We start from the raw sequence: 57,496 nt of genomic DNA on the forward strand, positions 1-57,496 counted from the left end.
CCTAAGTGTATGTAAACTTCCGACTTCAACAGTATTCATTCAAGGGTTTCTCTTTATTTTTACTATTTTCTACATTGTAGAATAATAGTGAAGACATCAAAACTATGAAATAACACATATGGAATCATGTAGTAACCAAAAAAGTGTTAAACAAATCAAAATATATTTTAGATTTTAAATTCTTCGTGGTAGCCACCCTTTCTTTGCCTTGATGACAGCTTTGCACACTCTTGGTATTCTCTCAACCAGCTTCACCTGGAATGCTTTTCCTACAGTCTTGAAGGAGTTCTCACATATAATGAGCACTTGTTGGCTGCTTTTCCTTAACTCTGCGGTCCAACTCATCCCAAACCATCTAAATTGGGTTGAGGTTGGGTGATTGTGGCCAGGTCATCTGATGCAGCACTCCATCACTCTCCTCCTTGGTCAAATAGCCCTTACACAGCCTGGAGGTGTGTTGGGTCATTGTCCTGTTGAAAAACAAATGATAGTCCCACTAAGCCCAAACCAGATGGGATGGCGTATCGCTGTAGAATGCTGTGGTAGCCATGCTGGTTAAGTATGCCTTGAATTCTAAATAAATCACTGACAGTGTCACCAGCAAAGCACCCCCACACCATCACACCTTCTCCTCCATGCTTCACGGTGGAAACCACACATGCATAGATAATCCATTCATCTACTCTCACAAAGACACAGCGGTTGGAACCAAAAATCTCAAATTTGGACTCATCAGACCAAAGGACAGATTTCCACCGGTCTAATATCCATTGCTCGTGTTTCTTGGCCCAAGCAAGTCTCTTCTTCTTATTGGTGTCCTTTAGTAGTGGTTTCTTTGCAGAAATTCGACCATGAAGGCCTGATTCACACAGTCTGCTCTGAACAGTTGATGTTGAGATGTGTCTGTTACTTGAACTCTGTGAATCATTTATTTGGGCTGCAATTTCTGATGTTGGTAACTCTAATGAACTTATCCTCTGCAGCAGAGGTAACTCTGGGTCTTCCTTTCCTGTGGCGGTCCTCATGAGAGCCAGTTTCTACATAGCGCTTCATAGTTTTTGCGATTGCACTTGACACTTTCCGGATTGACTGACCTTCATGTCTTAAAGTAATGATGGACTGTAATTTCTCTTTGCTTATTTGAGCTGTTCTTGCCATAATATGGACTTGGTCTTTTACCAAATAGGGCAATCTTCTGTATACCTCCCCTACAATGTCACAACACAACTGATTGGCTCAAACGCATTAAGAAGGAAAGAAATTCCACAAATTAACTTTTAACAAGGCACATCTGTTAATTGAAATGCATTCCAGGTGACTACCTCATGAAGGTGGTTGAGAGAATGCCACGAGTGTACAAAGCTGGTATCAAGGGAAAGGGTGGCTACTTTGAAGAATCTCAAATATAAAATATATTTTGATTTGTTTAACACTTTTTTGGTTACTACATGATTCCATATGTGTTATTCTTGATATCTTCACTATTATTCTACAATGTAGAAAATAGTAAAAATAAAGAAAAACCCTTGAATGAGTAGGTTTATCCAAAATGTTTGACTGGTACTGTAGGTTCATTAAAATTTTATGATTGGTTAATTTGATAAATTAGATAGTAATCAACTCTGTCACAGAGAGGCATGCAGAAGGCGTGGAGAAGCAAACATCTTTGATATGATAAGAGGATCTGACTTCCTCTCGTCACGTTATTATAGTGTCATGATGCTTGACTTCACTCACTCATTCATTCTCTCTGAGAGATGCCCTATCCACAAGACCCACGCACAAGGTAGTATGGACCTTTCTCAGAAATGTTTTCCATTGTGTACTTTCCACATGACGTTAAAATGCATAATTTTGCACATTATACATGACTTCTACATGTTTTCCTGGTTTAGCCCTACAGACTCATGCTAAAATGAAGCTTCTGCTGGCACTTTGTGCCGTTTGGAACATCATCCAACTATCAGAGGGCTGTTCTTCTGGAGGTACAGTACAATAGTCCATTCTACTATCCATTTTGTTCATGTTCAGATTCATGTCCAGGAGTAAAATATCATAACGTAGTGGACATAGGTTGTGATAAAAGGGTGTGTTTCTTTCCAGAAATGACAGACCGACTCACCTGTGTATCTGATTATTGGTTTACAATTACCTGTACTTTGAGCATCACTGACAAGCCTGCAGGTGTCAACTACACCCAATACTGGTTGTATTTCACCTGGTCTGATGAAGATGGGTGAGCCTTCTTGTGTGATGATGATGCATTCTTATGTTATGAATCTCCTGGTTCTGTCAATTACATGGAATGGAGAGACGAAGACGCAACATTAAATAAAAAAATAGATAATGTGCACATGCTGAGGATAAATAATTTCCCATATAATTTGAATCACAAAAATCATATTTTTTCCCCCCACAGGATTACATTCAAATGTCCACTGGTGGAGATGGTGGACAGTTATGGTTGCACATTTGTGGCACATTTTGATAATAATTTAATGTATCACGGCTCTTCATTTAATACCATGGATTGTTTCCATGTACATCTTTGTTATAACATTGACTGCCAAATCAACTATGACAACTTGACAGACTTTGAACCATCAAAAAATAGTAAGTTCCCTGTGAAGATTATGTTGATTTGCAATGCATAGAAAATTGCATGAAATAAATATGATTGTGCAAAATATGTTTTTCTATAGCTGACCAATATGTGCAATGACTAACTCTATGTCATCAGTTCAACCAACAGCTCCAAGTCATCTCGCTGTCCAGTGGACTCCAGAGGGCTACAGATGCACTTGGCAGAGTGGATATGAACACCATACATACATGAAAGATTTCCATTACCAACTCTCCTTCTACAAATACCATGGTGATAAGGGCGAGGTAAAGTGCATTGTAATAAAAGTCATGCTTCAATGTCTTATTAAAGTCAATGGTTGTTTGCTAAATTATTTTCTGGATTTCTTTCTCAGGTTTTTCATGTGTCCACTCGAAACAACTCTCTTTTAATTGATGGATCTGGACTTGAGCCAGATACCACATATGTTCTGAAAGTGAGATCCGATCCAAATTCCTCTGAATATAAAGGACAGTGGAGTCCGTGGAGTGCATTGGTGCAATTGAGGACTGATGCAAAGGAAGGTGAGAGAGATCTGCTTTGGAGACAGACTAGTTAAATCATATACCACTCTTACCTATCTCCTTTTTGTTATTGTTCCGAAATATGCTATAGAGAAAGGACAGGCAGCCCAGTTCTGATATTTTTTCCACTAATTGGTCTGTTGACCAATCACATCAGTTCTTTTCACATCAGATATTTTTCAGAGTTTATCTGATTGGTCAAAGAACAATTAGTGAAAAAAATATCAGAATTGGGCTGCCTGTCTAAACACAGCCATTGATGCATATACTATTTTTCTCCTTCAGCAGAACCAACTATAGTCCTTGTCCTCAGCCAGTTTGTATTTCCAGTTTGTGTGATTGCTGGAGTTCTGTTGTTTGTATTTTACAACCCCACCACAAGGTAACTGGTCTTCTTCAGAAACCCATAAAAATACTTACAAATTGTGTCATGAGAGAGCGAGTCTGATTTGGAAGCCCACAAACACAAATCATTTATAATCATTTGTGCCATAGAATGAAGATAAAAGCTTTCTATGATGTGCCAAGCCCAGCCCCCTTTTTCCAGCCTCTGTACAAAGATTATAATGAAAGTTTCCAGGTAATGTCTACTCATTTATTTATTATTTTCCCAGTGGTCCTCATAACATCTTCAAATGGTCCCTGGGTTACAGTTCATATCTGAATCATTTTTTCTCTATAGGACTGGCTTGCGTCAGAGTGCAATCTGATACAAACCTGCAAGACACAAGAGTTCCTGACCATCGATACTTTAATTATTGAGGCCAAACCTATAACAGAGGACCAGGACTGTTCAACTACAACACCATATCCCCTTGCACAAGGTCAAACTCCCTATGTTGGTCCCTCAGTGATGGACTGGGTCTGCAGTCACAGTCCAAATGGAAATGGTCCAGGGGACATCCCTTACACCCAGCTCCCCTGCTCTAGGGAGCTCCAGTTTGGAGATGTAGTCACCTCTTTCTCTCAGGACCCTTCGGTCACCTGCGAGGGTGACTCTGGATGTGAGGACTTAACACTCAGCCGTGATAGCAGCTTGCCTAATAGTCCTGTATCTAGTGAGCCAGAATGCATCTGTACTGATTACTGTATCCTACACGAAACCTCTAAAGGTTTTATCCCCACCGTTGTGCCCAAAGAGGTCTTTACTCATCCCTTGAAGAGTTATTGCATAGAGGGACCAGGTAAGGAGGAAACCTGTGCCACTGAGTGAAGTTACCAATTGTTACATCATATGCCAATAGGACACAGACTGCCTACCTCTTGGGTTGTGAAAATGTACTGAGCAAGGGGTGTCATAGTCTTTATAATTGACTAAATTACATAAGGTTTGTCTTATGATCATTTGCAGTTTCTAATTAGTAATTTGATGTATAATTGTGTATATAATACTGTAATTAAATGTGTTTTGTCTGTTTGAAATAATGTACATTTTTAAATGACTGTATCAATTGTGTTATAGTTTAAATAGCTATTTTGGACCAGTTCATTTCATAATTGTGGTCCTCTATAGCTCAGCTGGTAGAGCACGGCGCTTGTAACGCCAAGGTAGTGGGTTCGATCCCCGGGACCACCCATACACAAAAATGTATGCACGCATGACTGTAAGTCGCTTTGGATAAAAGCGTCTGCTAAATGGCATATTATTATATAATGCACTGATGGCACCACTAGAGCCATTGATCCTTCAGTATGTGAGTTAAACACCAGAGGATGCTGCGACTCAACACTTGCTACTGTCTAGAAGGGGAAATTGGCGAAGTGCAGTTTCTTGGATGACAATTTGAGCTATATGTAATATTTTTGAAGTATCTCAATAATCCTGTAATTACTATTTGAATTGTATTACATACTTGTTCGCTATTGCAAATAAAATGATACATTGGGTTTATATCTATTGTTTCCTATTTAGCAAAACAGTGGATGAGTAGCTATAGTTATCAGTAGAGGCAATTGCAACAATATCTATTTATAGCCCACCAATGGTCTTCAACTTGCTCAAAACAAACCCGCGTGCTACAAATGAACGAGAGTAAAATGTGCCGTTGTGATATGACGTCACGTTTCGGAAAAACGAACCAAGTACGTAGCTAGCTTGCTTGAGGACTTCCATCCATGGCAGCAAGCAACCACCTGGCCAGATTGTGAGTATCTGCCGGTGTTGCATTACCTGTCAGTTGGTTGTGGGAATGGGGAAAGTCCGGAAATTGTGACCTTATACTACTGACGTTAGCTAGGCAGCTTAGCGTGTGCTGGTAAGATTCATTTTCGGGGTTGGGTCTCACAGCAGCTACTAGTACTACTAGCTAGTTAGATTGCTAGCTACCTTAGCACATCCGTGTGTGCAGTTGTCTTCTCAAATTTGGATTGCAAAGATGTCTAATTTAAATTGATTGACAGACCAACACGTTTCAATGAACAGCCTTTCAGTGTCTGCTACCAATTGATCAGTAAACTGTGGCAGCACTAGCCAAGTAAACTCAACGATGATAGAGTTCAGACGTCGAGTTTTGTTTGTTTTTTACTAGGGATTTCAGCACCCAAAGAATAGCCCGCACTTGGGTGCTGAAATCCGTCGTTTTTGATAAAAAAAACTTTATTTTATGTGACGTCGGAGCTATAGTCTGCCCACACTAGTCGTTGCTCAAATACATCGTAAATCGTTGAGTTTAGTCGGCTATATCTGGCTAGGCCTATGCTTCTGCAGCCATCTCTTTACATTACTTTAACATACACAAATGTGAATCTAGAAGGATGGTTCATTTAACATAGCTATGATGTTGGTTTTGGTTATCTGCTATGGTATTACCACCGACCTGTGCCATAAAGGTCAGACCTCTTGGCAAAGGATGTAGGCCAGGGTTCCCCAACTGGCGGCCAGCTGACCGAATTTGGCCTGCATTTGATTTTATTTGGCCCCCCAAGTTTTCTGAGCAACAAAAAAACGTATTTTTAAAATAACTTTTAAAATGTTTGACCACATAAGACATAAGCAAATCAGCTCCAAGTGATTTTTAATTTTGTTCCAAAGTATTCCCACGCATAATAGCGAGATATACTGTACGTGATCTTATACAAATGTAAGCAAGGTTTGAAATGATTATGTTTTAGTCAAATATATCTGTTTGGGCTTGTTGCTGTACATTTTTAGTCAACAAATTATTTGTAATTATATGTTCCAGCCCCCTGACCATCTGCTCAAGAAAAGAAAACGTCCCACGACTGAATCTAGTTGATGATCCCTGATGTAGGCCAATTACCCACACACATACAGAAGGCTACAGTCCTCCTGAGAGCTGTAATATTATAGGGTCATAGAGTACCACAGTCATAATACCCATAAAACCTAGCGGTCAATTGCTTTTCCAACATCCACCATATTTTCCCATTCACCAAATGTGGCAATCATAAAGAACTACAAATGCCATGATGATATGGACAAGACTGCCGAATCGAAACAAAGGTAAAAATCTCTGGATTAACTATCTAATGTTAGTTAAATGTAGTAATTAATAAATTGGCTACATTTCTTTAAACGGACAATTCTGTGAACTGTCTTGTGCAAGTTTTAAATGGACACAATACCTGTTAGCAAAGGCGTCAGCTAGAGATGCTGTGCAGGAGCTTGCAGGGATTTGTAGTTTTGCATGATGTGTACTTTGCTGCTACTTAGCATTTTTGAATCTGAGAGTAAATAGAGCCGAATATATATTGATAAAAGTCACCTTTTACAGTAAGAGCTGTTCTATTCTAAATTGTACATTTCTATGTGCAAAGGGACATACCCTTCTGGTTTCTGTGGTTTATAGTGTTGTCATGGTGTTGGAGCACTGCCTTCCGTGGCAGGTGTCTGGAGTGGAAAGTACCCTACACCAGGGATCATCAACTAGATTCAGTCGCAGGCTGTTTTTTTCTTTTTTTCTTGAGCGGATGGTCAGGGGGCCGGTACATAATTACAAATAATTTGTGCACTAGATTCTACTCTGCTGAAATAGTATGTGCATTACAGTATTTGCATTCTAAAGGTAAAATTCACAGGTAAGACCAATTTCACAATGTATTATTAAGTTTTACATTAATTTATTTGATATTTTTGTATCTTTGAATAACTTTTAATGGAAGTTTTATAATGTTCCTTGTTTAGAAATTGTGGGCTCTATTTTCGGCTGGCGCTAAGGATGCGCAGTAACTGTCAAACGCACCTTAGTTTGCAAAGTCGTCATGTAAAACTGTTGCACTATTTATTTATCCAGTAAGTCAATAAATAATATAATAACACTCGTAGGAAAGGTTTTCATATTTGGCTCACAATCTGTGGATACTATACGATTAGTAAGGTTCAAAATGTATGTAAAACATCACAGGACAATTGAAAAATATATGGCACATGGAAACCAAACGAGGGTGGTCTATGGTGATAGGTGGGATGGGCTGAGAGTGGCTGAGGCGTGGGATTAAAGAGTTTATGTTCAAAAATATTTACCGCAATAAGCCCTAACATATACAGTGAGGGAAAAAAGTATTTGATCTCCTGCTGATTTTGTAAGTTTGCCCACTGACAAAGAAATTATCAGTCTATAATTTTAATGGTAGGTTTATTTGAACAATGAGAGACAGAATAACAACAAAAAAATCCATGTCAAAAATGTTATAAATTGATTTGCATTTTTTATATTTGACCCCCTCTCAATCAGAAAGATTTCAGGCTCCCAGGTGTCTTTTATACAGGTAACGAGCTGAGATTAGGAGCACACTCTTAAAGGGAGTGCTCCTAATCTCAGCTTGTTACCTGTATAAAAGACACCTATCCACAGAAGCAATCAATCAATCAGATTCCAAACTCTCCACCATGGCCAAGACCAAAGAGCTCTCCAAGGATGTCAGGGACAAGATTGTAGACCTACACAAGGCTGGAATGGGCTACAAGACCATTGCCAAGCAGCTTGGTGAGAAGGTGACAACAGTTGGTACGATTATTCGCAAATGGAAGAAACACAAAATAACTGTCAATCTCGCTTGGCCTGGGGCTCCATGCAAGATCTCACCTCGTGGAGTTGCAATGATCATGAGAACGGTGAGGAATCAGCCCAGAACTACACGGGAGGATCTTGTCAATGATCTCAAGGCAGCTGGGACCATAGTCACCAAGAAAACAATTGGTAACACACTACGCCGTGAAGGACTGAAATCCTGCAGCGCCCGCAAGGTCCCCCTGCTCAAGAAAGCACATATACAAGGCCGTCTGAAGTTTGCCAATGAACATCTGAATGATTCAGAGGAGAACTGGGTGAAAGTGTTGTGGTCAGATGAGACCAAAATCAAGCTCTTTGGCATCAACTCAACTCGCCGTGTTTGGAGGAGGAGGAATGCTGCCTATGACCCCAAGAACACCATCCCCACGTCAAACATGGAGGTGGAAACATTATGCTTTGGGGGTGTTTTTCTGCTAAGGGGACAGGACAACTTCACCACATCAAAGGGATGATGGACGGGGCCATGTACTGTCAACTCTTGGGTGAGAACCTCCTTCCCTCAGCCAGGGCATTGAAAATGGGTCGTGGATGGGTATTCCAGCATGACAATGACCCAAAACACACGGCCAAGTCAACAAAGGAGTGGCTCAAGAAGAAGCACATTAAGGTCCTGGAGTGGCCTAGCCAGTCTCCAGACCTTAATCCCATAGAAAATCTGTGGAGGGAGCTGAAGGTTCGAGTTGCCAAACGTCAGCCTCGAAACCTTAATGACTTGGAGAAGATCTGCAAAGAGGAGTGGAACAAAATCCCTCCTGAGATGTGTGCAAACCTGGTGGCCAACTACAAGAAACGTCTGACCTCTGTGATTGCCAACAAAGGTTTTGCCACCAAGTACTAAGTCATGTATTGCAGAGGGGTCAAATACTTATTTCCCTCATTAAAATGCAAATCAATTTATAACATTTTTGACATGCGTTTTTCTGGATTTTGTTGTTGTTATTCTGTCTCTCACTGTTCAAATAAACCTACCATTAAAATTATAGACTGATCATGTCTTTGTCAGTGGGCAAACGTACAAAATCAGCAGGGGATCAAATACTTATTTCCCTCACTGTATATTTGAATAAAACATAATCATTTCAAACCTTGCTTACATTTTGTATACGATCACAAGTACAGTATCTCTCTATTATGCATGTGAATACTTTGTAACATATTTCCAAAATTAAAGTCACTTGGTGCTGTTGTTATTACACTGTCCAACAATTAAATATATACAGTACCTGTCAAAAGTTTGGACACACCTACTAATTCCAGGGTTTTTCTTAATTTTTTACTATTTTCTACATTGTAGAATAATAGTGAAGACATCAAAACTATGAAATAACACATATGGAATCATGTAGTAACCAAAAAAGTGTTAAACAAATCAAAATATATTTTATATTTTAAATAGCCACCCTTTGCCTTGATGACAGCTTTGCACACTCTTGGCATTCTCTCAACCAGCTTCACCTGGAATGCTTTTCCAACAGTCTTGAAGGAGTTCCAACATATGCTGAGCACTTGTTGGCTTCTTTTCCTTCACTCTGCGGTCCAACTCATCCCAATCCATCTCAGTTGGGTTGAGGCCGGGGGATTGTGGAGGCCAGGTCATCTGATTTAGCACTCCATCACTCTCCTTCTTGGTAAAATATCCCTTACACAGCCTGGAGGTGTGTTGGGTCATTGTCCTGTTGAAAAACAAATGATAGTCACACTAAGCCCAAAGCAGATGGGATGGCGTATCACTGCAGAATGCTGTGGTAGCCATGCTGGTTAAGTGTGCCTTGATTTCTAAATAAATCACAGACAGTGTCACCAGCAAAGCACCATAACACCTCCTCCTCCATGCTTTACGGTGGGAACCACACATGCAGAGATCATTCGATCACCCACACCGCGTCTCACAAAGCCACGGCGGTTGGAACCAATAATCTCCAATTTGGACTCCAGACCAAAGGACAGATTTCCACCGGTCTAATGTCCATTGCTCATGTTTCTTGGCCCAAGCAAGTCTCTTCTTTTTATTGGTGTCCTTTAGTTGTGGTTTCTTTGCAGCAATTTGACCATGAAGGCCTGATTCACACAGTCTCCTCTGAACAGTTGATGTTGAGATGTGTCTGTTACTTGAACTCTGTGAATCATTTATTTAGGCTGCAATTTCTGAGGCTGGTAACTCTAATGAACATCCTCTGCAGCAGAGGTAACTCTGGGTCTTCTATTGCTGTGGCGATCCTCATGAGAGCCAGTTTCATCATAGCGCTTGATGGTTTTTGCGACTGCACTTGAAGAAACTTTAAAAGTTCTTAATGTTCCGTATTGACTGACCTTCATGTCTTAAAGTAATGATGGACTGTTGTTTCTTTTTGCTTATTTGAGCTGTTCTTGCCATAACATGGACTTGGTCTTTTACCAAATAGGGCTATCTTCTCTATATCCCCCCTACCTTGTCACAACACAACTGATTGGCTCAAATGCATTAAGAAGGATGGCATTTCCACAAATTAACTTTTAAAAAGGCACACCTGTTAATTTTAATGCATTCCAGGTGACTATCTCATGAAGCTGGTTGAGAGAATGCCAAGAGTGTGCAAAGCTGTCATCAAGGCAAAGGGTGGCTATTTGAAGAATATCAAATATATTTTGATTTGTTTAACACTTTTTTTGGTTACTACATGATTCCATATGTGTTATTTCATAGTTTTGATGTCTTCACTATTATTCTAAAAATTGTAAAAAAATAAATAAAGAAAAACCCTGGAATGAGTAGGTGTGTCCAAACTTTTGACTGGTAGTTAGTGAATATGTTTTTGGTTTTTTTGCTCAGAGAACTTGGGAGGCCAAATAAAATCAAATGCGGGCCAAATTCGGCCCGTGGGCCACCAGTTGGGGAGCCCTGCCCTACACAAAAAAAACTGCAAGGGCTGGGCGCCATGCTGCTTGTGTTTCTATTGTTTTGATGATTGCTTCTCTCAATGGACTCATTCACCAGTGTCTCTAAACCTTGTGTTTTCTGTTGTAGCCTAAGTCGAGGTCTATCCCTATGCTCTGACAATCACTTAGCCTAATAAAATTAATTAATGAAAGTAACTTGGTACCGTAATTTCATGATTGTCCCAGGACAATATTCTATAAGATAAACAACAGCTATTAAAGACCCTTTCTCTCTTTGAGTCTTACTTGAATAATGAAATGGTAATTATAAGGAATTGGAACAGCATCTGTAGTCATGCATAAAAAATATTTGAAAAGACCCCTCCCTGTGCGGAAGCAGCATGCTAGTTTATCAGCTGTGGTTAACTCGCTGTATGGTGGTTTTCTTGTGTGTGTGTGTGTGCTTGTGTGTGAGAGAGAGAGCGAGAGAGGGGAGGGAAAGTGGGGTATAGCTTAGTATTTTTGTGTTGTGACTGTTGTTTTTCTGTCTCCGTTCTTTCTTTAAGGTATGATGCCATTCCTATTCTGCCCAGCGTCATCCTGTGTTCCTCCCCTCCTCCTATGGTAAGAATCACCTGAACTCCAGTTTGTCCCTCCACCTAAGAATGGAGGGCCCTCAAGCCTCCCCAAAGCCTGGAAAGCAGCCAGAGGACTTCAAATTTGGTCGAATTCTAGGAGAAGGCTCCTATTCAACAGTAAATCCTCATTCGTTTTCTATGGTGTTGTATTTTGTGTGTGGGGATTACAGTTGCAGTCATATTAATTACTTTTTATTTTCTATTGTTGTAATGGGTTGATGGATTGTTAAAAAATATATATTTGCTGATTGCGAACTTGTTTCAGGTTGTGCTGGCAAGAGAACAGGCCACAGGGAAGGAATATGCTAGTAAGACACTACAAATGTTTTCTCTTGTTGCATGATGTTGATGATCCTCAAGTGGCGTTCAAGTGACTGTCCTAGATTCTGCTTATAACTTAAATGCATTTGTCCTAAACAATAATACTATTTGAAGTGAGGAAACTGGAATTTGATTCAGTTATAAATCCTGAGTGAAGTGTATCGATTTGAATTGTGTTTCAGTGAAGATTTTGGAGAAGATGCACATCCGGAAGGAGAACAAGGCACATTGCGTGACGCGAGAGAGGGATATAATGTCAAGCTTAGACCATCCATTTATTGTCAAGCTCTACTTCACATTTCAAGATGTGAAAAGGTTGTGTATCCTTTGAAATAATCAGAACATGGGCTACTTCAAGACTCCTACATAATAATATCTGGTCTCATTTATTTTATGATCTTACTTACAGTACTATTATCCTTAACTGCCTCCTGTTAGATTTTTGCATAAGCTATGCAAGAAATGGGGAATTACTGAAATACATTCGCAAAATAGGCTCATTCGATGAGACGTGCACTAGATTCTACTCTGCTGAAATAGTATGTGCATTACAGTATTTGCATTCTAAAGGCATAATTCACAGGTAAGACCAATTTCACAATGTATTATTAAGTTTGACATGAATTTATTTGATATTTTTATATCTTTGAATAACTTTTAATGGAAGTTTTATAATGTTCCTTGTTTAGAAATTGTAGGCTCTATTTTCAGCTGTGGCTAAGGAAGCGCAAGTGTCAAACGCACGTTAGTTTGCAATTTCATCATGTAAAAACTAGCGCACTGGCATTTTCCAGCCCTAATGCCAGGTTCGGCAATTTACCTGTCTAACATCATCTCGCTTGCGCTGATGAATTATTTTGGAGGTTTTTGCCCCCTGCTTTTTCATTATTCACAATTCACATACTTGCATACCATATAAACATTTTTGAGAATCTGCCTAGCATATAGGCAACAATACAATCAACAGGAACCTAGTATTTTGTATAGACGTGCAAATGTTATGGGTAAAGACACTTTAATTGTAAATATACTGCACATCCTAAAACATACACACATATGCCTACCTGCATACTTCATTTCACTTGTTCAAGTATCCATCTCCAAAGAGTGCCTCTCATCTGGTTGCCAAAGACGCACCCCTACAAAAGTATTTAAATTATTCAGTCCTATAATGCAGTATCAACGGTAGGCCTAAGCTATATTTCGCTTATTGAGAATGTGCCTCACACATACAGTGAGGGAAAAAGGTATTTGATCCCCTGCTGATTTTGTACGTTTGCCCACTGACAAAGACATGATCAGTCTATAATTTTAATGGTAGGTTTATCTGAACAGTGAGAGACAAAATAACAACAAAAAAATCCAGAAAAACGCATGTAAAAATTTTTATAAATTGATTTGCATTTTAATGTGGGAAATAAGTATTTGACCCCCTCTCAATCAGAAAGATTTCTGCTCCCAGGTGTCTTTTATACAGGTAACGAGCTGAGATTAGGAGCACACTCTTAAAGGGAGTGCTCCTAATCTCAGTTTGTTACCTGTATAAAAGACACCTATCCACAGAAGCAATCAATCAATCATATTCCAAACTCTCCACCATGGCCAAGACCAAAGAGCTCTCCAAGGATGTCAGGGACAAGATTGTAGACCTACACAAGGCTGGAATGGGCTACAAGACCATCGCCAAGCAGCTTGGTGAGAAGGTAACAACAGTTGGTGCGATTATTCGCAAATGGAAGAAACACAAAAGAACTGTCAATCTCCCTTGGCCTCCATGCAAGATATCACCTCGTGGAGTTCTAATGATCATGAGAACGGTGAGCAATCAGCCCAGAACTACACGGGAGGATCTTGTCAATGATCTCAAGGCAGCTGGGACCATAGTCACCAAGAAAACAATTGGTAACACACTATGCCGTGAAGGACTGAAATCCTGCAGCGCCCGCAAGGTCCCTCTGCTCAAGAAAGCACATATACAGGCCCTGAAGTTTGCCAATGAACATCTGAATGATTCAGAGGATAACTGGGTCAGATGAGACCAAAATGGAGCTCTTTGGCATCAACTCAACTCGCTGTGTTTGGAGGAGGAGGAATTCTGCCTATGACCCCAAGAACACCATCCCCACCGTCAAACATGGAGGTGGAAACATTATGCTTTGGGGGTGTTTTTCTGCTAAGGGGACAGGACAACTTCACCGCAAAAAAAGGGACGATGGACGGGGCCATGTACCGTGTGAACCTCCGTCCCTCAGCCAGGGCATTGAAAATGGGTCGTGGATGGGTATTCCAGCATGACAATGACCCAAAACACATGGCCAAGGCAACAAAGGAGTGGCTCAAGAAGAAGCACATTAAGGTCCTGGAGTGGCCTAGCCAGTCTCCAGACCTTAATCCCATAGAAAATCTGTGGAGGGAGCTGAAGGTTCGAGTTGCCAAAGGTCAGCCTTGAAACCTTAATGACTTGGAGAAGATCTGCAAAGAGGAGTGGGACAAAATCCCTCCTGAGATGTGTGCAAACCTGGTGGCCAACTACAAGAAACATCTGACCTCTGTGATTGCCAACAAGGGTTTTGCCACCAAGTACTAAGTCATGTTTTGCAGAGGGGTCAAATACTTATATCCCTCATTAAAATCCAAATTAATTCATAACATTTTTTACATGCGTTTTTCTGGATTTTTGTTGTTGTTATTCTGTCTCTCACTGTTCAAATAAACCTACCATTAAAAGTATAGACTGATCATGTCTTTGTCAGTGGGCAAACGTACAAAATCAGCAGGGGATCAAATACTTTTTTCCCTCACTGTACAATACAAATTACAGGAGCCTAGTATTTTTTTATTTAGGCAAAGTTTGACGCATAAAGACATCTAGGCTAGGCTAGGCTAGGCTCATTGAAGCCAATTACAACAATGTTGACTTCCAACACTCCAAACATAGGCTATTGAGCAAACTCGTTACTGTAGCCTATGCTATTTCATCAACTTTAGTATCAATCCAAAATGGACAAGGATGAGAATATACTGTGTCTCCAGCCAAATTGGAAGTGATGACAACGCAAAGACCGTCAATAACCGACAGAACTTGAGACAAACACATGCAGTATTAAGCCATGGAACGCGTTGATTGGCCAGTGAGTGGCCAAGCCCTCGTCACACCTACAACTTGTTCATTCATCAAAACCCAGCCCTTTCGCGCCACCGCCAGCTATTGTAGTCATAATTCCGGCTGTGAAAATGGCAAATATATTTCTGACACACCCCTGAACCTATAGTGCTATCACCAGCGCTTAGATTTACCACTGCATTAGTTTTGAAGGTTTTAAATGGTGTGGCTTTTTCTTTACAGGGACCTCAAACCAGAGAATATTTTACTGAATGAGGCCATGCACATTCAAATAACAGACTTTGGAACTGCAAAACAACTCTCATCAGATAGTACACAAAGTAATGTAACACATATTGCTTTGTCTGTGTAATTTTCCTCCAGTTTGTTGATAGACAGAATACAGTACATTGGTTTGTTTACCCCTTATCGTATTGTGGTTAACTTATCTATCTATACCTCTCTAAAGGCTAACAGAAAAGGGTTTTTGTTATTTATAGGCACATGCACAATGGTCTCTATGTGGACTTCATAGATATGGAAGCAAATTATAGCAAATGGCTGGTTACACAGTACTCAGAATATAATTTTAATAGGTATGAGTCAATTGTGCCATTTTAAGCACAAGTGACTCAAGACATCTTCATATGATTGTTTTGTTTTGCAGACAGAGCGAACTCCTTTGTTGGAACAGCTGAGTATGTTTCACCAGAGCTACTGACTCAGAAATCTGCCTGCAAAAGGTAGTTTGACTTGAATTCATTCAGAACCCTGATTTGAATCCAATATTCAAGTTCTCTGTGTAGTTATCTGTTAGTGTATCACTTCTAGCCTCGCTTGCAATGCTTTATGCAGCTGGGAACAAGACTAGTGTATTTCTGGCCATGTTTACATCATTATGATAAAACCCAACACTGAAAAGTTAACTGAATCTTTCGTGTTTTCTGGTGTGTTTTAGCTCTGACCTTTGGGGATTAGGCTGTATCATCTACCAGTTAGTAGCAGGATTACCTCCATTTAGAGCTGGGTAAGTCACGTATTATACATTATTTTTCTTTTTCTTTTTTAATATTCGGGTAAAGTATTTGAGAAGTGACATCGTCAGGGGCTTTGCAGAAGTGCACTTTGTTATTTGGGAATCGATTGAGTCTATTTGTTATCACAGTCTAAAAACACTGTATGAAATAACAGGAAGTTATGGCTGTGGTGTTTATGACTTGTTTGTGTATTGAGTGCCTGGAGGCAGTCACTCTGTCACATGGCAGCAGCTTCATGGTTCAACTATAAACCAACACATTTACCTCAAAGCCCTTTCAAAGCCAAGTACAGTGACCGTTGTGTATACTGTATGCATCTGCCACTTTCAGGCAATCAAGCCCCACAGAAGACATCAATATGACACAAGCTCTAAAATGTGCCTTGTGCTCTCATATGATCTTCTGTCTGTCCATGTGGTTGATGATGTTATTTGCTCACTTATTTGCTCACCAGGAATGACTACCTGAAATTCCAGAAGATTATTAAACTGGAGTATGAATTTCCTGATAAATTCTTTCCTAAGGCGAAGGATCTAGTGGAACAGCTTCTAGTGAGTCTAATCATATGAATGATTAAAATACATTCTGTTGTTGTTCCTCAGTTACATACTATGACCCAATGAGTGTCATTATTAACTAAGCATTGCTTTATTTTTGTGGCAGTGCTTGGATCCCTCCAACCGATTAGGTTGTGAGGAGATGGGTGGGTACAGCCCTCTCAGAGCCCATTCTTTCTTTGAGGCTGTCACATGGGAGAACCTTCACCTACAGACACCCCCCAAACTCACCCCCTACCTGCCAGCCATGGCTGAGGATGATGAGGACTATTATGGAAACGTAGGTTTTTCCCTCTTGACATATTATGATTAAATCAAGGTTGACACAAATCCTTGTTGACATATTGATTCCCCAATATGTCAAATTAGCGTGTCCTTGTTTTGTAATCTGTACTGAAAACACCCCGATTATGATGTGGTTCCATCCACAGTATGATGACCTCCTCAGCCAGTTCAGCAACATGCAGGTCGTCCAGTCCAGCTCTTTCCAACCACTGTTTGTGGCCAACCCCAGTCCCATCCCCAACTCCAACCCCGCACAAAGGCCCAACAGCAACATCGAGCAGTACATTCATGACCTGGACAACAACTCCTTTGAGCTGGACCTGCAGTTTTCCACTGAGGTGAAGCGGCTACTGCTTGAGAAGCAGACAAGTAGAAACCCCTGGTAGGCCTGCAGCGATGTCCTTGCGAGCAAAACATGTTTTTGTGGACAAAGTGTCAGAAGACTGATTTACTGTCAATATTATCTCACCATAATATTGACACATACTGTAGTTGATCTCATTCTCGTCCATTGGGATTCCTATGTTTACTTACAATATTTACACAATTCTATGTATGATATCTATTAAACATGAAGCACTTTACCTAAAGGCAATACAATGCCAACAATAACATATGATATACTGCGTGACCTGTATCAAGAAAGATTTGGAGAATTTACTTTTTTTCTGTATTAAGGCATCAGTTTGTGGAGAATAATTTGATTCTCAAGATGGGACCAGTGGACAAAAGGAAGGTAAGGATTTATGTAGTCCCACATTACAGTAATGTTCTACTTTTCAGTACGTTTTTCAGTTTGAAGGGGAGGAGTGAATGTCTTGATACTGTACTCTTCCAACAGTAAAGTAACATACTGCCCTCCTCTGGCAGTTGTTTGCAATTGCTGCCCGGAATCAATTTGGGGCATCTTGAACCATACTTACTGACTTTACCTACAGGCAAGGGATTTATTTTTTATGTCTGAGAATCGCTCTCTGCTTTTACAGGGGCTGTTTGCACGTCGGCGCCAGCTATTGTTGACTGAGGGACCACACCTTTACTATGTGGACCCAGTTAACAAGGTTTTGAAAGGAGAGATCCCCTGGTCCCCTGCACTGCGCCCAGAGGCCAAGAACTTCAAGACCTTCTTTGTCCATACAGTAATGAATTAGTCTATTGCAATTAATAGCTCACCCTTAGCTAACGAAACTCACTTTATAAAACAATCAGTAACAGTGACCTATCCTCCTCTTTGCAGCCAAACAGAACATACTATCTGATGGACCCATGCGGGAATGCTGACAAATGGTGCAACACAATTCAAGAAGTGTGGCAAAAGATCTATAACAAGCATTTTAACTCATGCATGTAGGTTGTGTACACTATCTTTTGAAGACTGGTCTTACTCCATAATGTCAGGAGACAGAAAATGTAGGCGTCAATTAATAAATGATGGAAAACACCTAGCTGTAATGTAGCTTACAATTCGGTTTCCCTATTACTACACACATTTCATTTCTTGTAGGGCAGCAGGTTCAGGACATGGACCATTGTAATGCAGAATTTGATACAATCAGCTGGATCAAAAGGCATTCTGGTATAGAAAGGACCTATTATTCAAGGAAGTAGAATGGGTATTGCAACTATTCTAACAAATGATTTCTTAGGCTTGGATGGTCTCATGTCTGACATGGTGGCCTTGGTACTCTTAAGCAATTTGTCTTCTATAGCAGAAAATAAACTTAGGTCAAACCACATGGGCTGGTGCTGCTTTTGAAATAAACAGTTGACATGGATATTGGTAGAACAGTTCATCCAAATTGCAAAGGAGGATGTTGTAGCCTGTTTTTGACTGTTCTCATTTCTGGGAGCAGTTGATTGTAAATGTTAGAAGGATATTTTGTTATGCGAGTCTATTCTACCGACCATTGCTGTGATGTACAAAATGGGATGCAAGTAAAGTGTAAGATGTATATTTTGTATTTGTTTTAGGCTTTTATACTTTGCTGATTTATCCTCATGTTATCCAAACAGTTCAAATATGGTAATCATTTGGATAATGTCCAGGCACCATGTTTACATAATTTAAATTTAAATCTATTGAATGTAAATAGTTGATAACGGTAAATTATGATATTTTGCTACCTTTCATTGTAGTCTATATTTTATTTATGGTGGGTGTTATGTTTTACATAAATATATGTAGGCCTGCCCTATTTTGTTGTGTGCAAGTTTAAAATTGTTAAATGGGAGAATGCAGTATATATAAAGGTGGCTTGGTAATAAAAGCACGTGGGATTTTGGCAAACGTCCTGTGTTTATTTATACTTGGGTGAAGGCTCAGTATGATCATTTTGGGACCAAACCTTCAGCTACAGCAGCTGAAACCTTTTTTGAAGTCATGGAGTCACATCTGCAAAAACGATTCTTATGAGAAGGATGTGGGGGGAGGGGTCGTCACTAGCTTCAGTAGCCACAAAGTTATAAATGGGGAGTGGGTACCAAACTTGGATTACAGTACTTCCTGCCTGTGCCTTGCCAGGCCCAATTCCTGTAACTTTAGCTAGTGAGGGAGCCAGAGGAGACGAGCTGGGATGGCGGAAAAGAGCCCTGACTTCAGCGGCTCAGTTGGCCAGTGTCCCGCCCTGTCTCCAGAAGAGAGAATGCAGTCACCTGGGATCGGAGCATCCAAATGGGTCCGTCTGAATGTCGGTGGGACATACTTTCTCACAACGAGGCAAACGTTGTGCCGAGACGCAAAATCTTTCCTGTACCGTCTGTGCCAGGCCGACCCCGACCTCGACTCTGACAAGGTACGGGTATCAAGCTAGCTAACGTTAGTTACTAGCTAGTTGGCTAATGTTAATAACTAGCTAGCTAACCTTAGTCTGTTTTACACATCATGTGAATGTTCTAATGCGTTACCTAGCTAGCCTATCCAGAACGATTTACTAACTAGTTAGCGTTAAGTTGTTTAGCCAGGAAGCCAAACGGTTAGCTACTACTAGGCTAGCTAGCTCAGCTGGCCAGCAGTGCGTTAACTCCAAAGAAGTTGTCTAGCTAGCTAACGTTTCCGTTAGTTTGTTTTCCTATTTTTTTCTGGTTAACCCTCCTGACCACAGATCTAGCTAACTAACAAATATGAATTTGCACAGTAGCACGTTTTCTACGCGTACTAGTACTAAGATAACATTCGTATATAGTACTAGTATCTGTCAGTTAGCTAACTGGCTGTTAGTTAGCTGGCCAACCACAATAAAAAGTAACGTTAACTGTTACTGTAGTTATCTAACTTGCGAGCTAACAGTTGGGCCGGTGAACGTCAGAATAACGCCTACAAGCAAATGGACCATAAAATACATTGTTGACAAGACCACCAAGCAGTAGATTGTTTTGTTGTTGTAAATAATTGGGCTTATAGTATACAATTGTGCAAATGAGAACCCCCCGAAAAAGGAGCGTTGCCTTTGTAACAGAAAGTATGATAATCAACATGTTGAGAACTTGTTTACCATCCTGATTTTCAACCCTCAAAGGTCACCATGCATCATTTAACAGGAGTTTTGACATTTAAAAGCTGGCAAAAGACCTTACAAGACAAGTTGGCTCAGTCATACAGATGCAGTTGCAATTAGTATTGGGCTCTGAAAGAACCACAGTATCCCAGCAGAATAGTTTCATCCCATAGTTATCTAGGATATTTACGAAACTATGCTGATTAGCATTCCTCATTTGAAGTTGAGGTGAAAGTCTCCAATGTCTGTAATGTTCATGTGCCCAGTGTAATGTGGTAAGGAGATGTATCTGCCCTCTGTATTGATTCTTGCTAATGATGGTGTGTGTGTGAAGGCTGGAGCAAGGCCGCTGTGGTGATTTTTCAGGGATAATGAGACCTGCTAAATGTCAGTTACCCCATGTTGACGCCTCTGGCTGCTCCAAGCTCTGGACACTGAGCTGTTGTATCCATGGATCGGCTATGGGCTTATTATACGATTGCACAGTTCTGTTTCGATGTTTGTCACTGTACAAAAATCGTCAATGGTATCTCACCTGATTTGTTATTGACTGACTGCTTTTTCTCATTGTTATCGACTTCTCTTTCTTCAGGATGAAACAGGTGCCTATTTGATAGACCGAGACCCAACGTACTTTGGTCCAGTGCTCAACTACCTGAGGCATGGGAAACTGGTACTCAATAGAGGCCTTGCAGAGGAAGGTATGATGATAATGTCTAAGGGATATTCTGGGATATGGTAAGACATGTCTGAAGAGTTGTGCCAATGTCATCTTTGTTACTGTTTCTTTAACACTTCACACGCTAACAATCACAATTATTTGTTTTGACTACCATTACATTTAACACCACAGCAGTTCTCATTAGCATATATTTGTTTTCAATGATTGTGGTTTTAATAACAGGTTAAATACATTCTGTTCCCCTCAAGGTGTACTGGAAGAGGCTGAATTCTACAATATCACTTCTTTGATCAAGCTAATTAAAGACAAAATCAGGGAGAGGGACTGCAAAACAGTTCAGGTGTGTGGGCTTGACTAAAATTGCCATCGCTATCTGGGTGATTTCTTTCTTCCCTGAGACTGTCCTGTTGTAATCACTAATACAGAGCTCTGGATATAAGAGGGGGCAGTGGGGTGGCATATCAGGCTCGGGCCTCTAAGGCCCTCTAACTACTGGCGAGAGGCACATCCTTGACAAGCTCCCTCCCAAGGATCACCTCTGTTTACAGGGCCTAATACTGCGATGACTCTGGGCACAAGCTCCGCTTAAGCTACTGGGATGTCCAGGTCTTGTTGATGTATTGCCATTAGTCCAGAGTCGCCTTGCCATGTAGATGAGGTCAGGAATTGGCACATACTGGCTATGCTCTACCCTGGGGGGGATGGATGATTTTTATGTAGCCTATTGAGAGCACTTACTGCTCTGTTGCATTTCCATCTGTGAATTAACATTGTCTCTTTCTCTCTCTCCATAGCTCCCTGTAAAACATGTCTACAGAGTCTTGCAGTGCCAAGAAGAGGAGCTAACACAAATGGTTTCCACCATGTCAGATGGTTGGAAGTTTGAGCAGGTAATTCTCCTGAAAGGAAGACATTGGGGAGTGTTCTTCCTCCTTTCTTTAGAAATGTTCCTTTCGGCTGCGCTTTGACTTGTGTTGGTTGATTTACTGTCCAGGGAGGATGCTGAGTTCACAGTGTATACCATAAATACTAGAATTTTCTTAATTTGTAGGCCATGTGAAAATACAACCTTGCAGCATAATTTGGTTACATGGCTGTTATTGTGGTACTGTATTTATTTTTGTGAAAGTCTGAATTGTCTGACCATGTGCGAAAGGAGGCCTATAATGAGCAATGGCTGTGCCTGGTGCAAATGGACACTTCAAGTCTGGTTTCTTTCAGAGGCCAGGTTGCTAGAGTTAGATTTTGTCTGATGTTTATGGAACAGCAGAGAAAGGGGATGTTTCTGTTCATTCAGGAGGACACCCTGTACTGGGTGCATTTCTGTTACTAGCCCCCTCTCTCTAGACCTTGCAGGGTGTTAGGGTCTTCCCCTCAGAGAGAACTCATGAGTGGGCTCAGGCTCCTACTCACGTTTCTTTTTTTGGGTGCCAGCAAGGTGACAGAATGTTCGGCATTCTGCTTGTGGCAGCTTTGTGAAAATGGGAGCCTACTGTACTGTATAGTGTAGTCTGTTTATTTGAATTAGCTACCACCTTAACGACAGATTTCACCCCCAATCTAATCCAAGGAATACTAAACATTCATGAGCAATGTAACAGCTCAAAGTGCTCAGGTGTCCTAGATAAGTAGTCCGTGTTTGTTACTTTGACATTTTTTTCAATGATCCTTAAATAGAATAGAAAATGTCTACTGTATATGTTAAATTGTTTTGACTGTGCCTGGCAAGCTGTTGGAAAGATTATATTTCCCGTGTGTGTGCTTCCTCTAGTCCCTTAGAAACATTTCCCTTCTCATTGGTTCCCCCTTTTTTTTCTCCCTTAGCTGGTCAGTATTGGCTCCTCATATAACTATGGAAACGAAGACCAGGCAGAGTTCCTGTGTGTTGTCTCTAAGGAGTTACATAACCAGTCATATGGCACAAGCAGTGAACCAAGTGAAAAGGCCAAGGTGAGTATCCCAGCACTGCAACAAAAATGTATTTCATCAACTTCCTGACCATTATTACAACCATGTATTGTGATTTACACCAAGTTTGGTATACATTTTGTCTGTCACATGGCTTTGTCTTACATAAAGGCATGCATTATATTTTTTTACTGGTCATGCATGCTGCATTTCCTGCAGAGGACAAGTACAAGGAGTGTTAGAAACAATTTGCCACTGAAAGTATCTACCTTTGAATGTAAGGGGACATGGGTGAGATTTTGCTTAGACCCCTGCCATTGTGGCCTTAAACCCTTCTCCAAGAGCCCCTTCTCCCCTTGTGCCATATCATCCCTATGAGCCCATTTTCTAGAGAGCATGCCTCGATAATGATTTAAACTACTTTAATATTTAATGACCTCCTGTCACTAGCTTCTGCAGTTCATGGAATTCTTCATAGCCTTAGTCTCCCCGCTTTCCAGTCTCCTGGTTAAATTTTCCATTCCTCCCCCAAAAAACATTTTAGGTGTCTTCCTGCCTGTTAAACGCTGACAAAAAGTATTAAGAGTTCTTAAAGGTTTTTTGGAACATCTGTCTAGTATGAAATATGCAGGCCTAAACATCTTATTTTGCTCTTACCGTTTTCTTTTGCAGATTCTTCAAGAACAAGGCTCTCGAATGTGACGAGACTGTGCAGTCCTTAGGATTGCGTCCTGCCATGATGTCCAGATTTAAAGACACGAACCACATCACATTCTGAGGAACGTTATGGCACGCTGAAGAAGCTGGCTAATGTGGTCTACACATTGTACACACCATTTTTCTTTCAGACATCAAATCAAAATGCGCAATCGATAGCGTTACACTTTTTTTTGTGCCTACATAGTAAAACTGGACTGTAGATTTTCACACAGAGAGAAGGGCCTTATCACTCAAATACGCAGGAAATATTGTCCACAGCATTTATACTTGGTCCATCATTTACTCAGGGTCTCTAATAGTGTTTTGGAAGATGCATTAGGTGTGTACTGTCTGGTGGGACATTATTTCAAACATCCATGCATACTACATTATGCGAGTCCTTCACATACAAAAATCTAACCTCTTCGAGAAGTTAATTGGAAAGCATGTTTTAAAAGTTAGATATTTAAGACTGTATTTATAAGGAGTTGTATAGATTCATACTTGTCTTGTTAGAGGCAAAGACTGTGTTGACAGTTTATTTATATTTTACATATCTTTAAACAGATTATTTATGTCCCTTCCCAAATATCCCTTCAACCTGCACATTATCAGTTGTTTGGAAGGAGGACATTCTTATAACTACTTCTACCAGGGTTAATGAGGTTGGGGTGATGTTAGGGAATGCCAGACGTTAAAGGACTAAAAGTTGTCTTCCATCCCTGGACTCTGGCGTGTTTTAGTTGGGTTGCCTGTGGAACTGGAACACATTGTTATATTTTAGAGGACATGATATACCTAGAGCCATTTGATAGGCAAATTTTTTCACATTGACATATGACAGTGACAGGGCCTGTTTTCCATTTTATGTGGGAAAGAAAAGCCTTTTTGTCTCTTGCATGAATTTGTGCACATCTGTTTGTTTGTGTGTATACACAACCCTTACGCTTCTGCGGATTTACTATATTGAGCCTTGACAGGGCTGTATACCATGCAAAAATACATCAAACTGTGGCTGGAGACTATGCAATCATGCAAGTTCTGAGCTAAAGTGCTTTGGTCGTGTATTTATGAAAAGATTGGCAATTATAATCTGTGGTCGTTACCATAGTTCAATTTGTAGCTGGTTGAGCTACTTATTGAATACATTAACATTGTCAGTTTATGAAAACATTTCTTTTGGAAAATGTTGCCTTTCTTCTATGTCCAAATCAATGTCTGTATTACAACTTTAATCTGATTTTCTTTTGTCAGGAATAAGGACATTTCTTTGGTAGTCTACATGCGTATCTATGAGGAGTTGTACATAGAGGAAGTCTAATAATATTAAGATGTGTTATCAGTGTATACTATTTCTTCCTAACACACACTAAGGGCTTTAACTAGTGGAATACAAGCTATAATCTCTGTAGAGGTCAATTGGACCCCTCCTATTGCCTGATCAAGGTGAAGTTTACATGTCTAGTGTTTTATAATCCAGATTTTACCCTACCTTGCCATTGTGACACAACCCTCTAATTCGGCTGGTTTAAACATCTGTATAGTACTATGTTTACATATCCCAGAAACCCAGGTAGTTGCTGTCAGCCATGTATCTAGTACGCAGACGGATAGTTTTCCTAAATTTTCCATGGACAGTTTTTCTTGGTGACTGAGTTGTCTTGTGGTGATAAGTGCCTCTTTTGCCCCTGAGGCTTCACAGTGCATGTGGAATCTGTGTAGCACTGATGCCCATAACCACACGGGCTCACTGTTTGTGTCCACCCTGCAGTGACAGTGAAGACATTCTGAACAGTGTGGGCCATGTGTGTCTAGTGTGGTGTCCTTTGACTGCTGATTCTTAAACACAGGAGGTGTCAGCCATTGTATGCATGGCCTGATGCACCTTCCACCATGCCCTCAGCTCTGCAGGACACCACTTCATTCCACTGTGACACTTCAGCTCCTGTTTGACCGTTATTTTCTATAATGCTTATCAAGACACAAATGTGATCCCTCTTTGAGGCTGCTGTGGGTTTCTAATGGGACATTGTTCCAGTTTTCCATTAATCTGTTAAATGTATATATATATATATATATTTTTTTAGGAACAGAGGCAGACAATTGTTATTTGCTCCATTTCATCACTGCTGTTCCTATATATTAGTATCCTCAAATGTTTTGTATTTTTTATGCTTACTGTATATACATACTATATTATATGTATGTAATAGCAAGTTTTGACTGGGGGTAATGGAAATGATGGTGATGCTAGACCTGGTGAATTTAATCAATAAATGATCATGAATTCAACTTTTGTATTGTATTTGAACAAACTGTTGCAGAGCCATAGAGAAATACTAGAAAAAATTAAAATAAGGGCTGTGTTTTGTGTAGGCTTACCCCGAAAATGCTAATTAGCATCAAAGTAGACATCATGCAAGACTACAAATCCCTGCAAGCTCCTGCACGTCATCTCTAGCTGACACCTTTGCTAACAGGTATTGTGTCCATTTAAAACTTGCACAAGACCGTTCACAGAATTATATATATTTTTTAAATGTAGCCAATTTAATCATTACTACATTTAGCTAACATAGTTAATCCAGAGATTCTTACCTTTGCTTCGATTTGGCAGTCTCGTCCAGATCATAATCACATTAGCAGTTCTTTATGATTGCCACATTAGCAGTTAATTAGCATTTCATTTTTGGTAGGTAAATACAGGTGAATATATTGATAAAAGTAACCTTATCCTAGAGAGATTTACACGGTTATCAAAATGTCACGCCAGGGTAAGCCTACATGAAACACAGCCCTTTTAAGTGTTTCTAAAATCCCCTATGGGAAAAATGAATGGTGGGAAAACAATTGGAACCATTTCCCTGTTTGACCACTAGGCTTTATGGGTATTATGACTCATACTGTGGTACTCTATTGAAATCCCTTATCACATTTGTAGGCAATGTCATCAGGTCTAATGGTCCAGACTGTGCACATACAGGCTGTCAAAGGCACTCCTTCAATATAAAGTAGTTTTTTACGAAAATGAAAACGTATCAGTTTGTCACTTCCATGAGTTGGAGTAAAAACATGTTCCACTACTTAAGACATTGGCTCGAATCTAGGTTGTGCGTTCAGATTTCGAGAAAATGTACAACTAAGGAAGAATGTTTCACTTTTCTCATTGACTTCTCAAATCCCAAACTCCGTTCTGGTCTACTTAGTCTGTTTCGCAAGCGTTCCCGGAAGTCTTGCGATGTTGCGGCTCTGGGTTCAGAAACTCCGTGGCACGTTCAGATAGAAACACATCGAGGAACTCTGGTCAATCAATCTAACCTAAAGTTTCAGTAGCCTACGATGCACCAAAGATGTTCTAGTTCCTCTCTGGTTGCTGGTTGTCCCCTCCTAAACACGATCCAGGTTTTGTGAACAAACCTAGTTTGTGAAGGGATCATCTGTATGTGTTAGAAACGAAGTAGTGTGATTATTGTCATTATACTGTTTAGCAGCTACTATCAGGCTTATTAATGCATCACCATCCATATCAAATCAAATTGTATTAGTCACATGCGCCGAATACAACAGACCTTACCGTGAAATGATTACTTACAAGCCTTTAACCAACAATGCAGTTCAATAAAATGTTTACTAAATAAACTAAAGTAGAAAATAAAATAAAAAGTAACACAATAAAATAACAATAACGAGGCTATATACAGGGGGTACCGGTACCGAGTCAATGTGTGGGGGTACCGGTTAGTCGAGATAATGTGTACATGTAGGTAGACTGTAATATTTAAGTAGGAAAATACTCTCTAGTAATTACCAAAAATATTGTTGTAAACTAATATTTTGCACACAGTCCTAGCCAGAAGACTCCGACCCTATCATTACTCTTGTTTACACTGAGCTGTACTGGGGTTGGAATGCCATCGTGTTTAAATTAAGACACAGCTGAGCCAGCGTAAGATATGGGTCGGAAAACGTACCTCAATGCAGGGATGGGGTACAGACAGAAATAGTAATGGCGTCTTTTTGTAGGCATTAACTCTGCCATGGTCCTTGGACAAAGCCTATTAGGAAAATAAATTGAGTTTTTGTGGGGGGTTTGTATGAACGCCAAAAATAAGGTCTGTGGTAAACACAAGCTTAGGAGATCTAGCGTCACTTTTTGTAAATGTTTAAGAATTTATGTTATAAAAAAAGCACAAAGGCTTCATAATTCATAAAGGTCATGTTAACAGACTATTATCGTATAGAACAAAATGTATAAGATCTCCTAAGCCTGTGTTCACCTCAGACCTTATTTTCTGCATTTATTCCAAGACCCTAATCTTTCCCCACTCATTTTTCCCATAGGGATGGCTGAACAAACCAGAGGTAACTCATTTCCAGGTTTTAGGACTACAAGCTGGCGAGCTCTACTAGCACTGAACTCCAAATTGTACCTTTATCCAAACAGATACATAGAGAAGATTGAAATACTGTTAGTTTTTTTGTCCTCATGCTAGCTAGCAGTAGCAACTGCAGCCATTTTTTATTTTACCTTTATTTAACTAGGCAAGTCAGTTAAGAACAAATTATTATTTACAATGACGGCCTACACCGGCCAAACCCGGACGACGCTGGGCCAATTGTGCGCCGCCCTATGGGACTCCCAATCACGGCCGGTTGTGATACAGCCTGGAATCGAACCAGGGGGTCTGTAGTGACGCCTCAAGCACTGAGGCTGTGTCAGCCAATTAGTTCCCTTGTTGTTCAACGTGACATAACGCGACATAATGGCTGCTGTGACTACTGCTAGTTAGCATGATGTCGAAAAAGGCTTGTTTTCTGAAAGAAAAAAACAGTCTTTAAATTTTCTCACTGTATCAGTTTGGCTGAAGGTCAAATTTGGAGTACAGTGGCATATCCCATCCCTGTATTAAGGTACATTTTCTGACCCATATCTCCCGCCGGCTCTGCAGTGTCTTAAATTAACTATGATTGCGTTATGACCCTAGTGCAGCTCAGTGTAAACAGGTATAATGGTAGGGTCGAAATATTTTGGCTACACTCAGTCCCTAACTTTGGATGTACTGTCTCTTTAAATGCATAGCTGTCAAATGCTTTGCCTGAAAAGTCATGGTTAAAATTTTCAACGATCATATAATTTGTACCAACAAACGCCGTACCTTGTATTTTCTGCAAAATATAATACATTCATCGTATTAGTTGTGACACCACATAGTTCACAGAATATTCAATGTTTCATGTTTTTGTTAAATACCTATCTCATAATACATTTTTGATGGTAGCAATTTGATTACATCCACTTAATAAGCAACACCTTGTAGATAAATAATTGTCCTATCAAGTAATTAGCGCAAATTGTTTTCAGGCAATAGCAAGTAATCAGGTCCTATGTAGCCTGGGCAAAATTTCTGTTTTTTTTTTCAGGAGGGAAACTTCACTAGCCTAGCTAGATTTGTCTCGAGTTAGACTCCATTTTTTGGGGGGCTACCCGAGTGTTCTTTAAAAAATATAGCTAGTGATTTTTATCACACTGAAGGTAAGTGTTTGTTGCCTATTGAGAATGTTTTTGTTTTTTAAAAGTCCGTAGTCGGTGTAAGTTTTCGTGTTTTTGGTTTGGGGTTTATGATGCTAACGCTAGCTAGCTAGAAAGCTTGCTAACTTGCTACTGTTAGCTAGGCTACAGTAGTTGGCTGACTAGCTAACTACGCTATCCAGACGGAAGACTGAAACGCTTACATTTACGTTAATGTTAAACGTCACGTACTGGTGCCTGTTATTTTATCTCGGCTTTGATATATGTATTTAAATGGGTAAAGGCTTCATAAACTGGACTTCTATTAAGCGAACATAGCCACGAAATGTGACGGCTGAGAGTGCGCAGTTGCACACTTGTTTAGCGGCTTTTCTTGGCAGAATTGCGCGGAGTTGCATATTCGCTTTGGACAACAGAAAGGCTGTGCAATTGTTTAGCTACCGCTATACAAGTTATCCAATCAATATATAATTTATTGGGCATGTGTTTGTCAACTAAAGCTGCTCTAGCGAACATGTTAGTTGGCTACATTGTTGCATTTAAAATACAACCAACGTTACTTGTTAATTCGAACGTTACTTTATCCCATTCTGCTGAGTGATAACCTAAACATCCAACATATCTCGGTTGTGAGATAATGTTATTCCTGTAACTCAAGGCCAACGTTTCCCCTGTCATTATATTCTAGGTCTCTCAATCTTGTCAGCATATTGATAGCGGCACAGTCAAAAGATGAGTTGAGCTAGTCTGGTATGAAGCTTCAATACTATAGGTTTTCTACACTAGGGGCCATAGCTACCTACAATTATCAGGCTTCCCAGATAATGTAAAGTAAAATATTTTCACCACCGTATGAATCCACCAGATTATTTGGGGTTTAGGTTGTTCTATGCAAGCAATGCTTACAGTACACTCATAGAAAAAAGGGTTCTTCTGCTGTCCCCATAGGATAACCCTTTTGGATTCCTGGTAGAACTCTCGGTGTAAAGGGTTCTACCTGGAACCAGAAGGGTTTCTTCAAAGGGTTCTCCTATGGGGACAGCTGAAGAACCATTTTAGGTTCTAGATGGCACTTTTTTGTGTCCCCCCCCCCCCCCCCCTAAGAGTGTAGGAGAAGTTAGCGCCTACCTGTTTGAATGGAAGTAAGTTTTACTTTTTACCACACACATACCTAACGGCTGTGATATACACTATTGGTCAAAAGTTTTAGAACACCTACTCATTAAAGGGTTTTTCTTAATTTTATTCTACATTGTAGAATAAAAGTGAAGACATCAAAACTATGAAGTAACTCATATGAAATCATGTAGTAACCAAAAGTGTTAAACAAATCAAAATTCTTCAAATAGCCACCCTTTGCTTTGATGACAGCTTTGCACACTCTTGGCATTCTCTCAACCAGCTTCATGAGGTAGTCACCTGGAATGCATTTCAATTAACAGGTGTGCCTTTTAAAAGTTAATTGGAAAGTTTCTTAAAGTGCAGTCGCAAAAACCATCAAGCGCTATGATGAAACTGGCTCTCATGAGGACCGCCACAGGAATGAAACAACCAGAGATGCCTCTGCTGCAGAGGATAAGTTCATTAGTTACCAGCCTCAGAAATTGCAGCCCAAATAAATGCTTCACAGAGTTCAAGTAATAGACACATCTCAACATCAACTGTTCAGAGGGGACTGTGTGAATCAGGCCTTCATGGTCGAATTGCTGCAAAGAAACCGCTACTAAAGGACACAACTAAGAAGAAGAGCCTTGCTTGGGCCAAGAAACACGAGCAATGAACATTAGACCGGTGGAAATGTGTCCTTTGGTCTGGAGTCCAAGTTGGAGATTTTTGGTTCCAACCGCCATGTCTTTGTGAGACGCGGTGTGGGTGAACGGATGATCTCTGCATGTGTATTTCCCACTGTAAAGCATGGAGGAGGTGTGGGGGTGCTTTGCTGGTGACTGTCTGTGATTTATTTAGAATTCAAGGCACACTTAACCAGCATGGCTACCACAGCATTCTGCAGCGACACGCCATCCCATCTGGTTTGGGCTTAGTGGGACTATCATTTGTTTTTCAACAGGACAATGACCCAACACACCTCCAGGCTGTGTAAGGGCAATTTGACCAAGAAGGAGAGTGATGGAGTGCTGCATCAGATGACCTGGCCTTCACAATCCCCCGACCTCAACCAAATTGAGAATGTTTGGGATGAGTCGGACCGCAGAGTGAAGGAAAAGCAGCCAACAAGTGCTCAGCATATGTGGGAACTCCTTCAAGACTGTTGGAAAAGCATTCCAGGTGAAGCTGGTTGAGATAATGCCAAGTGTGCAAAGGGTGGCTATTTTAAAGAATCTCAAATATAACATATTTTGATGTAACACTTTTTTTGATTACTGCATGATTCTATATGTGTTTTGATGTCTTCACTATTATTCTACAATGTAGAAAATAGTAACAAATAAAGAAAAACCCTTGAATGAGTAGGTGTTCTAAAACTTTTGACCAGTAGTGTGTATATGAGTAACAATCTGCATTATGATAATGACAACAATATGAAGGACTGAGTTCATATTGAACACATTTAGGCTAGGTCTCAGGTTTGTCCCTTTGGAACCTGTGGATGTGACCTAGATGAAGTGGCTGCAGCATCGTGAGCTGTCTGAGCACCACATTTGGCTGTGCTCTGTTATCCAGAGACCAGTAACATTAATTGAGCAAGTGTCAGAGAAATGAAAACCAGCTGAACTTATCTGTGGGCTGAACTTGTGCATCACATCTACATTATTTCAATAGAACTGTACACCATTGTTGATCCCTTTTTTTACAGTGTATCTTAATGTTTTTGATTTAGGGAGTCGTCACAAGTCATGTCTGGTATAGCCTTAAGTCGTCTTGCACAAGAAAGAAAGGCCTGGCGAAAAGACCATCCTTTTGTGAGTATCAAGGGACTTGGGTGGAAGTCATTTTCATATCAACAGTCCCTTTTGCCTATAAGCCTATCTGGTTCTTTTAAGGGCATGTGTCATGTTGGAAGACCTGTTTGTAGAAATGTGTGTTTTCTGGATAGTGGTCTATTCCAGAACGTGTTACACTATGCCAAGCAGCACTGTACTGCCCTGGTTGAATAAAGTTTATTGAGCCCAGATGGGGAAATTGGATTTGTCACCAGCATAAGACTCTTACAGGGGGACAACACAGACACATGCCTACATATGAACTCATACTGCATAACTGATGGCTGTTGGAACTGACACATTAGCCTACATGACAGGTGACTGAGCTGTTAACAGGGTACCGCTGCCAACTAAACACATTGAGTTACGCATCCATAGAGGGTAGGGGGCTAAGGATTGATTCTGGGCGGGGCCATAGTTGGCAAGTTCATCGAGTTGGACATTTAACGTGTTGAACAATCTCTTCCCTCTCCCTAGGGGTTTGTTGCTGTGCCAACAAAAAATCCAGATGGAACAATGAACTTGATGAATTGGGAGTGTGCCATCCCTGGAAAGAAGGGGGTAAGAGTCTCTCTGCAGTGAGCGCAGATCACTTTCTCTGTATATGTATTGTAGGTACCAATATGTTCAGACTGGAGGATGCAATCACTCATATGCAGCTTAATAAGTTGGCACTGTATGGTGTCTTTCAACTGGACAGCAGATTGTTTTAATACAACTAAGCAGGGTATTAACTGGTTGTAGGTGACTGTACAAGCACTTCAGTGCATTTAATAACGTCTGTATACTGTTAGAAACTGTAAAGCTGCTGGATGACCAATGAACCAATGTTAATTGATTACCACAGATGTGCGACGTTCTCATTGCTTCACTATGAGCAACTCTACAGTTACTGAAGGAGTGTTGACCAAGTTGCTGTATTTCTCTCCACAGACACCATGGGAGGGGGGCTTGTTTAAACTGCGAATGCTCTTCAAGGATGACTATCCTTCTTCACCTCCAAAGTGTATGTTTTCTCTTTTTAAAAGTCCAATGCAGCTGTTATCTATATCATTTCTGGGTAACAATTAAGTACCTTACTGTGACTGTTGTCCCCCACGATGAAATCTGGGAGGGGACTGTGGATTTGTCTCCGTGTATTAGTCACACGTGAAATCTGACAGTACTGGCCTGATTTCGACGAAACTTGGGTGAATGCTGCGTCTTGCCATAGAGATCCGGCATTTACAAAATTACACTGATTAGGCAGATGGTGGCGCTATAAGAGATTGAAAATGTAAACTTTCAAAGGTCATATCCCTCACTCCGTTTGACATAGTCAAGAAATTCAGTAGATGGGTCCCTCTTCACAAGGAACAAATTTGCCTCGGTGATCCATAAGGTCCGCCATAATGTATTTTCTGCCATTTTAGAAATTTGTGAACACTTAGTGCTACTCTTCTGGCACTGAATGACTGATCTACATGAAACTTGATATGGCATCTATGGACAAAGGTCTCTCAACACAATATTTTCCAGACTAGTACCTAAAACATGGCCGCTATTGACCAGTAAATGTTCACGTGGATGTGGTCTGGCACACAAATGTATATCAATCAGTCAAGGATGTTCATATTGTAACAACATTTGGTACACACGTTGCAAACACTGTTAAGACTCCAACATAAGCAAGAGTATTTATATCGACCACATGGTGGAGCTATAACGGGCAATGTTTTTATCTATCTGTTTGACTCTGTGATGAAATTTGGCACATGTGCTCAAGGATATGAGTCTAGCTAACCCACGTGATATTTCCGACACCACGGGCCCGATTTGACAACTTGGGTGAATGATCAGTCATTTACAAAATTACACTGATTGCCCCAAGGGGCGCTGCATCATTCGTGGGGGACGACATGTTTACTGTTGCATTGTTTTAAAATTAAAATGCCAACAAACAAAAATAGCTTCTTAGCGAAAAGCAATTGCTCGAGCAAGAATTTTGCTAGGACTGGTGGTGTGAGTGGGTAGGGGAACTCTGTTTTGAACTCTCCTTATTGGTCTTGCAACTCATTTTACCAGGCAGGCTGAAACTCCATCCCATCAAAACAGGCTGAAATTTCAGGCTCTTACACTAAAAGGGCATTATCATTTTCAGCATTATTCCAACCTCATAGTGTGGATAGAGAGAGGGGGAGATATCTATTGAATCACTGTTTTAATGAACTGTAAATAAGTGCGAACTGGAATTTTCTCCAGATTGTGCTAACAATCTAATAATTATATTTTCTCCACTCTTGGTAGGCAAATTTGAGCCCCCTTTGTTCCATCCAAATGTATATCCCTCTGGTACAGTCTGTCTATCGATTTTAGAGGAGGACAAAGACTGGAGGCCGGCCATCACTATCAAACAAGTAAGAGCTTTCATCCAAGACCCTTCTCTGGTTTTAGCGTTTTCTTTGCATATAACCCTAAGAATAGTAATATACATTCCCCTCTGTATGTATTTGGACAGTGAAGCTAATATTAAAAATTTGCCTGTATACTCCAGCATTTTGGATTTGAGATCAAATGTTTCATATGAGGCAACGGTACAGAATGTCACATTTTATTTGAGGGTATTTTCATACAGATCTGTTATAAATATGTAGAATTTAAAGCACTTTATGTATCTATTCCCCCCTCCCCAATGTGGAGTAGTTAAGTATTTGCGGTAGATACAGTGCAGTCACCTTGACTTTGACCACATTACGTTACAGCCTTATTCTAAAATGGATTAAATAAAAATTCCTCATCAATCTACATACAATGACCCATAATGACAAAGCAAAACAGGTTTGTATTCATTTTTGCAAACTTATAAAAAAAAACGGATCCCTTATTTACGTAAGGATTCAGACCCTTCGCTATGGGTCTCGAAATTGAGCTCCGGTGCATCCTGTTTCCATTGATCATCCTTGAGCTGTTTCTACAACTTGGAGTCAATTGATTGGACATGATTTGTAAAGGCACAACTGTCTATATAAGGTCCCATAGTTGACGGTGCATGTCAGAGCAAAAACCAAGCCATGAGGTCGAAGGAATTGTCTGTAGAGCTCTGAGACATGATTGTGTCAAGGCACAGATGTAGGGAAGGGTACCAAAATATTTCTGCGGCATTGAAGGTCCCCAAGAACACAGTGGCCTCCATCATTCTTAAATAGAATACGTTTTTGGAACCGCCAAGACTCTTCCAAGAGCTGGCTAAACTGAGCAATCTGGGGAGAAGGTTCTTGTTCAGGGAGGTGACCAAGAACCCAATGGTCACTCTGACAGAGCTCCAGAGTTCCTCTGTGGAGATGGGAGAACCTTCCAGAAGGACAACCATCTCTGCAGCACTCCACCAATCAGGCCTTTATGGTAGTGGCCAGACAGAAGCCACTCCTCAGTAAAAGGCACATGACAGCCTGCTTGGAGTTAGCCAAAAGGCACCTAAAGGATTCTCAGACCATGAAAAACAAGATTGAACTCCTTGGCCTGAATGCGCAGCGTCACTAGTCTGGATCAAGGGAACGATTAATTGAGTGAAGTACAGAGATCCTTGATGAAAACCTGCTCAGGACCTCCGACTGGGGCGAAGGGTCACCTTCCAACAGGACAACGATCCTAAGCACTCAGCCAAGACGACGCAGGAGACTCGAGGCTGTAATCGCAGCCAAAGGTGCTTCAACAAAGTACTGATTTAAAGGGTCTGAATATTATGTAAATGTATTATTTTTTTATATACATTTGCAAACATTTCTAAACCCGTTTTTGCTTTGTCATTATAGGGTAATATGTGTAGATTGAGGGGAGGAGAAAAAAAATATATCCATTCTAGAATAAGGCTGTAACATAACAAAATGTGGACAAATTAAATGTTCTGAATACTTTCCGAATGCACTGTATGTACATATAACTAGGAATAAAGTGACTAGGGAACAGAATAGATAATAAACAGTAGCAGCAGTGAATGTGAGTTTGTGCAGAAATTGTCAATGCAGATAGTCCGGGTAGCTATTTAACTACAGTTGAAGTCGTCCGTTAGGATCACCACTTTATTTTAAGAATGTGAAATGTCAGAATAATAGTAGAGAATAATTTATTTCAGCTTTTATTTCTTTCATCACATACCCAGTGGGTCAGAAGTTTACATGCACTCAATTAGTATTTGGTAGCATTGCCTTTAAATTGTTTAACTTGGGGCAAACGTTTCGGGTAGCCTTCCACAAGCTTCCCATAATAAGTTGGGTGAATTTTGGCCCATTCCTCCGGACAGAGCTGGTTTAACTGAGTCAGGATTGTAGGCCTCCTTGCTCGCACACGCTTTTTCAGTTCTGCCCACAAATGTTCTATAGGATTGAGGTCAGGGCTTTGTGACCAAGCTTTAACTTCCTGACTGATGTTGCTTCAATATATCCACATAATTTTCCTTCCTCATGATGCCATCTATTTTGTGAAGTGCACCAGTCCCTCCTGCAGCAAAGCACCCCCACAGCATGATGCTGCCACCCCCGTGCTTCACGGTTGGGATGGTGTTCTCTGGCTTGCAAGCCACCCCCTTTTTCCTCAACATAACAATGGTCATTATGGCCAAACAGTTCTATTTTTGTTTCATCAGAGGACATTTCTCCAAAAAAGTACGATCTTTGTCCCCATGTGCAGTTGCAAACCGTAGTCTGGCTTTTTTATGGCGGTTTTGGAGCAGTGGCTTCCTTGCTGAGTGGCCTTTCAGGTAATGTTGATTATAGGACTTGTTTTACTGTGGATATAGATACTTTTGTACCCGTTTCCTCCAGCATCTTCACAAGGTCCTTTGCTGTTGTACTGGGATTGATTTGCACCTTTCGCACCAAAGTACGTTCATCTCTAGGAGACAGAACGCGTCTCCTTCCTGAGCAGTATGACGGCTGCGTGGTCCCATGGTGTTTATACTTGCGTACTATTGTTTGTACAGATTAACGTGGTACCTTTAGGCATTTAGAAATTGCTCCCAAGGATGAACCAGACTTGTGGAGGTCTACAATATTTTTTCTGAGGCCTTGGCTGATTTTTCTTTTGATTTTCCTATGATGTCAAGCAAAGAGGCACTGAATTTGAAGGTAGGCCTTGAAATACATCCACAGGTACACCTCCAATTGTCTAAAATGATGTCAATTAGCCGATTCACATGCTTCTAAAGCCATGACATCATTTTCTGGAATTTTCCATTCTGTTTAAAGGCACAGTCAACTTCTGACCCACTGGAATTGCAATACAGTGAAATAATCTGTAAACAATTGTTACTTGTGTCATGCACAAAGTAGATGTCCTATCGACTTGCCAAAACTATAGTTTGTTAACAAGAAATTTGTTGAGTGGTTGAAAAACGAGTTTTAATGACTCCAACCTAAGTGTATATAAACTTCCGACTTCAACTGTATATAGCATTCTTATGGCTTGGGGGTAGAAGCTGTTCATGGTCCTGTTGGTTCCAGACTTGGTGCATCGATACCGCTTGCCGTGCGGTAGCAGAGAAGTCTATGACTTGGGTGGCTGGAGTCTTTAAAAAAATGTTGGGCCTTCTTCTGACACCGCCTGGTATAGAGGTCTTGGATGGCAGGGAGCTCGGCCCCATTGATGTATTGGGCCGTACGTACTACCCTCTGTAGCGCCTTGTGGTCTGACGCCAAGCAGTTGCCATACCAAGCGATGATGCAGCCTGTAAAGATTATTTTAATGGTGCGGCTGTAGAACTTTGATCTGAGGGCCCATGCCAAATTTTTTCAGCCTCCTGAGGGGCAAGAGGCATTGTCATGCCCTCTTCACGACTGTTGCTGTATGTGTAACATGCTAGATCCTTAGTGATGTTGACACTGAGGAACTTGAAGCTCTCGACCCGCTCGGACTACAGCCCTGTCGACTTGAATGACTGTGCTAGGCCCTCATTTCCTGTTGTCCATGATCAGCTCCTTTGTCCTGCTGACGTTATGGGAGAGGTTGTTGTCCTGGCACCACACTGCCAGTTCTCTGACATCCCTTTAGGCTGTGTCATTGTCGGTGATCAGGCCTATCACCATTGTTATCAGCAAACTTTAATGATGGAGTTGAGCGCTGAGGGGCCCCAGTGTTGCGGGTCAGCGTGATGGAAGTGTGTTTGCCTACCCTCATCACCTGGCGGAAGCCTGTCAGGAAGTCCAGGATCCAGTTGCAGAGGGAGGTATTCAGTCCCAGGGACCTTAGTTTAGTGATGTGCTTGGAGGGCACTATGGTGTTGAATGGTGAGCTGTAGTCAATGAACAGCATTCTCACATAGGTGTTCCTCTTGTCCAGGTGGGAGAAGGCTGTGTGGAGCGCAATAGATTGCCTCATCTGTGGATCTTTTGGGGCGGTGTGAGTTGGTCTGGGATGATGGTGTTGTGAGCCATGACCAGCCTTTCAAATCATTTCATGGCTACAGTTGAGTGCTACGGGGTGATTGTCATTTAGACTGGTTACCTTGGCGTTCTTGGGCACCGGGATATGGTGGTCTGCTTGAAACATGTAGGTATTACAGACTGGGTCAGGGAGAAGTTGAAAATGTCAGTGATGACACTTGCCAGCTGGTCAGCGCCTGCGCGTAGTACGTGTCCTGGTAATCCGTAAATGTTAACCTGTTTTAAAGGTCTTCATCACATTCCTTTTGTATTCCGTGATAGTTTACAAGCCCTGCCTCATCCGAAGAGCGTCAGAGCCGGTGTAGTAGGATTCGGTCTTAGTCCTGTATTGACGCTTTGCCTGTTTGATGGCTCGTCTTAGGTGTTCATAAGCATCTCACCTTTCCACAGAAGGGTCATATTAGTGTAGCCCAAACTGTTCGGATGCTACAGACCGAAGTTGGCAGGTCGGCTGTACCGACTTCAGACGAGTCCCAAGACGCTTGTGGGGGCCGTAGAGCAAAACAGAACACCATCGTGTTCGTGAAAGAGGGGGTCATAATAGTTTTTAGGCCAAACCGTTTGGAGTGAGTGGTGTAGTAGTTTTCAGTCGTTTGTAGCTAGTCCAGTAATGCCCACAAGGATGGGGTTACGACTCATTTGTGGCCCAAAAACAAGAAGCAAGCTTTGAAGTCGGAACAGTTTGTCTGGTTGAAGCAAGTGGATTGAAGTATGGTAAGTCTACTGTATGCGGTCCTCATTTCACCCTGGAGGACTTTGATGGCTTAGTATAACCAGTGGAAGTCAGGATTCAGAATGCGACTGACTGAAACCAGGTGCCTAGCGTGAATGTGAAGCCTGCAACTTTTATTACCTACCGGTGTGTCGGCAGTAATGGAGATACACCAGGTAAATTCAATGTGGACTTACCTCCCTATATCGCTATTGGATTAGCTAGCTGACTCTCCCTCTGAAGGCCTCTTCTTTGACTTTGCTAGCTAACTCTGCCGTCAATTGGTAAGTCTCCGTTCTCTTTACTTTAGATATTCTGGTTTTTGTCTTCTGTGGGTTCCTGTCTGTGCTAGGTTAGTTGTTCTCTGCCTTACTACTTAGCTATGTAGACCGTGGTGGTTGGCTAGTTAGCTGGCTAGGCTAGCTAGCAGGCTAAAATAACTAACCGTGGCTTGCTGGCTAAGAACTTCATATAATGGTAACATTATTTGATAACTGGGTAGATGGCATTATGCATTTCCAAAACTTTGGTTTACTTTAATGTAGCAGTAAGCTAGGTGTTGATAGCAGTGGAGGCTGGTGGGAGGAGCTATAGGAGGATTGTGTCATTGTAATGGCTGGAATGGGGGAAAAATTGAATGTAATCAAATGTGTGGCTTCCATATGTTTAACATTCCATTAATGTCATTCCAGCCATTACAATGAGCCTGTCCTCCTATAGCTCCTCCCACCAGCCTTCTCTGGTTGATAGCATCCGGCTGACTCACGCAGTGCTAATGTAGCGTTAGCAGGCTAGTAGTGCTAACAATAGCAGGCTAGTTGACTTGCAAGCTAATTTGTAACAATAGATTCATAAAGTATTTGCTTGTAAGTTGGCTGAATTTTTATTGAAACCAGTGGTCATGATTCAATTGATTGCGTCATTACTTTTGCATTCTTCGGAATTCTGATCAGTTTTATGTAATAACTCAATAGAAAACTCAATTGGTTACGTTTATGTTACCTACCCTTCAACCTGCTTGTTTCTGTTGCAATAATCACTGATCTGACTTTCAACAAAAATAAATGGCAATTTTGTTACAAATTTAACCAGAACCATGCACATCCATTAATAATGACGAACTTCTGGTAGCAGGCAATATAGAAAATGAACACAGGCCTCGAGCCCACCTGCTAGTGAGTAGCCAGCTAATCGTTATATTTGAAGGCAACTTGGAACTATTTGGTTACTAACAAGGTAGAACAGTTGAATTATTATGAATACACCCTCCTGTCTCCAACTGTTTGAACAACAGCCTGTTCATTTGTTTAGATGTTGTAATCAAGTGGCCTACCTGGATAAGATGCTTATTTCTCAGAATGATAACGAGATGCCAATTCTTTATGTAGATGCTCATTGCACATATAAAACTGACTAGACAGCTAGCACATAAGTCTGGCTAAAATGCTGCTAGCGTACGTGATGCCGTACGCAACAGACTTAATTTTCCACAATCATGTTAATTGATACTCCCAGCTTAGTAGGGTCTGCTCTGTTCTACATTTTGGGAGTTGAGACAAGGGTATCGGTACAAAGGAGAAGTTCTCTATTACAGAAAAATAGGCTGAATGTGTTTCGGTGACCATGTGACCAATTTGGTATTTTTCTTAATGTTGGACCAAATGCAAATAACGAGTTGAAACTGCTTGTCAGAGGAGGACCTTACTACTTTGTTGTGATTGGTGGGGGAGGTGTTTGGTGTCTGCAAGTGGGAAGGAGCGAAGGAGATGAGCCCAAAAAGACAAACGCTCATAAAAACATTAACCTTTTTTATTCTTGCGATACAGGCATTTGGAACATCATGTCATTGGTACGTCCTCTGAGTATTTGCTTGTAAGCAGGAATCGGGAGGATGGAGTTATGGTCAGATTTGCCAAATGGAGGGAGAGCTTTGTATCTGTGTAGAGTAAAGGTGATCAAGAGTTGCTCAGGTGACATGTTGGTAGAAATTGTTAAATGGATTTGTTTCCCTGCATTAAAATCACCAGCCACTAGGAGCGCTGCTTCTGGATGAGCATTTTGTTTGCTTAAGACCCTATACAGCTCGTTGAGTGCGGCCTTAGTGACAGCATCGGTTTGTGGTGGTAAATAGACAGCTATGAAAAAGATAGATGACCACTCGCTTGGTAAATAGTATGTAGTGTCAAAGATTTAGTGTTTGGTCCTATATTCCTTGCACACAATGACTACATCAAGCTTGTGACTACAAACTCGTCGGATACATTTGCAGTTTGATTTGGGTTTTGTTTTGCCAAATAGGAACTGGATGGTGATTTGATGACAGGCGTAATTTTCTTTCTATGAGGGTAGAGGTCCTGACAATGCCATGATTTAAGAAATCATGAATGATGCCATTCAGAGGCTACAACAAAATATGTTAACTTCTCACCATTACCAATAACAGGGGAGACTAGCGTTTTGGGTGGGGGTATGATCTTTGTATTATCGTGAATCATGGTAAGTGAGAAGGTTACAGGCACAAAGTGTTTTCATTTCAAAACAGTAAAACGGATATGTATAAAAAAATACCCTTGAATAAAAGGTGACTTTCTGCACTGTTGCCTCACATGAAACATTTGATCTCAAATCCAAAATGCTGGAGTATAGAGACTAACATTTTTAGCTTCACTGTCCGAATGCATATGGAGGGGAGTGGATACAGTTACTTGAGCTCTTTGCATCAGTGTGGATGCGAACTGTACTTGTGTATACAGGTGACTCTTGGCTGCAATGAAACTGCTTTGCTGCAGAGGGCAGCATAGCTTCATGGTGGTTACTTATTAGGTGAAATTGAATAAACGCCATGGGAGGTTGCTAACACAAGATTTCCATTTAAACTTTGTTTTCATCCACAGATATTGTTAGGAATCCAAGAGCTCCTAAATGAACCAAATATCCAGGATCCTGCTCAAGCTGAGGCGTATACAATTTACTGGTGAGTCTGCGGTCTGAGCCAGTAGATATTTTAATTCAGTAAAATGTTTGTCATATCAGTCGGAATAGGGTACACAGCTGCTTGCAAAATCTTCTCATTAGCTTGTGGCCATCCTGGCCAATATTTTGATGTCTAGCTGTTAGCAAACATTGTTGCAAGGCTGTTAGTCGATACTTGATATTTCCAGGAAATATCCCATTCCTCATAACATGCCTCCATCTCTTTCATTTCAGCCAAAACAGAGTGGAATATGAAAAAAGGGTTCGCGCACAAGCCAAAAAGTTTTCTCCATAAAGCTTCAAGACTACACAAGATTTAAGAAATTGGTTTGCTGAGAATTTTTTTTGTCTCTGCCCCCTTTTTGTCTGTCTCCAAAACGATGTCCATTGCACACTTCTTTCCTGCTGGACTGTTTTAAAACTGAATATTTTGTGCCATTTCTCTGTCCATCACCCACCATTCTGATGCACCCCTTTGCTTTTTGATTTGGGTTCCTGGATTTGAAGGTGGACTATGCTGCCACCACAAAGGATTTTCTGTACCCCAACTGTGGTATTTTATCTTTTTTTTCAAGAGCTCACGCTAGTCAGGAAAGACTGTACGAAATGGGAGAGTCACTTCTATTCATTTTTATTAATGTATTCAATGTTAGGCAAAGTAATTCTATGTTCTGATAAAGGTATAGAAGAGAACGGCCTCAATGAATCCCATCAAAGGTAGTTTAATGTATCTGCATCAGACTTAAGTTGTTTTGGTCCAAATATTTAGATTGAATAAAAATGTTTGTACAAAGCTAGTGTTAATACATATAGATGGACTCAGTTCCATCTTCCCCAATGCATTGTTGCCAGTTGAATGTTTGTTACTCTTAAAGGTAGACTTTGAGCAAAAATAACGGCTTTAGACTCTATAACTGATAAAATCAGAATCATACCAGGTCATTTTAATGCTTAGAAACAAAAATGGATGAAATAAGATATTTGGCTACAGAAGTACCATTTCGTACTGATCTCTACAGCTTCTGTACAAAAATAAATCCTGTGAAATGACATCACATACTGGAGGAGGTATTGGCTAGCAACAAGTGGCTAGCTTAGCTAATGAACTAGCTATTTCGGTTGCTACATGCATGACCGAATGACACACATTGATGAACCACCAAATGCACACCCCGTTTCAGTTTGAAAACTGAGAAAGCAGAGGAGTTGGGTTGTTTTTCGTGCCCAAAGTCTACCTTTTTTAAAAAGCTGTTTGTGCACAGTAAGGATACTGGATTATATTAGTAATAGGTTTTGAGTGAATGTCAGCACCGCTCAAACGAGACCGTACCTATGGGAAGAAATCTGGTAGCCCTACATAAGGGACCCTTTTTAAGGGGGGATGTAAAGGGTTTATAGATCCTGGCGGACCGTGATTTATTTGGTTTTCAGATGTATATATTTTTAATTGTTGGACTAAAACACCAACATCCGCTCCAAGTGATTTTAATTTTAAATCTGTTCCAAAGTATTCCCACGCATAATAGAGAAGTGATTGTAAGCAAGTTTTGAGATTATTGTTTTGTCATATCTGTTTGGGCTTCTTGCAGTCAATTTGCAGTCTACAAATATTTGGTCAGGGTGCCGGAACATAATTACATTTTTAAAAAACATTTTAGTCATTTAGTAGACGCTCTTATCCAGAGTGACTTACAGTTAGTGAGTGCATACATTTTTTCGTACTTGCCCCCCGTGGGAAACGAACCCACAACCCTGGCGTTGCAAGCGCCATGCTCTACCAACTGAGCTACACGGGGCCTTGACCATCCGCTCAAGGAAAAATCGTTCCCGCGCTGAATCTAGTTGATGATCCCTGCTCTAAAGGGATAGTATGAGATTTTGGCTATTAAGACATAAAAATGTAATCCATGATTTCATCTGACTGGGCAGGTAGGAAAAGGCAAAATAGCCAAAATCTCGCTCTTATCCCTTTAAGCAATGTAACAAGGGCATGTCACACCTTTCAAAGAGGGAATCCTCTTCACTCTACTCTAACCCCATGGGCCCTTATGATTGCATTTCACCTTCTGGTTACAGCTAGTAATTAACACATCATGCAAATTTCAGGTTTTGTGATGCAAATTTCATCATTAGCGCATTCACCATCATGCACACTCCAGCTATACATCCTGTTTTATGGCAGGTTTGCTCAGGAACACATCAGTTGATATTACATTACCAACGTGTTTATCAGGCTGTGTGATTTGAAGTGACTCATTTCTGTCAGATTTTTGTCATTGATAGATGACGTGAGGTTTTTTTGTCCCATATATTACTTAGTTTCCTCTGATGCGCCTAGAATTGCTACTCTTATTGTATACATTAAAAAATAGATAACCAAAATGAGTGTCGCTGTGTTGATGAACCAAGCCGATTCCATAAGGTGTTCCTTGTTTTGAAGTGGCATAATTCTGTAAATCAGATTTCTAATCAGCTTACTTCATCCACTATGGCAATCACTTTCAGAAAATCTCCTTTGTGTCATACTCACTAATAAGCATGATACAAACCTTGATTACACCTCAGTGACAAGGTGGTTTGTTGTGGATAGCTATTGATTTAGTCAGTGTTAAGTCAATGTTCGCTGTATGACAACTCTACATAAAAAAAAAACGGGATGTGGATCAGCTTAAATAGCACAACTGAAAATAATTTCAGGGTGAGAACAAAAAACTGGGTGAAATGCAAGAGCATTAATGACTATCTGCAGGGTGGCTTTATGGGGTGTCATAATTTTTTGCCCAAAGTGCTTTTCCCCTCCTTACTCCCTAAACTAGGGGGCTTGTTATTTTAAATATGCTGTGCCACTGCCACTTCAAACAGTTCCAGCCAGCTGGGGCGGTGCACTAATGATGTGGCCATGGAAACGGCGCGGCCAGAGGGTCACCCTGTGTCATATCACTAAGCACAAAACAAGGAAAATCATTTGTTCCCTTCTGCAGATTTAGAGTTAGGATAGCTGACACAATGGAAGACAAACCAGATAAAACATGGAATAAACCAGAGGGAGGGAATAGTAACTCTATAATATTTAATCACACCTAGGAGCCTTCTGGGTAGGTACAGTATATACATAGAATGTCTGCCCAATCCACGATTTTGAACAACATTCACAGTACAACAAACTTAATTGCGGATTCATTCAACCATGCTTATTACTTTTCGAAACCTGGTAACTGGGATGTGGGACTAGGCAGGCGAGGGAATCCTATACTAGGTTAATCAGTAAATGGAAGAGAGTCGTAACCTCTCCTTGACGAGTAGGTGGAGGAGGGAGTACAGGTGCTCCATCTAGCTGCAACTTTAAAGGCCTATGAGGACCCATTGACTGGACTGTTGCATCCTCTTTCAAAGCTGTGCTTTCATTTCTAATTTCCTACTCTGGGAGCCCAGGAGACCAAGTGCTGCAACAAGTATTCCGGTACAGGTACACTCTTAGAAAAAAGTGTTCCAAAAGGGTTATTTGGCTGTCCCTATAGGAGAACCCCTTTATGGTTCCAGGTAGAACCCCTTTTTGGATTCCATGTAGTACCCTCTGTGGAAAGAGTTTTATATGGAACCCAAAAGGGTTTTACCTGGAACCAAAAAGGGATCTTCAAAGAGTTCTCCTATGGGGACAGCTGAAAAACCCCTTTAGGTTCTAGATAGTGCCTTTTTTTCTAAGAGAATACAATTGAGAGGTCCTTAGAAAGAAAGGCACCTAGCAGCAGACAAACGATTAAGTTTAGAGGGGCTCTTTACATGGGCAACAGTCCAATCACAGTCTAATACTTGCTGAACCCTGAGTCTCTAATTGTCAATGACTGGGGCAGGCCATTCATTTTCATTATTAAAGAGGAAACATTAAAATAACCAACTCAGTGTATCTGTTAATGCCATTGCCCGCCCACAGTCTGCCTAACTTGGGAGCCAGGTCCACCCACTGGGGAGCCAGGCCCAGCCAATCAGAATGTGTTTTTCCCCACGAAAGGGCTTTATTACAGACAGAAATACTCCTCAGTTTCATCAGCTCTCCGGGTGGCTGGTCTCAGACGATCCTGCAGGTGAAGAAGCCGGATGTGGAGGTCCTGGGCTGGCATTATTACACATGGTTTGCAGTTGAACATTGAATTATCTGGCGGCAGCTCTGCTGGACATTCCTGCAGTTAGCATGCCAATTGCACGCTCCCTCAAAACTTGAGATATCTGTGGCATTGTGTTGTGTGACCAAACTGCACATTTTAGAGTGGCCTTTATTGTCCCCAGCACAAGGTGCACCTGTGTAATGATCATGCTGTTTAATCAGCTTCTTGATATGCCACACCTGTCAGATGGATGGATTATCTTGGCAAATGAGAAATGCTCACTAACAGGGATGTAAACTAATTTGTGAACCAAATTTAAGAGAAATAAGCTTTTTGTGCTTATGGAAAATGTCTGGGATATTTTATTTCAGCTCATGAAACATGGGACCAATACTTATCATGTTGCATTTATATTTTTGTGCAGTATAATTCCATCCACAAAATTGAAGTCAATTAAAACTCGAAAGAGCATGACAAGTGCCCTTGAATCGCCTTCAGCAGATCAATGGATGTGAACAGCCAATAAGGAACGCGTCCTAATCACAAGATCCTGTTGCGCCTTGGCTTTTCCGCTGGGGCTAAGTGGTTCTATTTGGTTAGTGTCAGTCCCTGTGCCATGAAATGGTGCCTGACTGGAGCTTTTGTTTCACTGGCTGTGTGTGGAATCATTTCTGCACATAGAGAGGCACCTCACCCCAGCAGCCGCGTAATTAATGTGTCTATGCCTATTTATAGCTTTTGTGTGCGCAAGAGAGAAAGGAGAGAGAGGAAGAGAGTGATGTGTAGTAGCTGACATTTTCAACAGTTCTTTTCTTTTTTACTTCAGTTTATTTAGTAAATAATTTCTTTACTTATTTTTCTTAAAACTGCATTGTTGGTTAAGGGCTTCTAAGTAAGCATTTCACTGTAAGGTCTACTACACCTGTTGTATTCGGCGCATGTGACAAATACAATTTGATTTGATTTTGACAGGGAAGCTAAGAGTTCTTGTTGGTGATGGTGCCTTTCACTTCCTCCATGCTGGTTCATTGGAACTGGGAAGGAAACCCTCTCAAGTTGCCATCATGTGTTGTTGTGTGTGAAAGAAAAACAAGTTTTCCTTGCTGACAATATTCTCATGTAGTTTATCACTTCTAAAAGAGTAATTGTGGGCCTATTGCAAAAAGTCTGATTACAATATGAAATCTTGGTTACCGGGCTGAGGGGAATAACATGTAATACATTTAACTCAGGCTGAAGATGATCTACAATCACACTGAATAATGAGGCATACTCACTCTCTAGGCACAGGAGAGACCTTACAGATGCTTGGGGCCCCGTACACTAGTTAAAAGTCTGTAATAATCCAATTACAAAACCCCACAATGTGTGCATGGATGCCCAGATGGTTGCAGCACAGATGTCCTCAACAGATCACCTCTGAGCAGTGCCCAGGAGGTGGTAACACCCATGCTGTGACTCAGAACCCCTGCGGGGACTCTTGGACAGCATTTGAATAAGCATGCGAAATAGCCTCCACAATCCAAAGGGAAAAAGCTTCTGATCTGAAAACCTGTCAAAAGCTAGGAAAGAGATCCTTGGATGGGTGTAGCATGTACCAGCCTAGTATGGGATTTGATATCCTGCAGCCTGTTCACAACAGTATGACATACAGCCCACCATCAAATAACGCAGAACCCTAAAAGTCATGTTGGCAGTATTGGTGGCCATCCTTCAAGTGCATTATAGGTTCACAAGGAGGAAGCCAGCTATGGTCTTCTCTGAGCCAAAGCTTGGTTTCGTAGCAGCCCTTCCCATATGAGGGTAGAGCCAAAATACCACTCAACTATATTTTGGTATTTGTTTCATTAGTCCACTGTTTGTTTTTGTAATAGTATTTTTATTGGAATTTCAGTTTTCTTCCCATTTTAAGAGATAAAACAAAAAGATAAAATAAGAATACAAATAAAACAATGAACAAACAGATGGGAATTAAACACTAAAGCTCGGTTTAAATAAAGGAATTAGCCCCAATACATGGAACGTACAGTATAATCATGAGACAAGTAAACAACCATTCTAAAAGAATCCTTGCAGCATAATAGCTGATAAATCAGGTTCTTGGTAATTCAAATAAGGTTCCCACACTTTGTACAACTGATCTGTTTTAGAATGTAATGTACATGTCAAATATTCCAATGGAACCCATTGAAATAGTATCTTATGCCAACCTTTAAAAGATGGGACCATGTCAGTAATCCACTGTAAGAGGATGTTTTTCCTCGCTGCGAAGGTAAGGATGTTTTACAGCCTCCTCTTACCCACAGAAGTAACATGCCTGCTAGGGAGACCTAACAGCAAAGAAACTGGGTCCTATTCTAGGTCGACCCCTAAAATTTGTTCAATTTCTTGAAGGACATTAGAACAGTACCTTTGTAATTTGGAACATGACCATAAGCCATGTGTAAGGGTGCCTGTATCCGTTTTACATTTAAGACACTGAGGAGAGGAGGAATGGTTAAAACATGTCTGCGATTCGGAGATATATGCAATCTGTATATTATTCTTAATTGGATTGCTCTAGTGCGATATAGTTTTTGCATATCTCCAAATGTCCTCCCACATCTCCTCGTCAATAGTAACAGACAGTTCATTCTCCCACACTCGCTTGACCCCTTGTGTGTCTACAATAGAAAAGGGCCTTAAAGCATCATAAAATAAACGTTCAGACATTTTACAGACGCATCAGGGTTGCCAACCAAGGTGGTGCTCTTCAAAATATGTCTGACGTTTAGAAAGCGGAAAAAGTCCTGCTTAGGGAGACGATATTTCTCAACCATCTGCTCAAATGACATTAGAATCTTGTCAGCTAATAAATCATTTAGTCTGCCTATGCCCTTATTAAGCCAAAGGTTAAAGCCAACAACCAGCAATCCTGGTACAAAATCAGGGTTGTTAAGAATCGGGGTAAGAGCAGAGGTTAGTTTGGACCTTCCCTCAAAATGTTGAACTGATCTCCATGCTTTGAGTGTATTAAGTGAAATGGGATTATTGCAGCTATCTTTTACAGATTTGAAACTTCTGAAAAATAAAAGATCCTGCAAGGGGTATTTTGAAAAAGAACTCTCAATATCTAACCCAATAGAGGAGTCATCATTTGTGATCCAGTCAGTAATATATCTTAAGTGGGCACACCACTGATAAAACCTAATATTGGGCAGATCTAAGACCCCTACAGAACCTGGCAGCTGCAATATTGCCATACAGTGCCTTGCAACACTGAGACCAAAGATAACAAAGAGACCAAAGATAACCCTGAAGGAGCTGCAAAGCTCCACAGCGGAGATTGGAGTATCTGTCCATAGGACCACTTTAGGCAGTACACTCCACAGAGCTGGGCTTTACGAAAGAGTGGCCAGAAAAAAGCCATTGCTTAAAGACAAAAATAAGCAAACACGTTTGGTGTTCGCCAAAAGCCATGTGGGAGACTCCCCAAACATATGGAAGAAGGTACTCTGGTCAGATGAGACTAAAATTGAGCTTTTTGGCCATCAAGGAAAACGCTATGTCGGGCGCAAACCCAACACCTCTCATCACCCTGAGTACACCATCCCCACAGTGAAGCATGGTGGTGGCAGCATCATGCTGCAGGGACTGGGAAACTGGTCAGAATTGAAGGAATGATGGATGGCGCTAAATACAGGGAAGTATTTACAGGGAGGAAACACCGTACACCTGGTGACCGTGTCATCGTGCACTGCGCCCGGCCTGCCACAGGAGTCGCTAGTGCGCGATGGAACAAGAACAGGAGTCGCTAGTGCGCGATGGGACAAGAACATGACCGGGTTAATTCACAGGGGTCTATGCTATGATCTGTAAATTGAAGTAGTGAACCAACCGATAGACAGTTTGGGCCGGAACATAATTACAAATAATTTGTAGACTGCAAATTGACCGCAAGAAGCCCAAACATATATCATATTTGACTAAAACAATCATTTCAAACCTTGCTTACATTTGTATACAATGACGTGTCTCTCTATTATGCGTGGGAATACTTGGGAACAGATCTCCAAAATTAAAATCTCTTGGAGCTGATTTCCTGGTGTTTTTACAGTCTTTTACATCTAATAATAAAACCACCTGCAGGCCAAATTCGGTCCCTGGGCTGGCAGTTGGGGAACCCTGATTTACAGGTTGACTTGATAATGTTTGACTTCAGGTAGGCTACATATTCCATCAACTGTTCCCTGTACCAAATTTACAACAATATATTGTGTTAGTGCTGGTGTAGTTGCTTGAACACAAATAGCCTTAATTATTGTATAATTTTGAAGCTATAACAGATGATTATGACAGAACACACAGGTAGAGCTAACTAAATGTGACAGGTGGATCTACCCTCTTCTTCGCAGAGTGGATTTCTTACATCCCTCTGCAACAGCCCGAGGCGGGGAAAGCGTGCCTGCACTTCCTGTGACTATATATGGAGACCACCGGTATAGCATGAGTGAAGAAGAAAACATCTCCGGGGAAAATGAGAGCGTTTGTCTGTGATCAAATAAAAAATTAATCGTTTATTGCGACCGATGACTATCTCCTATCTTAAAGAGACAAACACGTATTTTCCGTCTATTTTGTTGTGCTAAAACAGGAACTCAGAGACGCGAGCAAAAACATACGCACATCGCAACTGTGAATGAGAAAGCTACAGGTGAGCATTATTTTTCTTTATCTACAGCATTTCAACTTTATTTAGTTGCACATATACCATCTCTATTCTATGTCTGTTTTAAAGGTGAAAAGAGCACTTTGCATTATTGATTGTCTGCTGTTTCAATATGTGAACATTTTGGAGGGGACATTTCATTGCTTTCATACCTGTTGATTTGAATTGTAACCAACTTGCGTGCATAATCAACGAATATTTTAATAAGTTGACAGATACATATTTTATGCCATGGTAAAACGTATGTCTATGACTGTCGTTGTTGTCACTTATCTGCTAGTCCCCCTTTAAGTTTCTTATTCTAAGAAAAAGTTGTTTATCCATCCCCTTAGAATACAGAAATATTAATTTCGGTTTTAGAATGAATAAATATTTCAAATATGCCGAAACCCTAGTTATTCATGAGGGTTTTGGTTGATCTGTTGGTTGATTATTGACCAGAAAAAAGTAGGAACAGGTGATTTAATTTCCTCAATAAGATGTTGGCTAATGGTACGCACGAATATATTATTCAGTCATTTAGTTGTAGGCTATAATTGGTCGCCTATCTTTCAGAGGATCTTGTGTTCTCTAACATGCACTCTGCATGTGATCTTCCAAAGATTTCATCCTATTATTCCATCTTAGTTGTTCATGTCAATGATACGTTTTGAAAAACTGCAACCAGTTCCCTGCATTGTTCAAGGCAACCCAAACTTGCTGAACTTAAACTCTTATTTGGCATATAGAAATAATTAAAGAAACAGACACACCTTTTTTTTTTAACTACTCAAGTATGTCTATCACTTATTATTTTCACATAAAGGCTAGATGTATGAATTGATAATAACTGCATAGTTACACTTATGGTGTTCTCAACAAATCTCCATTACTGTACAATCAAAATGCTTTGTAGAGCCTACTTTTCCCCCAATCAACCAGTCCTGCTAAATTGTCATGAAGCATAGTTTTCTGCATAAGAGATGTATTCACCAAGGGAACCTTTCTTATGTATATAGCATGCAGTTGTCTTGGAAACTGACTAACCTGATGTAGGGATGGTTGTTGTGTTCATTATATCAATCACTCCTGGTAACCTCCCTTTTAACTTTTAACAATACTTCTGAAAGTACTGATGTTCTCTCTCCAATAATTGTGCGATATTGACCCTCATTTGTGAATTTCAATGAAGAGGGTTGATACATAATCAGTCTGGTCTTTGTGCCAATACACTCTGCACTCAGAGGACAGGGTTATTTGCATGTACCAGAGAGGTGAATGACTGTTATGCAGATTGCAGGAATATGATTTCCTTTTTTAATGAAGCACTTTAGAGGTAAACAAAAACAAGAGTGTCCACTTAGAAGGAGCTCGTTAAGTATCTTAAGGAGACCAATAACTCAGACAGGTGTTGTTATATTTCCACTGCACCTACAGAGTAATCACATAGAGTTTTAATAATGGATTACATTTCATTATCATTTCCCCAGTGGATGCGTTCAGTGAAGAAAATATTATTTCCTCCACTGATTTTTGCCTCTCCTACATGCGTAGTCTCATAGCCTGTAACTTTCCTGCATCATATTACACTAATCAACATCAATTAACAAAATGTGCCTCCGAACACATGCTGAATTCATTGATCTTTTACCCTTTTGTTTCACATAATTCTTAAAGTCCCCTTGAGTTCTCTTGAGAAAATAAGTCTCTCAATCTTATACAAAGAGAATAATTGCAGTATAGTCATGTTATGTCTGCACACTGCGTTTACAGTGCTGCATTGAGAGTAACATTAGCACACAGTTCGATAGTGCTGTTATTGTTGGGTTATGCCTAATGTATTGTGATATGTGATTGATTGATTGTTTGGTTCTGTAACTGTCACTTCAGTTTGAGATATGAAAAACACGGTTGATTAGAAATTGCTGTCGCAGAGATATCTTTCTAAGCACGACAGTCACTTGAGTGATTGTTTCCACATCTATGGCTATATAAATTCCATTCTCTTGTTGATTGACAGTTTAAATCTATCTGTGTGGTACAGTTTTTTCCCTCAGAGCTTTGAGAAAGGTTCCTGTGGCAGGTTAGAGACTACTTGATTCTAGAGTCTAGCCCTTTGGGTTGCTCTCTGAACACTACTGGTGCTATAAAAACTCTGGCTAACCCTGTCTATTCCCCACACTCCTCTCTCTCTCCTTAGACATCCAAAGAGCAACTTGTGGAAAGGTTGAGTGAGACAGTAACTTCATTTTGATGTGTCTGTATGTCAATTTGGCCCTTATAATAGGTCTAATTATGACTATGATTCTAATGCTCCAGGGCAAATTATGTTGGTTGAAGGGTTCCCTGGTCCTTTTATATAAAGAAAGATGAACACACTGTGAATCATTCATTTTTCACTTCACAAAGGATCATGGTCTTGTAAAGGATCGAGCTCATAAGCATTTACCTTCACCATCATGCAACCTTTCATATAATAATGAATATCCTGTCAAAGTCACCATTGTTGATATTGTGTTGTGTTTGAGGTTGTATCTGTATTGAGAATTGAGTTGAGTAGCATAACATAACCAGTCTGTATTGTTTTGCATATCATGTAATGCGCTGCATGTACCTAGTGAATTCAGAGAATAGTTATAGTAGTGAATTCTCATTGAATAGAGCATTGTTGCTCCCTGCATTATGCCCTTGATCATGTGGCTCTCTAAGTAATTTCTGCTGTGTTGCCAGGTTGTGGCTTTGTATAGCCTAACTAGCACAGAAAGACTTTACCCAAGCTGTATAACAGCTCCCACCAACACCGCCGAATGTTCACTGCCTATCGATCTCAGATGCAAACTGTCAGTCTCATGTCAATCCTGAATTGAGCGCCCGCGGATCACCCTAACAGATTGTCTCATTGGCTGTGCAGGGGCTGCTGAGAATAAGCTGCTACTGTGGAACCTCTGATTGTCCTCCGGTGGTTCTGTCAAAGCCTGGAGGGGATCAGAGCCCTTATCTACAGCGGGGAGAACAAGTATTTGATACACTGCCGATTTTGCAGGTTTTCCTACTTACAAAGCATGTAGAGGTCTGTCATAGGTACACTTCAACTGTGAGAGACGGAATCTAAAACAAAAATCCAGAAAATCACATTGTATGATTTTTAAGTAATTAATTTGCATTTTATTGCATGACATAAGTATTTGATACATCAGAAAAGCAGAACTTAATATTTGGTACAGAAACCTTTGTTTGCATTTACAGAGATCATATGTTTCCTGTAGGTCTTGACCAGGTTTGCACACACTGCAGCAGGGATTTTGGCCCACTCCTCCATACAGACCTTCTCCAGATCCTTCAGGTTTCGGGGCTGTCGCTGGGCAATACGGACTTTCAGCTCCCTCCAAAGATTTTCTATTGGGTTCAGGTCTGGAGACTGGCTAGGCCACTCCAGGACCTTAAGATGCTTCTTACGGAGCCACTCCTTAGTTGCCCTGGCTGTGTGTTTCGGCTCGTTGTCATGCTGGAAGACCCAGCCATGACCCATCTTCAATGCTCTTACTGAGGGAAGGAGGTTGTTGGCCAAGATCTCGCAATACATGGCCCCATCCATCCTCCCCTCAATACGGTGCAGTCGTCCTGTCCCCTTTGCAGAAAAGCATCCCCAAAGAATGATGTTTCCACCTCCATGCTTCACGGTTGGGATGGTGTTCTTGGGGTTGTACTCATCCTTCTTCTTCCTCCAAACACGGCGAGTGGAGTTTAGACCAAAAAGCTCTATTTTTGTCTCATCAGACCACATTACCTTCTCCCATTCCTCCTCTGGATCATCCAGATGGTCATTGGCAAACTTCAGACGGGCCTGGACATGCGCTGGCTTGAGCAGGGGGACCTTGCGTGCGCTGCAGGATTTTAATCCATGACGGCGTAGTGTGTTACTAATGGTTTTCTTTGAGACTGTGGTCCCAGCTCTCTTCATGTCATTGACCAGGTCCTGCCGTGTAGTTCTGGGCTGATCCCTCACCTTCCTCATGATCATTGATGCCCCACGAGGTGAGATCTTGCATGGAGCCCCAGACCGAGGTTGATTGACCGTAATCTTGAACTTCTTCCATTTTCTAATAATTGCGCCAACAGTTGTTGCCTTCTCACCAAGCTGCTTGCCTATTGTCCTGTAGCCCATCCCAGCCTTGTGCAGGTCTACAATTGTATCCCTGATGTCCTTACACAGCTCTCTGGTCTTGGCCATTGTGGAGAGGTTGGAGTCTGTTTGATTGAGTGTGTGGACAGGTGTCTTTTATACAGGTAACGAGTTCAAACAGGTGCAGTGTTGAGTGGAGAACAGGAGGGCTTCTGAAAGAAAAACTAACAGGTCTGTGAGAGCCGGAATTCTTACTGGTTGGTAGGTGATCAAATACTTGTGTCATGCAATAAAATGCAAATGAATTACTTAAAAATCATACAATGTGATTTTCTGGATTTTTGTTTTAGATTCCGTCTCTCACAGTTGAAGTGTACCTATGATAAAAATTACAGACCTCTACATGCTTTGTAAGTAGGAAAACCTGCAAAATCGGCAGTGTATCAAATACTTGTTCTCCCAACTGTATCTAGACATGCACACAGATCCCAATGATACTGTAGCTATGTCTCCCCATTCCATGTGAGGAACTTTCTCTCCATGTTCAACAAGAGCCTTAAAGGCTTGTTGTGGAGCTCCCAGCGCAACACGTTCTGTCTGCCATGTCACAATGCCCAGGCCTTTAGTATGGCTGTTATGTGTGTGGTGGATATAAGTGAGTCCTTGTCAAATCAATAAGGTCCTTTCCTCCCTGATTATCTGTAGATGAGCCATTCACAGATGTTTCAGTCTGTGGGCCTGAGTGACCACCTCATTTGGCCCACACACAAAGGATTCATCAAGCAAATAGATAGTTGTTAATCGGGTTTGTTCCATAATTATGTTGTTTTTGTTTGTCTTTGAATAGTATTACGTTTCCCTCAAGGAACGATGTAATTACATTTTGACAAAGCTGAAGGTCAACATGTGGATATCTTTGTCCATTTGATTGCCAGTCATTAATGAAAAGGATTCTTGACATTTCAGTGGTTTTTAGAGCATCCTGAACATACATAATATAATGAATAATATAATGAATGACTTCCAGTGTATGTCCCAAAGCCACAATAATATTGAAAAACGACAACTGCGGAAAATACAATTGGATTAGAGAAATGAAGAGATTGTAAGTCACACGCAAACGCAGGCACACACACACACACACAGTAGGCCATATACAGTACAGTCCACATAATCAAGTAGACCTCCCATAGGACCAAAGAAGATCATTTAAACCATCTGTATTCTGAGGGATTGGCAGGACCGTCACCGAACATGGCTAAATAGATAACACTTGTGGACTAATTGATAACAATGGCATTCAAATTACATTTGTTCTTCTTTCTAAAAATGCCTGCCCTCTATTTTGGATATGATATCATGTCAGAATCTGTTCACTCAATCCTGAAGAAATGAGATCAAGGAAAGCTGTGCTGCGGGACTCCAGGGTCACACTGATATATACATTTTACAGCAGCAGTCTAGGCTGGCTGATGTCATTTGATAGATACCAGTAGGTTAACCAATCTATAAGGATGAAAATGATATCAGCGGCAGGATGAGTCCCCACCGACTGAATGGGAGATTTTAAATGAGTCATAAATCAATCTCCATCCCAATTGACTTTGAAAAGAAGTGTGTAATTCTGTCCCCCTGGGAGTCTGATGATGGGGCATTTGCAGTCCTCCCTGAATACGGAGCGTATGGAGCTGAGGAGATGAGAATCCAGGTGGGATCAGGACCCACATTTGCTTCATTCGTGCTGTGGTGTGTTAAGCTAGCCTGGCCAGGGGAAGACTGATATAATAACATCAAGTGGTTATTTATGCAGCCTGCCTTGATAGAATTCTGTCTACCTGGATTTACCAACCCCTTTCTCTCCCTCTGCCGTTACCATAGAGACCCCTCCATCCCCTAACAGCAAGGATCCTTTCGCTGCCGGGGCTCGCTGGCTTCTCACAGTAGAAATACACTGGTGAGCAACACCATCAGTCCCTGGCAAGGTTTGGGCACCTGTGGTGAGGAAAGAGAGAGGAAGAGAGAGAGGAAGAGAGAGAGGAAGAGAGAGAGAAAGAGAGAGGAAGAGAGAGAGAGAGACTTGCATTCACTTGGCTGTGAGTGTTTCCTTGGCAGCTGGCGCCCTGTGTATGGTGACAACTTTGACTCGTTTTTGTCACTGGGACTTGATGACTGAGACAGAGTGACATCCAGTTGGGAGGCCAGCCACGTCTAATTGAAATTAGCTGCTCATCTGGGAGAAGGCTTCTCCCT

At 40.9% G+C, this 57,496-nt stretch overlaps 4 protein-coding genes across 4 annotated transcripts; all 4 read left to right on the top strand.

Moving 5' to 3' along the window:
- Positions 1 to 2,425: 2,425 nt before the first annotated feature.
- Positions 2,426 to 5,038, top strand: LOC311146422 (uncharacterized protein). The gene is made up of 6 exons (XM_084182928.1): positions 2,426 to 2,613; positions 2,741 to 2,889; positions 2,979 to 3,147; positions 3,433 to 3,529; positions 3,643 to 3,727; positions 3,830 to 5,038. Exons 1-6 carry the CDS (start codon positions 2,448 to 2,450, stop codon positions 4,358 to 4,360), a joined length of 1,197 nt encoding a protein of 398 aa, XP_084039054.1. The 5' UTR covers positions 2,426 to 2,447; the 3' UTR covers positions 4,361 to 5,038.
- Positions 5,039 to 11,656: 6,618 nt separating this feature from the next.
- Positions 11,657 to 19,259, top strand: LOC311101776 (3-phosphoinositide-dependent protein kinase 1-like). Its single transcript, XM_084142964.1, has 13 exons — positions 11,657 to 11,791; positions 11,940 to 11,982; positions 12,178 to 12,315; positions 12,434 to 12,578; positions 15,342 to 15,439; positions 15,766 to 15,841; positions 16,057 to 16,125; positions 16,590 to 16,686; positions 16,799 to 16,972; positions 17,124 to 17,359; positions 17,656 to 17,713; positions 17,964 to 18,116; positions 18,215 to 19,259. The coding sequence occupies exons 1-13, from the start codon at positions 11,702 to 11,704 to the stop codon at positions 18,326 to 18,328; spliced, it is 1,491 nt and encodes a 496-aa protein (XP_083999090.1). The 5' UTR covers positions 11,657 to 11,701; the 3' UTR covers positions 18,329 to 19,259.
- A 64-nt stretch (positions 19,260 to 19,323) lies between these two features.
- LOC311145892 (BTB/POZ domain-containing protein KCTD5-like) lies at positions 19,324 to 26,052 on the top strand. The gene is made up of 6 exons (XM_084182251.1): positions 19,324 to 19,769; positions 21,064 to 21,172; positions 21,402 to 21,493; positions 21,948 to 22,043; positions 22,978 to 23,103; positions 23,734 to 26,052. Exons 1-6 carry the CDS (start codon positions 19,551 to 19,553, stop codon positions 23,761 to 23,763), a joined length of 672 nt encoding a protein of 223 aa, XP_084038377.1. The 5' UTR covers positions 19,324 to 19,550; the 3' UTR covers positions 23,764 to 26,052.
- Positions 26,053 to 29,162: 3,110 nt separating this feature from the next.
- LOC311145902 (SUMO-conjugating enzyme UBC9-B) lies at positions 29,163 to 43,884 on the top strand. The gene is made up of 7 exons (XM_084182280.1): positions 29,163 to 29,293; positions 32,130 to 32,211; positions 32,710 to 32,793; positions 33,166 to 33,238; positions 34,519 to 34,628; positions 42,255 to 42,334; positions 42,568 to 43,884. Exons 2-7 carry the CDS (start codon positions 32,146 to 32,148, stop codon positions 42,626 to 42,628), a joined length of 474 nt encoding a protein of 157 aa, XP_084038406.1. The 5' UTR covers positions 29,163 to 29,293; positions 32,130 to 32,145; the 3' UTR covers positions 42,629 to 43,884.
- Positions 43,885 to 57,496: the final 13,612 nt, after the last annotated feature.

This window comes from Coregonus lavaretus (genome assembly GCF_964263955.1).
Source record: "Coregonus lavaretus genome assembly, chromosome: 2".
Classification (NCBI taxonomy): domain Eukaryota; kingdom Metazoa; phylum Chordata; class Actinopteri; order Salmoniformes; family Salmonidae; genus Coregonus; species Coregonus lavaretus.

Excerpts from the sequence above, each read along its gene's own strand:
- LOC311145902 (XM_084182280.1), top strand. The coding sequence starts at position 32,146 with ATGTCTGGTATAGCCTTAAGTCGTCTTGCACAAGAAAGAAAGGCCTGG. Across the intron at positions 34,629-42,254 it reads CGGCCATCACTATCAAACAA|ATATTGTTAGGAATCCAAGA; the intron begins GTAAGAGCTTTC and ends TTTCATCCACAG. Across the intron at positions 42,335-42,567 it reads GAGGCGTATACAATTTACTG|CCAAAACAGAGTGGAATATG; the intron begins GTGAGTCTGCGG and ends CTTTCATTTCAG.
- LOC311145892 (XM_084182251.1), top strand. The coding sequence starts at position 19,551 with ATGGCGGAAAAGAGCCCTGACTTCAGCGGCTCAGTTGGCCAGTGTCCC. Across the intron at positions 21,173-21,401 it reads TAGAGGCCTTGCAGAGGAAG|GTGTACTGGAAGAGGCTGAA; the intron begins GTATGATGATAA and ends GTTCCCCTCAAG. Across the intron at positions 23,104-23,733 it reads AACCAAGTGAAAAGGCCAAG|ATTCTTCAAGAACAAGGCTC; the intron begins GTGAGTATCCCA and ends TTTCTTTTGCAG.
- LOC311146422 (XM_084182928.1), top strand. The coding sequence starts at position 2,448 with ATGGTGGACAGTTATGGTTGCACATTTGTGGCACATTTTGATAATAAT. Across the intron at positions 3,148-3,432 it reads GAGGACTGATGCAAAGGAAG|CAGAACCAACTATAGTCCTT; the intron begins GTGAGAGAGATC and ends TTTCTCCTTCAG. Across the intron at positions 3,530-3,642 it reads TTTTACAACCCCACCACAAG|AATGAAGATAAAAGCTTTCT; the intron begins GTAACTGGTCTT and ends TTTGTGCCATAG.
- LOC311101776 (XM_084142964.1), top strand. The coding sequence starts at position 11,702 with ATGGAGGGCCCTCAAGCCTCCCCAAAGCCTGGAAAGCAGCCAGAGGAC. Across the intron at positions 12,579-15,341 it reads TCTAAAGGCATAATTCACAG|GGACCTCAAACCAGAGAATA; the intron begins GTAAGACCAATT and ends TTTTCTTTACAG. Across the intron at positions 18,117-18,214 it reads AGACCTTCTTTGTCCATACA|CCAAACAGAACATACTATCT; the intron begins GTAATGAATTAG and ends TCCTCTTTGCAG.